This window comes from Pezoporus occidentalis, unplaced genomic scaffold (assembly GCF_034315485.1).
Source record: "Pezoporus occidentalis ecotype Australia unplaced genomic scaffold, CSIRO_AGI_Poc_V1 ctg28, whole genome shotgun sequence".
Classification (NCBI taxonomy): Eukaryota; Metazoa; Chordata; class Aves; order Psittaciformes; family Psittacidae; genus Pezoporus; species Pezoporus occidentalis.
Window position 1 is genome coordinate 3,168,408 of NW_026914718.1, and position 72,089 is coordinate 3,240,496.

Consider the following 72,089-nt stretch of genomic DNA (forward strand, 5'->3'; position numbering starts at 1 on the left):
GCTATCTATTTTTCACTGGGAAAATGAAAAAATAATGAAGTTATGGAGGGCTAGTCTCATTCCTTCTCCTTTTCTGTTATCTGTGTTCCCAGTGGTGGCAGCTGCAGGAAAGGAAGCCGCCTGAGGAGAGCACAGTGCTGTAGAGGGTTCACAAATGCTTTGGGAGGAAAAAGTGCAATTTCCTTCTTCTGTTACTAATTCTTACAAGATATTGACCTAGTCATGCAGGGTCCAACGGAGTGCAGTGCCATCCGAAAATGGAATTAGATCTGTGGGTTGGACCCTGGCATGAGCTTGAGTTCGTGGCTTCAAAGATCTCCCTATCTGTCACTATACTCCTTTGAACATCTGGGCCCAAACCACTCTGAGTAAGATTTGCAAAGGAGTTTTAGCACCTACGTACACTAATCCAATGAGAGGCACTTTCATGGGTTATGCTCTGTCCCTAGCAGTGTTCAGAGCCAGGTTGGACAGAGCCTTGGGTGGCATGGTTTAGTGTGAGGAGTCCCTGCCCATGGCAGGGGGGGTGGATCTAGATGATCTTAAGGTCCTTTCCAACCCTAACTATTCTATGATTCTGTGATTCTAGGAACTCACGGTGCCTGCAAAACAGAAATATGGTACTTCTGTGAAATAGCAGCAATGTGAGCTGACCAGTTAGCTCATGTTTTTTTCTCAAGCAATTACATGGACAAATGGAGAAAAAAATCCATTAATGAGACTCCAGTGATCCCTGTGTGCTTGTAGTCAGTCCGTATACATAGCCCTTACAGGTGCCACACTACAGCCTGCAGTGGGTGTGTGGCCTGCACATCATTAGTAGAGGCTCCATGAAAAAGCACTAATCCTGCTGTCAAGACCCCTGTGTGGGTTCACATTCTGATGTCAGATGAAGGGGAAGAACATGCTTGAAGCAAACAAACAAAAAAATACTGTTTTTCTCTAATACATAATAATGGTTATGAATTTCTAATCAGTGCATTTTCAGCAATACTTTTCTCATGGTGCTGACTCACTGCTGCTCTGAACTGAAATGCAGAAGTCAAGGACCAGTGCTTATTCTTGTCATTGCCTGTTATACTACAAGTGGCGTTAATGACTGGGAGAGCAGTGAAATAAACTGATTTCTGTTATGTTGTTTAAAAGCCAATCACAACAATGTCCATTCAACAGTGAAAATTTCAGCAACCACCGTATGCTGGCTTTGTACCTATTGCTATCATTGATAGTGCATCCTCCATTCTCTTAGTACTTTAAAAAAAAAGACCAGAAAAAATAAGCCTCTTTCAATTAAAGCCGCAATTTGTATCTTACTTGCTGTATGTCATCCAAAGAGCTGCTGTGTAGATTAAGAAGATCCTCAGGTAATCTCAAGCCTCACTGGTTTAAATTGCCTTAACTTATCCTAGGCTTTACCTTTTCCTACATTACTGTGAATGATGATGTATGTCAAGTTCATTCAGACTCGTAGTTTTTTTTGCCAGCCTCCTATAGATAAATTCAGCTGAGGTGTGAAGATGTCAAATGCAGCTAGAAGAGCGTGCTCTGCCTACGATGGTGTTGTTTTAAACTTCACCAAGTTATTTTACTGTTCAGAAAATTGCCTCTTGTTAAAATCTGAAACCAGAATGTCTTTGCTGAAATCATGTCAGTTTATCTTTGTAATGCCAAGTTCTAGAACACTAGAAATTCAGGGATCATCAAGAAAAGTCTGTAGTAGACCTAAATTTGCTGCCTCAAAAATGGTTAGAATTTACCACAATAAAAATGAGGTGGGGGGAATCTGTTACAGTAACAGATGCTACCCTTGCTCTTTATAAGGGTTATGAAACACTTGTGTATGTGAGCAGACTTTAAATCAACCTTCTAGTTGAGCATGTGTGTCATGCTCACAGGGTTGAGTACAGTTGTCCGTGTATTTGGTTGTAGGGTGATGTAGACAGACTTTAAGAAGAACTCAAAATCAACTTTATTCCTGCTGGTGAGGCCATGTGCATGAGTCCTGTGGTACCTCTAATGAGGGGGCATCCCATGCCTCTCTTTTTGATATGCAGGATTCTCCTGTTGACACACACTAGACTCGGTCACCAAAATCCTGTGTTAATCTTCAAGGTAACCAGCTACTGCTATGACTTCCTGTGAGTTGGACCCATTTACCTCTGTCACATACAGAATGGCATAGTTGAAGTGCCTCTGGCATGCAGATAGCACAGTTGGGTTTCTAAAGAGAAAGCCTGGACTGGTGGGTAAAAGGTTTGTTCTTTTCAGGGGGAGGAGAGATTAGGAGAAAAGGAACTTCTGTTGTTTTTTAACAAGCCCTACCTTGTCATTAGAGAGCCAGAGATAGAGTTCTTAGTCTGCAGCCTCTCTTTAAAGCAGCATGAGGACTCAAAGTTTTCACAGCCCCCTAAATCTGGTGAAGACTTTATAGGAGCAACTTTTCATGAGCAGCTGCTAGGGCAAGCACCTTGCACTCATATTTTGAGAGTACAGGCTTAAACAGCCTGGCTTTTCTATAGTTCCCTAAAGCAATATAAAGTAGGTATGGTGCTTGCTTTCTGTGCATGCTGATCCAGGATAAACACACATCCTGTTTCTTGTTGCTTATTCCTGAGGAACACCATCCACACTGCCTTCCGTTTTCAGGGAGTTTATTTGCCTTTCTTCCTGGATCCTATCTTCCTACAGATCTGTTCTCCTGAACCGCTGCCTCACAAGTCTGTGAAATACATCATTGTCTCATAAACTGGAAAAGCCTTTTTTCCACCAGAGAAGTAAATCAACAGGACCAGCTCAGATCCTACCATATTGTTTAACCAATGTAGGACTAGCAGGTATAATGAACAGAACACTTCCTGAAAATAATCCTTGAATACTCTTGCTGTTCATTCTCTCAAGTGGGCACAAGGCACTGAACACTCTGTTCTCTGTAAATGGATGTTTAGCTTCAAGCACTTGAACAGTCTCATGAGTTAAATGGCCCTACTCAGCCACTTAAAATTAGGCACTTGAATTTAAGGAAGTGCTTTGGGGTACATTGCTAGTACAGGGACAGGATTCTCAACCACTTGCAAACACAACAGGTCAAAACACTTTACATTTTCGTTATTTTGTTTTGGTTTGGACTGTTTGAGGGAATAAAAGTGCAGAAATTTCAAAGCTGAAATATTTTGATGGGAAAAAGCTTTGATAATACTTCATGGTAACTGTGCTTTGGTTGCTTCATGCTTTGCTCTTCTATACTGCTCAGATTATTTCTCCATCAGGAATTTTGATGGAGAGAAAAAGCAATGCATGACAAGAGATGGTTCTCATTAAGACACTTGACCTGTGGACCGTGACTGAGGTGAAATTTAGGTAAATAGTGCCTAATGTAAGCAGCTATAACAGCCTTTCCAAATGAAAATATTTAACCTTTAGAACATAGAGTCCTATGAGCTTTGTAAGGAAACAGGTTTTATTTTGTGCAGAGAAAGAGTGCTGATCGGCCATAGTTGCAAAATGCATATACAAGAGATGTACAGCATGAGACACAGCAATCTATTGATTTTTATCTTGGCCTCTGTACCACGTTAAATAACCTCATCTAAAAATATTCTGGGATTGTTGTAAGAGAAACTGTCAGGGCTGTCGTCAGTTTCAAAACGCTTAAGTCCGCCTCACTACCTGATCATCCAGTCCACACTGCCTCAATTTAGCTGAGTCTAGTTGGAGGCCTGTAACTAGTGGAGTGCCTCAAGGATCAGTACTGGGACCGGTATTATTTAATATATTCATCAATGATTTAGATGAGGGAATTGAGTGTACTATCAGCAAGTTTGCTGATGACACTAAGCTGGGAGGAGTGGCTGACACGCCAGAAGGCTGTGCTGCCATCCAGCGAGACCTGGACAGGCTGGAGAGTTGGGCAGGGAATAACTTGATGAAATATAACAAGGGAAAGTGTAGAGTCCTGCATCTGGGCAGGAACAACCCCAGGTTCCAGTATAGGTTGGGAAGCGACCTGTTAGAGAGCAGTGTAGGGGAGAGGGACCTGGGGGGTCCTAGTGGACGACAGGATGACCATGAGCCAACACTGTGCCCTTGTGGCCAAGAAGGCCAATGGCATCCTGGGGTGTATTAGAAGGGCGGTGGTTAGTAGGTCGAGAGAGGTCCTCCTTCCCCTCTACTCTGCCCTGGTGAGACCGCATCTGGAATATTGTGTCCAGTTCTGGGCCCCTCAGTTCAAGAAGGACAGGGAGCTGCTGGAGAGAGTCCAGCGCAGGGCAACCAAGATGATTAAGGGAGTGGAGCATCTCCCTTATTAGGAAAGACTGAGGGAGCTGGGTCTCTATAGTTTGGAGGAGACTGAGGGGTGACCTTATTAGTGTCTATAAATATATAAAGGGGGAGTGTCACGAGGATGGAGCCAGGCTCTACTCAGTGGCAAACAGTGATAGGACAAGGGGTAATGGGTGCAAACTGGAACACAAGAGGTTCCACTTAAACTTGAGAAGAAACTTCTTCTCAGTGAGGGTGACGGAACACTGGAACAGGCTGCCCAGGGAGGTTGTGGAGTCTCCTTCCCTGGAGACATTCAAAACCCGCCTGGACACATTCCTGTGTAACATTATCTAGGTGTTCCTGCTACGGCAGGGGGATTGGGCTAGATGATCTTTCGAGGTCCCTTCCAATCTCTAGCATACTGTGATACTGTGATACACTGACGTGTCACTTTATCTGGTTTGTAGGACAGGTTTGCTTGGGCAGGCATGAATAAACTGGGGCAGTCCCCTAAAATTCTTTATTTAACTGATTGTGACTAGTTGTGGCTGCAGCCACCCATCGTATAATAAAGGGTTTATGTTGCTGCTGCGGCTTGAATACATACTTGGAGAAGAAGAAAAAGTTTTTGCCTTCTCCGATGCTTCATAGGCCAGTGACCTTTATAAATGACAGGAAATCTCTGCTGAATGAAGGATGAGGGAAAAGAGGAAAACATTAAGATATTTTGTTCTACTTTTTTTGTGGCATGCTGAAAACAATCACAGTGCCTATTTGTCATGTTCCAGCTTTGTCTCCCTTCTGCAGTAGTGCCTGACAGGCTGAATGAAGAAAGTGTAAGTGAAGATGAATTGGTAAAGGTATCACTTCTGGTCTCTCTAATTCTGAAGCAGATGAAAAATACATATAATATCAGGATGTTAAAGTGAAGGAAACATGAAGATCAAGGGACTGCAGGGATGAAATAGAAATCCTTTGGGCAATTTAGGGAACAAATGAATAATCCAAATGTGTTTCTCATCATTTAAGATCTTCAGTTACTTTGTGCTATTTGTAGCATTAAAATAACAATCAGACTGTACGCTGGGAAGGAGTGAGCAAGGTGAACAAACACAGAAATAATAATTCTAAGAAGAGAGGAAAATATGAGGACAATTTCCCTGATACTGATTGTCATTTGCGCTGTAGAATTGTTTTCTGGGGGCGCCCATACTTCTGTTTTGGCTCATTTAAAACCAGACTGGGGAAAAACTCAGGAGCGGACCACATAGGAAAAACTTACCTCAGCAGGGAGGGATTGATGAGATGAATTACATCTCTTTTCCACACAGGAGTTGTATCACTGAAGGTCTAAAAATTGCCTGGTGGTGCTGGGAAGTGTGGCAAGGCCCATGGGATGCTGTCCTGGGTCAGTCCACATACTGCTGGGGGGGTGAACACCCAGCAAGCTGCCAATGCCCTGGGGAAGCACCTCGGGAGCCTTGCTTTTCAGCTACCCTCTTCCCATCACTAAAGCAAAAAGATGTCATGATGGTGCTTAGCAGGAATCAGGTCTGGCACTCATGTCCTAGCAATAGTCTCTCCTTCTAAGGGGGAAAAAAGATTTCCAGACCTCAGTCCTGTGCAAGGAAGCTGTTAGAGTTGTCACAATGTACAGTCACTGAGCTACTCAGCCTGCTTCCTTTGTGCAGTCCAGCAGCAAGAAAGATACTCATTACACAAAAGCTTGCACTTTCTTACTCTTTCCTTCTGTCTCTGTATATTCAAGCTGGAGACATATCATTCCATAAAGTATAATACAATCAAATTTAAACTCTCCAGGCAATATACTGTAGGCAGATCGTGAGCAAGCCAAGATAGGAAGTTCATAAAGATGCTTCATAGCCTAAAAGACCTTCTTTATGGAAAAGACTTTGATTATCTTCCCCTGGGTGCTGATGAAAATTTCACTAGTGGCTTCAGTGAACCTGAAGCCTTAACTTGAACCTTAGTTAATAAAGGAGATAAAGGGTATTAAAATTCTGATTTTATTCAAAGATTTTTACACTGGCTTTTTCCATTTGGTTCAGTGGAACTATTCTTGATGAACACACTTGCAAACTAGATCCGAACCTCTGTCAAAAGATTAATATCATACCTGAAAATAAATCTAGATTATTAGAGCTACTTGGAAATTTTCATTAATGATTCTTGCTGCAAACAGATCCTTTACAAGGAAAAAAAAAAAAAAGAATTAGAAAAAAAATGCTGATGTTGTTGTTATTTCTTTATTTTTATTTTCTGTGGTTTGTTTTTTTTTTTTTCCTAATGTTTATTGAAAATATTACGGACTTTTTACTGACTTGATTTTAGCAAACAAAAACATTGGATATCCACAGGGATATTTCCAATATAAGGTTTTGGAATAAAAAAAAAATGCAGATGCTTGTATTTTGTACACAAATCTGCCAAGAGATCCAGATGGATCTGTTTCAAATAGCTTCAAATGTGGATTACATCAGTAATTTAAAATGTGTCATGAAACCTCATTTTCTCTTTCATCCACCTTACCTCATTTCTGCCTTTTTTAGGAGCTGAATTTCTGCCACAGTCACTGTTAGTTTGAACTTGCTGCCTGTTCCATGAGGAGTAGTCACGGAGAGAATTTAGAAAGCAGAGGAATGACAATATCTCATTGAAATTACACTCCCACAAAATTGATGTGAGGCAGAGAGTGTGGGAGGCACAGAGAGGATTGTCTTTGGGATGCAGATTGATAGACACCACATGGCCTGATACTACGAGGCAATCTCTGTGACAGTCACTTCATATACACATACCTTAATGCATTCTCTGCAATGTTTTTTTCTGGCCCTGTAATGCTGGTGTATGATGGCACTCAATATATGTATGAAGCACATGCTTTATTGAAAGGAGATCGATTATCTTCTCATGGGTGCTGATTGAAGTTTTGGAAGTGGCTTCAATGAAGAATTAATAAGTCCTAGGTTAAAAAATCATACCAAAAAATCTAATTTTGGCTTTTCTAGTAGCTTTAGATATACTGGCTTTTCCTCAGTGAGTTCAAGGAAACATTCCTGATTAATGGCTCAAGCAAATTATCATGGGTGGTAAGTATAGTATGGAAGTCAGCACTCTTATAGCCACCCTAGTGGGAACACAATTTCATTAATGTACTAAAGTTACGCTTATTAGGCATATCACCTGTTACAAATGTAATAGAAAGTCCCTACTGCCCTCATCTGATATGATTGCAGGAACCCCAAGGCACTGGATGATAGACAGCAATGGAGCCTCATTTTTCACACCTCTCCTCCACAGACACCAACAGTTCATCCATCCCGAGATGACATCCTAGCCTGCGCAGGCATAAGGATGTTCCAGTGATTAGATCACTGCCAGCCCAGGATATATCAGACCCACCTTCAGCCTCATGCTCATGATCAGGACACTTTCTCTTGTTGTGTGCTATGCTGGGTTATTCCCAGTGTCTTCCTCTCCCCCTGCAGAATCGTGTGGGGTTCTGAACTTCCCTGTCTGTGGTCTCCTTCTCTTCCCCTTCTGCCCCATTTCCCTGCATGCTGTCATTCACCAGTAAAATTTCACCTGTTGCCTCTGCGTGGGTGACTCCTGCACGTTGCAGGAATCTGCTGCAGACGAGGCTGATGTCCAAGGCAAAATCTCAGCTTGCCTCTGTTCACTAACAATCTCAGTGATGCAAGGCCTTCGTCAGCACCACTGCTATCATAGTGCCCACTGTTCTGGCTGGTATCAGACATCACCTGCAGCGCAGATCGCTCCTTGGATTCTAACTTTTAGGGAACAACAATGTCTCTCAAATTCTCCTTGTTAAGATACTGCCTTTCCTACTCACGTGAGCAACTCAAATTTCTCATCCCAGCACCTTTTGTTTGAGGCTTCAAGTACTGCAGGTTACTTTTCTCTAGCTTTGACATATGCATATTGCCCTGAGGACATGCATGCGTAATGCAGCTGCAGACAGTATTTCTGTGCACTGGGACACTGTCTGTCTTCACTGCTGTGACAGACACTTGGGTCTCACTTCTCACTGTAAAAAGCATTCACTACATTTCCTCATTTGTGAAGAGTACTCAGGCTGGTTGCCATTGCTCTGTCTTTCAAACATCATTTCATCTTGAAATAAAGCTCCCAGTACTGGCTCAGTCAGAACCTCTGTCTGAGTAGCCATGGTTCAGACAGAGGATTTTCCACTTCCTGCAGTAAAGTAGTGCTTTGTTAAGACCCCAGAAGTGGGTCATTCTGATCTCTCCGTTGTCTCCTGTCTTCTCCTTTAACTCTAAGCCCTCTGGGAGCACAAAGCTTTGCTCTGGTGCTGTTCACTCTGTAGGACAAAAAGATCTTTGGCTGGGTACAGCCAAATACACTAGTATTACCAGTAATAATTATTCCATGGAAAAAATAGAAAACTTGCTGTGTCAGCACAGCAGTGTTCTTCCTGAACAGCCCTACTTAAAAGAGCGGCTGAGGATCACTGTCCAATAACTGTCTTCTTACCACAGGACAACAATTACATTTGGAAAGCAAAGAGAAAAGTGAAAAGCTACTTTTTCATTCATCTTGCATTCTCCCACACATAATAAGACAGGTGAAAAATGTTTTACTTGAAGGTAGATGTCACTTCTGAAAGCTTTTAGTCACTAATTACACAGTGGGTTTGTTTCTTAGCATACTTAACGTCAGTTCTTCAGCAAACTCTGGTTCTAAAAAACCCAGATGTTAGACTAATTTTTATGAGATTAAGTTGCCATTTCTGGTTTATGGTGGTTTTTTTGTAGCATTATAAATCTATACATGTTAAAAAACAATTGCCATTGTAAATGGTTTGTTTTAAGCAGTTTAAAATGTTTTACCACCTTCAAATTTGATACGTTAAATGATGCTTAAAGAAATAAATATCCACATCACATCAGGCTGGAAACTTCTTCATAAGAGAAAAAGTATCCAAAGGTTTTGGGCTTGCCTCACAATTGTGGTGCTGACACCTGGGCCATTGTACAAACTAGATTTTGTGGGGTTTGACATATCATGTATCCTAGGCTGTGTCTGCAGGAAATGGAGAGAGAGAAAGGCTCTGCCAGAACACAGTTGCATTTGAAGTGTAGTGGTTGTCCTTCTGCCCTCACTGAATCCAAGGCCTAAAGCTGTCATGAACTCTTGTGTGCCTCAGTTCTTGACTGTCTAATGGGGATAGTACCTCTTTTCATATCTACAGTAATAGGACTCATATTAAAGGTAGTCCCTAGATGCTACTGACGTACATACTGACAAAAATGAAGAATGCCCTGAAAGGAAATGATTTTGTGATCTTAAAATTCATGTTTAATTTGAAGTTGTCGCCTTGAGCTTTTTGGGTTTTTTGCGTTCATTCTCCTGTTACTTCTTGCAGAATTTCTTTGCCTGCAACTAAAATTGAGGGACATGTTGCATTCCCCTCTGGAAAACATGGGCTGTATGTCCTGTGTGGTGGAGCTGACTTCAACCCAGCTTCAGCGTTTGGTCTAGAGTCTTCTCAGTAACAAAAGTGAAAGACTAAGCCCTTTAGACAGAATCTGCCAAAGAGATACCACAGACTTCTGTGGAGATTGGAATTTCAAGGTGTTGGTTGTTGGGGTGGTTTTTCTTCCTTTGGAAATGCCAGAATGAATAAATGAATGCAAAAACTTTTTTTTCCTCAACCAGGAATGACTTTTCCTTGATGCAGGAAGTCCATGCTACTCTGAGGTGATTTCTTGTGTCTTCCTTTCCTCTTTGGAACAGGTCTGAATCGAACATCATACAGCTTTTGTAAAGCACTCCAAGGAAAAGATGCTAGGAATTATTACTAGGCTACAGGTGTAACTCTGTTCTGACTGCCCATTTTGTTCAGAGGAAGAACTTAGGATAATTGGGATGCTTGCGTTTACAGTGGAGAATTGCTTTAATTTCCTCACCTTGTGGTTACCCAGTTTTGATCATGGTGAAATAAACAGCAGAACGTTTGACTTCAGTGTGAGTAGGAAAGGAGACTGAAGTGGTGGGCAGAGTAAATCAGAAAAAGACTTCTTCCTGTTGGAGGTGAAATTTCATCATTGGATGCTATCTATCCCTTCCTAAAAGAAACCCTTCTCCAAGATAGGATTTTAGGCAAGGTAGGCCAATAATCTGATTAAAATTGATCAATTCTGCTGAAAATGAAACGGGAGGATCTCAAAATAGGTATGAATATTTGCTGGGGAAGGTAGTGAAACTGCACAAAAAATAGGTTTTATATATATATAATTCCTTTTGCATCTTCTTTTCTGCTGTAGAACAGCAAAACCCTTGTCTGCTATTTTGGGTGTAATTAAAATTCCTTACATCTCCCTGCAATGGAGAGCTGGAAATCTTTTTCCTGTCCTAGAAATGGACTTCTTAAACTTGCATTAGTGGATACCTTTGCATGACCTAAGAGCAATGCAGAAAGAAAAAATGACAAGTTTATTTTTTATATGAAGTGATGTTCCCTCTATTCATGGTCCACAAGCTGTCATTTCTCTGTTTTGCTCTAAAGGGTTCTGACTGCAGCCATACTTGAGGGCTACAACACTTAGTTTGCCATTCTTGTGTCAGTGCCCAATTTTAGTTTGGTGGTCAAGTGAAAATGCAGGATCAGGCTGTTCTGCTGTGCTACCTTTATCACTATAAACCTGTTCTCCAAAGGTACTTAACAATCTGAAATATTGATTTAAACTTTCTGATTAGCAGCTTGATATAAAACACAGAGGCTATAAATCTTGTGTAATATTTGAACAGAGATAGATACTGAAGCTTCCAGATAACAGTACGTGCCATTCTGTAGGAAATGCTGCTATAGTAGTGTAAGATTTACGTATTTGAGGATGTATTTCCAAAACATTTGTTTTAAATTTAAATATATTGTGGTTCATTTTACTCTATAGAATAAAATTAAGAGAGTTAATTTATTGGTCTGAGGTATTGAGTCAAAATTGGCTCTTTTCTTTCAGATGAGCAGTCCTCTGGGCCAATAGATGTCGTTTTGGTATAAGTGACTTCCATTAAAATGTTACAGTTTACCAATAGGTGTAAAGTGCGGAGGTGTCTACAATGCTTTCCTGAACACTTTGAGCATACAAAGTAACTGCAGTAGTTCAGATGCTGAGAGACAGCAACTATTGGTGAATTTTGGCTTCCTTTTAATGAGAGTCGGTGCAAGTTTTAGATGTCCTCTGTGCTTCCTACAAGTTCACTGACAGAAAAAATCAAACACAGAAGCAAACCAAAAAAACCCCAAAGTTCTAAGGCTGTTAATTTCCATTTGATGTTTACTAAGGCATATTCTACTGTTTGGGATTGTGTGCAGTCTAACAGCATACACTGCTTCAGCAGAATTACACTCACGTCATACCAGAGAAAGATCAGAATTTTGCCAAGAACCTGTCTGTATCAACCCACTTCTTAGGGCGCCTTTTACAGACTTTAACCCTTCTGGGTTAAGTTCAGTCCAGTATCTAAGGCACCACATCACAGAATTACTTGGGTAACTGCACAGAGCACTGTTTAAAAGGCTTCCACTTCTGCTTCAGCTTCTGGTGGCAGGTAATCCTATGGGTAAATTCCTTGTCTAAATTTATCTGTGTCCAGGTTGTTGACATTTGCTCTTTCACAAGCATTATAATTTAGCTTACATGGCTTTTTTCCCTTCCCTTCAGACAGAAGGGTCTCTCTCACTTTTCTTCTCTACCCTTTCAGAAAAGATAGCTGTGGAAAGATGGTTCCAAACCCCAGAATGAACTCTTTTTTTGTATGACTTATGGGGCAGTTAGACATACAAACTAACACAATTAGTAGGCCCTATGGGAGAGCAGGTTAGATATTCTTCTGCCTTGTGCATCATCCAAAATACCTCAACATCAAACCAAGAAAAAAAGCCCCTAAAGCCACATCATCAGTTTAATTGCAGTTTCTGAATTATGACTGGTGTTAGTGATGTGCAGATGGAGAGAGAGCACAGGTGGATTGGTTTTTGATGTTAGGTTGAGCATGATGTTTTGACAGCTGGGAAATCAAGTTATGACTTACAAACTGACTAAATGTGATGTGTAAGTCATGGGAAGGGAATAAAGGTAGGTGACTGAAATGTCATTTTCCTGAGTCATTTTTATGGCTGTGCCCACATTTACATGCAAAGTAAAGGTTCGGTCCAATGATTAACCCAGGAACAAGATGCTGCCAGTATATTAATTGACCTAATAAAATATTCTACCTTAGGCAGCCTTTGTCTACATCCATTACCTTACAGAGCAGCCAGTCAGTCAGAGTTGTTATAATTCACACACACAAAAACTGTGTTAAAATAATGGATGTGATGTGTCAGCCTGTATAATCTGCCGAAATGGAACCAAGAAATCCACTCCTGAGTCAATAATACTTGAAACGTGGAGGGGGGGGGGATATTTAATCACCCTGTTCTTAATTCATTTTGATTTACCTGCATCACAATAATGAATGTTGCACAGGTAAATGATACTTTCTGTATTGCTTCAGCATGATAATTAAAGCCCTGTAAGCTCCCTTTTCAGTAATTTTTTCTATTTGATAAGATCTTTTTTGTATTAGTTTAAATGTTATTCTCATAAATCTTACGACAGGCGTGTTTCTCAGGACAAGGCCCTAGAGAAATACCTGATATGGTCTGATGAGTTTTGGGGGTTGATGCAACCCTTTTAGGGTTAAGCAAAAAAATCAAAATAAGTCACATTAAGGGTAACTCTGAAACTCTTCATATGAAGTTCACTGATAGGTAAATAGTGGCATGCTTGCCAGTTTGAAGGATTCTGATTTATTGGACTGCTGATGTTCCTGAAAGGTAAACTCTTGCACTGGTATCTGCATAACAACACATCAAACCCCATCTTTTTACCTATTATTGCACATCAGAGAGGTCAAGTTTGTCTTGCAGAGGGGCAAATGTAACAATGGCTGCAATGTTTAAAGTGCAATAAGAAATCCCAAGGCAAACTAAGCAAACTGAATACGGAAAGCTCTAGAAGAATGCAACCTAGAGTAGCTAGAGTGCAAAGGTGAGATTTCCCACTTCAACATAGAAAATGGTAATACATTTTCCCCTAAATTTACATGGTTATCAAATTGCCATCCTACAACCAAGCCTAATAAACATAAGGCAGAGCTCTATTCCCTTCTAGTGTTTCATGGACATGAGAGTGCCCTGGGGAGAAAGCATGACACCTCACTAAAGTAAAAGTGAAATTACTGAAGTTTAACAGTGCAAATTAATCCTTAACAAACAGAGCTCAAAAGATTCTTGTTATTAGGCTTTTAGAGTCTGGTTATTATGCTTCCATTCAGGAAGAATAGTAAAAGAAACGGTTTTCTTCTTTGAAATTGCATGCAGGTTTTGGCTTTGTGATTTGGAGTTTCACAAATATCTTTGTTGAATGACCTGAACTGTCAAGAGGTCCTCATGGGAAAACCTGTCATCCCCAAACACATTGCTAAAATGCAATATCTGCGTTAGATTTGGTCCATAGAACCTCATAAAACAGTTTTAGACTAAAGGTACAATCTTTTTTAGACTCCTGACTCCAATGGTTACTCCAAATATTTCAGCCTAACCAGAAATGTTCAGCATGTCACTGTGCTGGGCTTTGAAAATATGAACATCTAGCCTATTCTTAATGGAGCAGAAGAACCCATGGCAGGGGGGTTGGAACTTGATGACCTTAAGGTACTTTCCAACCCTAACTATTCTATGATTCTATTCTACGAGTCTATGATTGTATTCTGTGTGCAGGCTGTATTGTTTCTCTATTCCACAATTAGACTTTTGAATCCTGTTCTGACTGGCAGTTAATGCCTATGAACTAAGGATTCGTCTATTCCTACTTATACTTGCTCCCTCATTTCATGACAAAAAGCTTAATGTTTTATTATGCTCTTTTCCTTCTCATCTTAGAAATATAATAATCTCCAGTCTCTTGCTTCCAAAATGGTTATATATTTCCTGACTTGTAGTCCACATTGCCAGAGACATTCATTAAATCTAGATGTTAAACATCAAGTGAGGCTGAACAGCTCTGAGAGCTGATAACTAAGTTGGAGCTCGATTCATATTTTATGTTGAAGCAAAATGTTTCTTGTAGAAATCTCCCAAATCTTCATCACTCTGCCTCTTCTGAGGCTTCTACAAGGTCATCCTGCTCAGAAAAGCTTCTGATATGCAAATATAGCTACCCGTATTTCAGCACAACAGTAACACAGATGCCAACTTATTAGTAGTTATGATCCGATTTTGTTCTTAAGCCAAGGAGAGGAAAAATGCTTTGGCTTAGATCTAGTCAGTGATGACAGTGCACAGTGCAACCTGTGGACAAATTGTGCTTGGTCAGAGGGTGAAAATGGGTTACATCTATATATCTCTTCTCATGTGAAGTTTTCATAGAGTGAGGTGGAAAAGATGGCTGCAGAAGATGAGCACCACAAATATGGGACTAAACTTCTCTCATGTTTGCACCAGTACCATGCAGATTTCTAATGCATTATTTGGGGCGGTGTAAGAATGGAGTCAGGTGCCCTGCAGTAGCATTCACAGGCAATAACTTAAAAGCTACATTCAAAGGCCTGCATAACATTCACGACAAATTCTTGTCTGACTTCCATTTACTGTTACCTCACTAAGTAACTGTACCCAGGGATCTGTCCTTCAGTCCAGAGAATGAATAGATCTGGAGGACAGATCCAGACACGCCCCATTCCTGGCAGTGTTCAAGGCTTGGAGCAATCTGGGCTAGTGGAAGTTTTAACCCGTTACCCCTTGTCCTATCACTGCAGTCCCTAATGAAGAGTTCCTCTCCAGCATCCTTGTAGGCCCCCTTCAGCTACTGGAAGGCTGCTCTGAGGTCTCTTCTCTCCCCCAGAAGGTGACTGGCATATTGGAAGTGGTCTGGGGAGAGGAGGTGTCAAAATGTCCCCTGAGTTACAACCTCAGCCATTCTCATTACAGTTATCACATAACCATAGCTCTGATTGATAGAATGATTGTAATTTTTTTTCTACTGCAACATATATAAATAGAAAATAATGAACAGTGCAGGCATTCAAGTTTTGGAAGAATAATCACTTACCATAAAGTTAGTATAATTTCCCAGAACTGCTAAAACTTGGTTGGCTATTAAATAATCTGACCTTCTGAATCTTGTGATTTCAAACTGGGCACCTTGATTAAATGAAATAATTTAAAACCCATTAATTGCTTTTTTTTATAATTTGAACAGTTTCTCAAAAGTTATTTCCAATGAGAAACAGTGTTTCCCAGGTGTTAAATAATAGCTTTTGGGGGTTGTAACAGTTTTTTCCTACAATAATCAAGAAACTAATACACCAGGCAATTGCATTTGAAATTTCTCTGTTTTCTTCCTTTGCAAGTATGTAAAATGGCACTTACCTTTTAATCCAAAAACTTAACACATACATACTCTAATTCCCTTTTGCATCTAATAGAAAATTTTGATCAATCTTTTTTTAATTAAAAAACATAGATTTTTTTTTGGCTGCATTTATATTTCCATGGCAAAAAAAAACCACAAAATCATCAAAACCTGCCCAACAATGTTTTTATACTTTTTTTTTTTTTCTCCTTTTATTTTTTGGGGGCTGAACTTATGCTTACAAACTACATAGATGAAAAAGTGATTCATGTTTGTATCATCTACCTAGCAAGATACATCCATTTTACCAGACATAAATCTATCTTGAATAAGTGATTAAACTACTGCTTCTTCTGTCTACTGACTCTGAGTTGTGAACATCAACAGGAAGAGATGTGAAGTACATCATGGATCAAGTATCACTGCACAGGGAGACTGCTGGGATGCAAGCAAGGAGGACTCTCTCCCACATCTGGTGCCCCCCACACAAACATGGGGACAAGAGAATGAGGCACTTAAAGGCTGAGAGCTGAGCTGAATTCACTGCTACTCTGATACACTGAGTCAGTCACTCCCACATTTAGAAGCCCTGAACACTCTGGAAATTTCATCATGAGAAAAGGCTGAGAAATGGGAGTAAAGGAAGAGCAACCAGCTTCCTGGCAGAGCATCCCATTCCCTGGGCCTGGGAGGAGATCCAGCCCTCTGAATTATGCTGACCTTATTTGGAGCACTTCCTATTATTTTCTTTAATATTAGAATTGCATCACCCCCAGAGGCCTCAGATGGTTCTCTGTATACGCACAAGTCTGCCCTAGATCTGTGTGACCATTCCTGTGTTTGGATTTAATGGAAGAGTTGCACTGTTTGTCTTTCTGGTGGAGCTTATTAAAGGATTTTTTTTCACTAGGTGTTTGATAGAATTATAGCACTTTGCCATTGCCGTGTTTCTGCCATCATATATCACACTGTATAGCTCCAAACTTCACAGAGAACAATAGACAGCTTTTATTTAGCCACCCCATAAGACAATTTTGCTTTCACAGGCAGCTGCAGCAATCTTAAATTCGCTGACACCAAATGATGGTTGTTTTTGTTCTCACCCTTTCCTTCCCTTACCAGTGCTCCTATCATTGTCCTTTCTTGTTTTCCCAACTGTCCCTTCCTCTTTCCACCTGTGGTGCTTGTCACACCTGCTGTGGGCCACTGTGACTCACTGTCATAACAGAAATTTGTCAAAGCAGATGAAATGAGCACCAGCAAAGCTAGGAGAGTGGAGGAGAGTGGAAATGGAAAGGGGGTCAATGACATCCCCTTTGGCAGTGATCAGCTGTTAATTTTCTCCATCTTTCAGTATAACACACCCCAGAAGACAGTCAGGAAATTCTGGCATCACTTTCAAGGATGGCAGGTTACTAGAGAACCCGTCTAGGTTACCGTGATCCTCTTCCATGCCAGTTTTCCTGGTGGCAAAATCAGTCCTGCCTTCTCTTGTCTTCAGCATTAATTCCCATGACATTACCTGGCACAATATACTACACCTTTCAATGCTGCCCGCTCAGTACAGTATCCTTATTGGTATTCCTTCACTACTCTACTCTTGCTGAACTAGGGACTGGTCTGCCTGTTTTCTGGCCACCCATCTTTTCCATCCTGTATGCAAAGTCTCTCATCAAGCATACCTAAATCTTAAAAAAAATTAAATTACAAGTGAGATTTTTCTTTTGCCAATTTCCCCCAGACTATCTTAGTCCTAGGCTCATAACAAGCAAATTTACTCTGCTATATATCACTGCTAGCTTAATTCAGAATGAGCTGTATATTTCAGTATTGGCAGCAGTGGCAAATTGGTTACAGTCTGCTGAAGTTTTCTGTTTCTCCCTGTATAACTTCTAGCTATCTTAGGAGCAAATCTTTGTTGGGAGAACAGATAGGACTTAGTATTTACATTCAACTTCAGTTTCTAGATTATTTTATATTAAATACCATTCTGAAGGCATTCTAAATTCTGATATACCTGAACTTCAGGAATCCAAGTGCAAACATAGATCTGAATATATATTATAAGTATGTCGTTAGAGTGAATTAATCTTGCTGATGCAAACGTCAGACTAAAATAAAGAAGAATAACCATCAAGGCATGCATATAGTCCTCTACTGGCAATGAGAAAAGAGGGATTGATAGCAGCAGATAATAGCATGAATTTCTACCAGAGACAGCAAAAGAGCATTACTGCTTGGTCAGAGCTTGCAGGACTGTGTTTCTAAAACTCTGTTAGGTTTAGTTCGTTGTTGTGGGCAGGGGTATTGTCCACAAGAGCAACAAGGATATGCACCCACAGTGGAGAACAGACCATTTTTCTTCAATACCTGATTGAGGCTGGGCTTTGGACTTTGGCGACAGTCCCAAAGGAGGAAACGCACCAGAGCAGTGCAACCCTGCCCTGCCAGCTGCCCTAAGCCAGCCCTTGTCTCTCAGTGGTGCCGCTTGGTTTCACCTGGGAATGAGGGCATTCCTGTTACTGCCTGCAATGGTTATCATCCTCTGAATGCTGGAAGTGCCCAGCAGTGAATTCAGGCCAGGAACTGACAGGCCCAAGCGCAGTAAACTGCACAGCAGTCTCTTTATCTTCTCCAAAATTATAGAAGCCTTAGCCATTCCTGCTGGGAAATGGATTTTTATTCCCAGGAGTCTGGAGGACAGTTGTATCTCTGCTTCAAATCCATTTCTATCTGGATAGCTAAGAATAGAGAGGAATTTGTCCCTAGATGTTTTGAACTTTAAAGCCATAAATGACCCTTCTGGAACACAAAGCAAGTAGAAACCATGCTCTGTTCTCCTTCATTTTCCTCCCACACTTCTGTTCCTCTCATCTCCATTTTCTCTTCAGTCTCATTTATTTTTTTCCATACTATTAAGCTGTAAGTAGTTGATAGAATGACAATGATATAAGGCTGCTTCTTGCTGTATGCTCCATCCTTTACATGGCTGGATGGATCTCTGTAATTGCAGCTAGTTTTAATCAGTTGCATTCAAATACACAGTTGTTTTCCTTATTTTCCCAGATATTTTGAGTTTTAAAAGTACCCACTACCTTTTTAAAACTAGGTCAAGCTTTGAAGGCACACAAGTCCATGTAACTTTTAATTTTTTATTTTAATCTTTTTTCCCTAGTCTGGCATTCTTTATGCATTTATCAGCATTCACTAAGGAAAAAAAAAGCAGGCAAAACCCAACCAAACATAAAAATCAAAGCAACCAACAAATGTCCTTATATGTCTTAGATTTTCCTCCAGGGAAAACTGTTGAGATTTTGCACTTGAAAAACAGTATCTTTCATTAACTTAAGTTGTTCTGAATTGTAAGAAATGTTCCAGCATTCAGTAAGGGTCTAATTTAATGCCCATTGAAAGCCAAAGAAATAATCTCATTTATTTCAGTAAGCATTGAAACAGACTGCTCTTGCAAATAGTGTGTATGCAAGTGGTAGCATTCCTCAAATCCCAAAATGGGTACCCATGGAAGTAGGGTGAGAATGAGTTCAGCTGCACAGAGGAAGCAGAAACAATTGGCTGCATTAGGCAGAAATGACTTGTGATTATTTATAAGAATAATTCAGGTAGTTCCAATACAGAGAAACAGCTCCAGTACAGAAGCCAGGCAGATGATGTATAGAAAGCTCAGCAAACACAATAGAAAAGGTGCTGTTTGAATTGATAATTGCTAATCTTTTATGGAAAAAAAATAATAGAATCATAGAATCAACCAGGTTGGAAAAGACCTTCAAGATCACCAAGTCCAACCATCCCCCAGTACTGCCAAGGCCACCACTAAACCATGTCACTAAGGGCCTCAGGTACATGGTTTGTGAACACTTCCAGGGACGGTGACTCCAGCACTGCCCTGGGCAGCCTGTTCCAATGCCTGAGCAGCCTTTGGGGAAGACATTGTTCCTAATATCCAATCTAGATAAATAATAAATAAATAAATCCTTGTTCTGTGATAGGTAAGTTAGGTTCTGTTGTGCTGTGGGCTTGCTACAGTTGGTCATTTGCTGGTCAGTCAGCTGTTGCGTGCTGTAGGTTGTGCAGAAGTGTGCCAGCTGAATATGCGAGGAAGACATTTGATCACAGTTTGAAGTTGTGACACTAAGTAGGGAAATAAGTCTAACCAAGGCAAAACCTTATGAGCAACCGACCAGTGACAAAAGAATAAGAGCTGGGGATTAGGAGGAATTTCTCCATTTTCTTTAAATGTGACAAATAAAAGGTTCTTGAAAGAGAAGCTGTGGTGACCAAAATAATGGAGTAGAGAGTAAAACTACTGTAGCTGGATACAGACATCCCAAAGGAGGTGTTCTCCTTCAGTTATCATGTGGTAGAAGCTACTTTTTTGTGAAGCATCATCTAGAGGAATTGATAGAAATGGTTTTAGGGCTAGACTTGGAGGCAAGGGTGAACTGTGTGATTTAAAGATAAAATACAGGAGGAGAGATGTGGCTTATGGGCAATTCAGGAAGTACAGGAATTTGCTGAACCAGAGAGCCCGAACTGTAGATCACTGATCTGTAAAAACATAAGCTTGCAGGGCAAGTTGTCTAATGGTGGAAAAACAGCATTCTGTTCTGGAGGAAGAACAGGCAGAAATGAAAGTGTAACAGCAAGGAGAGAAAGCAGAGTTAGTTCAGCAAAATGCAGGTTAAAACAAACCTGCTGCCAGAAGAGCTCCAGAGGAAAGGCATGACAGCATCTATGGGCCAGAAACTGAGAAGGAGCCAGAGGTGACATCTTGTGATTATCTTGCATCCTGGGATAACTAGGCAGTGCTTTGAATGACTTTTGGTACTTCCTCTACACCATATAACTTCAGTTTTGCCCCTCTGAGAAACCATAACTGGTCTGTATAAATAAGCTGACAAGGCAGTTGACTGTAACTGGTCATTGAGAGTCAGATGAAAAGGCTCAATGTACGTGCACATCCCTCTGCATCAGTTTCTACTGTCATGCACATGAGAGATTCTTTCATAGTGTGGTAGATGAACTTACCTTCCCATCCCAGCAGAGCTCTGGCAGCTCTCCTGCAGCAAGAATTCATCACTTAAATCTCAGTCTTTATAATTCTCTTCTTGCTACTGTGCTCTCGTAAATGAAACTGGGCTAGAAGTCCTGGTAGATAACAGAAAAGAAATGTGGTGTCAGCCTTCAAAAAGAGAAAGATCGTTGTAATTACTGTCAAGAAAGTCTAGCTGCAATCCCTTTTAAAATACTGGAATGAATAAGAGCTTCTAACCATTTGGAAGATAGCAGAGGCATTAGGAATAAGCACAGCTTTCGAAAAGAAACTCTTGCCATTACTTTTTGACAGAATTACCAGATTAGAAGACTATGACAGATGAAGTGCAGGACATTTTCCACATATAACAATTTTGTGGGAAATGTAACATTTACAATTAAATGTTAAAATGAACTTCACCACCATGGACTAAAAGATGAAACAAGAGATAAATGCCTCTAGTATGGGACTGGTGTTAGGGACCTGAGGCTTATTTATCACATTTGCTAAGGAGAGTTTCAGTGTTCAAGACTGGTTTTATGTTTGATAACACTCTACTCAGCTTGCGTGCGGGGCCTAAGGGTAGACTTATATTTAACCTGCCCAAAATGGATGTCTGAGATTGCACTGGGATTTAAACGCTGGTAAGAATGGGAGATGTTTGTCACCATTGCCTGCTTCCTTACATTTGTTCCTTCGAGACAGCTCATCATTCTCATTCAGGGAATCAAATCAATCAGACAGAGAGAATGTATAATATTCATTAAATATTGCATGCCTTTGTAATGCCCTTTACAGTTCAAAGAGCATGGAAATGTGTTTTTTCAGACATTTGGAAAGAGTAGTAGTACAGATGATTTTCCAAAAGAAATGGGAAAAGAAAGATGCTTGGAGATATGATGTTTAAAAAAATGAGAACGTTTCGAACAATGACAGTAATTCCTCTGGAGAGGAATGACAGCTATTGAGAAGTGTTGTACAGAGGGACTTGAGGGTTAAGAAACAGAAGAAATTAAATTAAGGAAGGGCAAAATTTGGGGCGAATAGCAGGAGTCTTCCCATTAGTGAGACTTAGAAGATAATGCAAAGGAATGGTCTAAACTCTCCCTTTTTTAAGGTAAAAGCAAATCAAAATGTTCATTAGAGAATATTAGCAGCTAGGAAGATTACGTTTCATGTCCCCAGTTTATGAGCTCTGATGCTCAAAAGGCTTATTTCAACAAATCTGAAGTCCGTAACAACCTTCCTTTTCTCTATGGCGTGATGGAATAAGTGTCTAGGAGCTTCTGTTGTTGTAACAGAGTTGAGGTCCTTGGAGAATAAAATGTAAACAGGTCTCTTTTACCTGTACAATTAATGATGTATAATTTGTGGTAGGGCAGCATCTTTCAGTTCTATTCCATATTGGAGCCCATTGAGCTAAGTGCTGCCAAGGGATGTGATAAAAGTTATTTATTTATCCCAGATCTAAATGTAATAGCTAATCCAATGAATAGATTTTACAGTGGTTGGGGATAGAAGGGTAGGTAACACCACCATGGTGACCAAGTAACCTGAGTTAACTTAGTTTTCAAGCTGGTGATTTTGTTTGTGCTTTGAGTTCTTGAAGAATCCTATGCTTGCTTCCCATGTTGAAATACCTTTAGATATGCACCTCTCAATGTAAATGGGTATTATAGCTAGCATGTCACTAAGAGCAAGTCGGGTATATCTCATGTAAGAAAACATACAAGAAACTGTATCTGTGAGTTGTATCAAAAAAATGAGTATCAATGCCCTGAGTGGTGGATACACAAATATGGGTTCCTTTAACCATTCTTCTGCCTTGGCTATCCAAATGCAGGGCAGCGTGTAAAGACTGTGACGGTGTTCCCCTCTGTACATAGAAACTCCTGATGAACCTGCATTTCTATGTTTGAGGGCAGGGTAGTGCTGCACAGTCCACATGTACAAGGCTGGGACTCTACGCCTAACCTTGGATTTAAATCTGTGACTTCTGAAAAAGGTTTTTCTCTTCTGTAATTCTGTAGCTCCTACAATCTTACAAGATCTTTTCAGTTTCAGAGAAGGAGGGGTGGGTGTTTTTTCACTGCTTTCCTACTTGTGCTCACACTCGTGGATGCTGGTGTCTGAGCTATAAGTGCTGTGGAGTTACTGTGAGTCCAGATTTCCAAAGACTTACTCTAAATTCACACTGCTGGTAATTCAGGTCAGTCCTGGTTCCATGCATGTACATGGATTTTTAATGATCCTAAAGGAATCAGATACCCCACTTTTTTCTTTTCTGTCACTGAACACTATGTTCTGCACCTTCTTCTAACATCAATGATAGTGTATTCATATGAAGTTCCTCCCTTTCCCAGGACTCATTAATAATGTAAGCTGCAACACAAGGGGCTGTCAGTGGTGGTTTTTAACCTTGCTCCGAGAAGAAAAATAAACCCTTCATTTCTAAATGCGAGAGGCACTGCATACTGAAAGATGTGATAATATAACATGAAGGTATTTCTTCAGGTTATTTTGCTTGACGCAGTCTGATACCATCTTGTAAGTGATATTCTCTCTGTTCATATTGTTCTCGGTACTCACTGGCAACAACAAAGAGCATTTTTCAAGCTTGACAGAAAGGGACAAAAGGTCAGTATTTCTCTGGCACTTTCCAGGACAACAGCATTTTATATTTCCTCCAGATGGACTGCCAGAAAGTGCCAGGCCTAGCCCAGTGCTCAACAAATGCTGTTTATGTCTCCTTCTTCTCAAAATCGTGCAAAGACAATTGCAGTTCCTTACTTTGGGTCAGTCTGTTGCATTGCTAAACTTCAGATAGAATCCTTATTTTCTTACTGTTATTGATACAGTGATTCATGGTCTGAAACAAACTGGCCACATATTGAAGCTTCAGGAACCTAGGCACAGCTAACTGTGAGTGGGAGCTGGAGAGATTAGCTGAATAGTTCATGGCTATTCAGATGAATATAAATGGAAGCAAAAAGCCCTAAGGATGTGTAGCTACACATACTTCAGTCTGGATATATTGTCTACTTTAAAGCATAGACAAAGCTTGGATCTTTAGCTGCAGGGTTTCAGTCTGTCTTATTGTCAAGCAATTCATACGGCCTACAGCCTTTTAACTGTATTGCTTTTAACATGAGTAACTGAAATATGGGAAAAACAAAGTTAATGGTGAGCCAGATAAAGATGTGGTTCTGTAAGGACCCACAAGAACAAAAGAATGATGCTCCTATTGACGTCAGGCGCAAATTTCCACTCCATACTGCATAATTAAAGGAAGGTAAATGCAGTGACTGCTGTAGGCAAGTGTGGCTTGTCAGGGAGCATCAAGAGCTGCCTGGTCTGCAAGGCACACAGGTGGCCTGGGGTCACAACAAGATGGGCAGCCACTGTGTCCTCCCTAGCAAGGAGTGCAGGCTCACAGGACTGAAGCAAGAAGAGCAGAGCATATCGGGTGATGATCAGCACGTGCAGACAGCGGATCAGTGATTGCCAGGCACGTCTGCAGTCATGAGGGAGGTCTGAGGTTGAGCCCAGTGAAGGCAATAAGGCAAGGCCAGGATTAGCAAGGTGTAAGGGCAGGCACAGCATATCTGCAATATAGCTTGAGCAAGGGACTGAGTTTAAATGAAGTTCCAAAACCACAACATGAGCAGATGCCACAGATGAGGGCTTCTCACAGCTCTTTTGCAGCTTGCTGGTCACAGCAGTCTGGTCTAAGGTCAAATAGCTGTGTCATTCCCAGGAGAGGAAGAGGTTGCAAAGGAGCATTACAGAGAAAGATGGTCACAGGCTGATAGGGGCACATAAGAGATGGATGATGTACTCAGGACCCTGCCATGTTGTTTATAATGTGTCCAATTTATTTTTAGAGGGTGATTTTTAGGCAGTCTGATTAATGAGGGGTAGAATATTAAAACTAATTTCTTGATTATGGGACATAAACTGGAAAATACTATATGAATCTGAATGTTGGCAGAGTCCCTTGACTTGTGTGTCTTCTGCATGTACACATGCAGACGTTTCACATCAAAATCTCTCTCCTGCCTTCTCCAGGACTCATTAATAATGTAAGCTGCAGCACAAGGGGCTGTCAGTGGTGGTTTTTAACCTTGCTCTGAGAAGGTTACTGCACTTCTTCCCCCACTTTTTTCTTTACACCATCTTTATCCATCATCATCCTCCAAGTTGCAAGCTCTTGTCAACCACCTTCTGAACTTGTCATTACCTTGCTGGGGACTGTTGGCCTGCTTTTCATTCTGATTCCCTCTCATGTCCCAAGGAAGAGGGCACCGCTTCTGTCAATGAAGTCCCAAGGAGGATTTAAGAGTATTTTAAGGTCAGAGAATTCAGCAAAAAGAGTGGTAATAAAGCATGGTGCTAAAAAGAAAAGTGCGCAGACTTGGTCACTTCCTGTAGTCCATGTCCTTCTCCTACTCCAAATATACAGAATGTTGCATTGGGGTTGTTTTTGGTTACTGCTTCACCTGGTCCTGTTAGGGTCTGCTTGGGATTCAGTGTCCTCTTGTCTGCAGTTTCCAGGATACCCTCCAGAAGCTTTGTGGTGGCAATCATCCAGGTCTCCGACACGGAGGGGGTTTGTAATGGTAGTTTGCGCACTTTGGTCAGCAGTTCTGCAATTTCACATCTGAGTCCCCTCAGAGCTCCCAGAGGAATGCTGTCCAGTCTGGGTGACTTATGAACACAGCTCCTCTGCTTGGTCTGATGCTTCTTGTATACTTACTTCAAATCCATCTACCTCATCTGACCTATTTGCTACATAGAATCTGTAGACATATTTATGTCATGATTTACACTGAAATCACAAAACCTTGAAGTTTTCTTCAGGCTCCACTGAAGAACCTCTCAGGGTCATCCTATGAAAAGATAGTGACATTTTAAATCTAAAAATACAAATAAGCCATAGCGTGGATAAACCTTTAACCTGATATCTTTGCAGGAATTTAGTGTGGGGTTTCCATGTTGGCTGGACTCTAGAGGGCTCTGAAACCTAAGGAAGGTCTGTACTACTATAATGCTGTTGATACCAGAAACTATCAGATAACTCCACTGACACAGATGAGATCAGAATCTGGCCCTAGGGTATAGTTCAAAATTATCTTGACTGGCAAAGACAGAAAGAGCTGGCATTAGTGAGATCCCCAGTTTTCGTTATCTAAAACGATGGCCTTAATGCTAGCAAGCTACTATGTCCATAAGGTTGTACATAATCTCAAAGGAAAGAGTTTCTTGTGAGAAAATGGCAGATATTATTACATGGTAACAAAACCAGATGCTCAGATCATCTAAATAAGTGTGACTGCTACAAAGACTACAGTAGAGATTTGTCAGAATTTGATATCTAGTACTCTACTGGTTATTTGGACTTTCTGAAATCATTAAACAAGTTTCCACAGAAGGTTTTCAGGAGAGGCAGTCTTACGTTCTGTTTCCTCTGAAATTCAACAAAACAGTCATTTCCACTGCTGTCAGACTCTCAAGTGCAAGTATTGAAACTTGGAAATGAGATTCAACACCCATTTTGAGGCAGACACCAGAATGTATACCTGTCTCTCTTGCATAATCCATTCACCCATCATGTAAAAATCTTGCATCAAAGGGTATGAAAGCTAAAGGAAGGAATAGGTCTGACATTTTGCAATGAATTATTTCACAAGCCTCTTATTGTTCAACCCCTTCAGTTATTGTTTTGCAATTAAAAAAAATCCAGTTTAATCTGCAATCCAGTTAGATCACACCCAGAGCTCCTCGGGGAATAGGTCTGAATTATTGCTTCATGGCAGCTTGCCTCAAAACTTGAAGCTACTACCATCATAAATAAAGACAAAATGTCAGTAGCTATTTGAAGTTCTACTGCTATGCCAGCTTTTAATGTCGTTTCAAACTCAGGAGCTTCAGGGCCACTATAGTCCTCCTCTGGGTGACAGGCACGAGTGGAAGGAAAAGGCTGACTACTGGCCCTTCTGCCAGGCTCGCAGTGACTCTACCACAGAACAGAATCATAGAATCCCAGACTGGTTTGGGTTGGAAGGGACCTTAAAGCTCATCCAGTTCCAACCCCCTGCCATGGGCAGGGACACCTTCCCCTAGAGCAGCTTGCTCCAAGCCCCATCCAACCTGGCCTTGAACACTGCCAGGGACGGGGCAGCCACAGCTTCTCTGGGCACCCTGTGCCAGTGCCTCAGCACCCTCACAGGGAAGGATTTCTTCCTAATGTCTAACCTAAATCTCCCCTGTTTAAATTTGAACCCATTTCACCTTGTCCTATCACTACAGCCCTTGATGAAGAGAAAACCACAAAGTGTATAGGGACTCCCTGCAAGAGCTTAGTCCTCAGATGTAACAGATACAAATCTATCATTGTCCACGGCATAGTAGAATTATGCAAAGGCCCCAGATATAAAATTATGTACAAAAAAAGTAGACTTGAGAGTCTCATTAAATATTCAGGATTGGGTTTATTTTATATAAATAAATTTTGCTTGTTCAACTCTGAAGCAAGAGAACTGGTATGTCTAAATTATGATAATCTGCAAAACATATATTCTGGAGGACATAAAAAAAGCCCTGAGAGTTTCCTTTTTCTATACAAAAAGTCCATGATTAAGGTTCCCTTGGTGCTCTTGGTACATCCAGCATCAAGGTTAATATCTTCTTCAATTTAAATCTTTAAAAGGCATTCATTGCCATTTTTCATAGGGAAAAGAGTCTTCAATTGCTAGAGCTGAAAGCCTGTCACTGTGATTTTTCCTAAAAATCATGGCTTTTCAGAGTTACTCTCCTGAAAGGAACAAACTTTTAAGGCATGTTATTTCATAAAAGTGACACAAAAGCATAGATGCTTTTGGAAACCTATTTTTAAGATCTGTAACTCAAAAAAAGTTCCTCTAATTTACCTACAATTTCGACAAAAGGAAGTTCTACCAAATGTAGAACTTACCTGGAACTTAATAACAAAGACCAAAGGCAGATGTATTTATGTTACTGCAAAAGATAGCATTAAACAACTAAAACTGTCACTGCAGAGAATAGGCTTTAAATACATTTTCCCCAAGTATTTAGGGACAGTTTAATTTTAAAAGATTGACTTTCTATTTGGGCTGTCAGTCAAATTTAACAGAGGCTGTTTACGGATCCCATTCAATTTTGAGACAACACAGGAGTGCCCTGGCTTGGGTTCCTGATGCTCTGTCAGTTAACGTGACCAGCAGGCTTAAAGACAGATTCAGGGATTGATAGTGTAGGAAACTTAGTTGCCTACAACAGAATCAGATTAGTTTCCAGATGTTGGAAATAAATATTCCAGAGGGATCAGCCTAATGGCTTCCAGTCTGCCAGTGTACCTCATGTGTAGCCCCAGCTGTTAAAACTACTTTATAATAAGATGCAACAGAAGGAGATGAAACTCTTCCTGAATGAGTATTTCTGCTCAGTTTGTATTCCTGTCATTTTAGTCATTTCACCAGACTGACAAAGTCCAGGCTGTAAACTGTAGAGGTTACATATAGCATATGAACACATTCACAACTTTAATGCTGTTGAAAAGTCTGAGTGCTGGTGGAGACATCTGACCCACATATCCATGTTACTCAGCATCCCTGTACCATAGAAGTTATCCATGCTTATTGCAGTCAAACATCTGCTGGAAAATCTCCTCCCTTTTTCCTGATGCATAGACTGTCAAGGATCTAACAACACTAAATTGGAATATATTTATGGCTTCTCATGACAGAGTGGGCTGCTGCATCTTGTTGAAATGCAAGGGTAATTTTTATTCTCCTCCATCAAAATCTAATGCTGCCATGGAGCAGAAGCCTTATCAAGACATTTACTGACATTCGTAGGGAACCTTCTTTAAAGGTTCTGAGGAATAGCTCAAACATGATTAGATCTAGTTTTCCTATAGCTTTACAAAACCACAACAGCCTCCCACTAGCTGTGCTTTAAAAAAATGAAACCAGGTTTCCTCTTTCCCTAAAGACATACAAACACAATATGTGATTTAAACTGAATTTGTGGAACCACTGATGTTTTATCTGATTTCTCCTCTTCTCGCACAGAGCTGGCAGGAGGGAGGCATGTGGAGTGTATCTACTTCATTTGCAGCAGTCTATTTTTGACTGAGAATGCATTATGGGATATTGTGGGCTGAACTGCAACCTGGCTTAATTTACTGGAGTGGCGAGGAAAATGAGATTGGGCAACATATTAAAAGGTAAAAATCTTGCAGGTCACTTGCTGAAACACTGTGAGGAGAAGTATAAAGCTTTGTTCTGTGATTATAATGAAAACAATGGGCTTTTTCCCTTGATCCTCTGCTTTACTTCATGGTACTTCACTGGTCATAGATTTCCATTAGGTTCTTACTGACTGCTACATACAAACTTGAGAGGAGAATCAACCTAACTGAGGTACCAAGCAGAAAACTATATGACCCTTAAAAAGCGGCCCTTTCTGTGTTAGATATTAGGGAAAAGAATTTGACGATTATTTGCTCCTGTACCCACAGGTGATCATTCCTTCCAGTTCTGCAGTGGTAAGTCTGGGGAGATTTGTATTAGAAATCTGGACGGAGGGAACAATATTTCAATAAATATTCATTTATTCACATTGAACCTAAATTGTGAACCAAGAGCATGCCCAACACTGTTCATATTCATTACCTGTGATTATTTGTGCATTAAACCTTTGCTGCATTGCAATATTCTTTAAAAGATAATTTTAAACTCCAATGTTGGTGAAAAATTGCTATTTTTTTATTTCATATTCAAAGTTCAAAAGAAGACTCCAGTAAGCTGGTAACATTTATATATGTGTTTCATTATAAACACCTGAGTAGTCCTATTGAAGTCATTGAGATTACTCATGTACTTCAAGTTAAGTGTTTCTAGGCCTGGAATCTTCTTTTGAAACTGCTTTAAAAAGCCTAGAAGGAGGGAAACAGACAAAGTTCTGCAAATGCATTATCTATTGTGAATTATTCATTCAAATACAGTTTTGTTAGGGACAAATGAACATAACTGAAACTCTGAGTGAGGGCTGATAATAACGAAAAGCCCAGCATTTCCAAAATGCAACTTACTTCTTTGTTACCTCTAGAAAAGGTAAATGATGGAGAGTTTGTTTGTGTTCATTCTTTCCCACAGAGGACTGATATAGGACATTCAGTTGCAAAGTAACATTATCTCATGCTGAAAAACAGATAAATTAGCAATTCCTGTATAATGACCTCTCCTAACTGCTGACTTCAGTGTGTGGCATCAGACAACTCACTTAAATCCTTAGGCTTTGGCATTCCTGACCATGAAGTAAAGCCTTCAGGACATTATGAAAATGAAATCTGAATATTCTTACTACACCTGTAGGTGGCTGGTGATGATTAACATAAAATAGCATCTGATTGGGCATGCTTCTTTGTAAGGATGCCCAAATTCTTCATCGTTAAGACAAGTTATAATGACTATCAATGTTAGAAATGTGTGTAGCAGTGCTGCTCAAGAATTTAATAAGATTAAGGTGTCTGTATGCAAGGTAACATGAATATCATAGAATCATAGAAACATAGAATGGCTTGGGTTGGAAGGGACCTTAAAGCTCATCCAGTTTCAATCCCCTGCCATGGGCAGGGACACCTTCCACTAGAGCAGGTTGCTCCAAGCCCCATCCAGCCTGGCCTTGAACACTGCCAGGGATGGGGCAGCCACAGCTTCTCTGGGCACCCTGTGCCAGGGCCTCAGCACCCTCACAGGGAAGAACTCCAGAATGTGCCTTCTCTGGAGCTGTTTGTTTCAGGAAGTGGCCAAACACAGTGAGATAGCACAGGCCCAAAGATACTAGTCTAAGTCCAGAAAACAGAGGTCAGAGAAAAAAATACTCATCCTCATTTTATTCATCTAGAAATTAATATTGTATGATTAACTCAAGCGTTAGCTCAAGCCTTCCAGGGCCTGTTCAGAAAACTTTCAACTCCAACTAAGAAGTGTTCTCTGTTTTGTTTAGGTTAAGACAAAGTTGGAATCATTTAAGTTTAGAGAGCATTCCCTGCAGCTCCCTCCTGAAATAAACTAGTTCCATCCGGGTGAAAGTGTTAGGGTGCCTCATGACCCAGGCAAGACCAGGGTCTGACAGACATATGCAAAGGACATAGTTACCTAAGCACATCTCTTTAAGGGAACACAATCAAAACAGGAGCCAGGCGATCAGGTCAGCTATGTTTGAAAGATGTATCCACACAGCTACTGAGAAAACCCATGCCATCCAGTGAATGTTCAACAGAGACACATCCAGCATGGTCAAATCTGCATGGAGCTAAATCTGAAAGGATGGGTGTAAGAGTTTAGGTTCAGATAGTATTGTTTTGCATCTGTGCAAAATATATTCACAATGCTGTTTGCTTTATTCCGGTGCACAATTTTGGGTTAGTGATGGTTCAACTGGCTCTGCATGGCTGTGTTCCCCACGTCCTGGTACAAAATCGGTATTTAGTGAAACCTAACATTGTAATCGGGTGATTGTGCCCTCCAATACATGAACAAAGCCTTTCTGATAACCTCAATAACTGTAGAAGATCTGATAGTTACTTTACATACGACTGTATGAGATGCAAAACAATCACTAAATAACATCTTTTTGACAGCAAACCTTCATAAAGTCAGGAGAAGAAAAACAATTACATTTCTAATACAGGTTAAGTGAAAGGCTGTAGAGATCTGAAAGAGAATGCAGAATTTCAGAGCAGTGCCATACTAAATAGCCTTTTACTGAGCAATCCAAAAATCACTTTGTCTCTCATGAGAAATAAAGTCCTAAAGCCAGAATGCACATGAAATGGAGTCTGAGAAAGAAAGAATACCCCTTCAAAAAGAGAAGCACCTTCATTCTAACCAGATGTTATTGTTATGATTTAATTTTATCTTCATCAGAACTTACTTAATCTCCGTGCACAGGAAAAGATGTCAAAAATATAACTTCATCTTGAACTGTTCCAGCTTCTTAATAACAAAAAACCCACAAAACTTATAATCTACAACAGCTGTCATTTTAAAAGTAATAGATGCCTTCATTCAGCACCTCCCTGCCATTATATTTTCCCCCAAATTAAACAGCTGTCCTTGTGGGAAAATAATTCACTATGTGCAAATTTCTGTTCTATAAAACTGCCCTGTTGCTGCATATATAACAAAGATAAATCATACACAAAGTATATGTTAACTCTCAATAAAAGAAGATATTTTCCCTATAATGGCTTTTGTTCACAAAATGAAAATATGGAGTAGTTTTTAGTTAGTTCAACACCAACACAAGAGAGAATCAAATATGTTCGAACCATGTTCTTGGCCAATTTTAATCAATGAAAGTCAGAAGAGTTGTACCAGTTTGTACCAGCTAAATCTGTACCCCATGACATTGCAGAAGTCAGCCTGGACTGACATTCCTCCTGAGTTCACAGTCTACATTATTTTTTTCTCTGTTTTTTCTGGCTCTTAAGTATCCCCTTTTTCTTTCATCCCACTATATTTGATGGTTCTTACAAGCTTCAGCAAAGGTGACTATCGTGGGCCACCAAAAGTTCTGAGATAGTGCACTTGTTTTTCATGGATTTTGATGTCTTGCTGCAAAGATATCATAGACATCTGAAGGTGTCTGTGCAAAAGTAGAGGGCTTTTTGGTGAAAAAGTTTCTCCTGTTACCTATGATCACAAGTAAAAGGTTCAGTATTTTTGTTATTGCTAGATTTTACATTATGCTTTATGTAGATAACTTTCAGAAATCTTTCCTTATTTCCTGTTTCAAACATTGATACCATTCCCCTCTATGGAAAGGCCTTCTAGTTCTCCACTAGAAGTACGGAAACAAAGGTTTGAGGTTAGCAGGTCAGAGGAAGGAGAATTGTCTAAGAGCTCTAAGCATGTGGAAGACAAAACCAAAATTTCTTTCTTGATTTTGATTAATTTAAGGAAGGCTGTTCTATAAAAGAGCACTTTAAACATTCCCGCTTGAGCTCTTCACTTACATCAAGGGGGCTTCAGCAGCCTTGGAAGTATTTCCTGCGAGTGCTCAGTGATAAGTGTCTTGCAAAGCATTCTTTAACACTTTTGGGTCAAGCAGACCTGCAGACCTGAAAAGCGCACTGTCTACTGATGAAATGCCATGGGTGATTCATCCAAACACAAAATACAAGTAGTATTGGGGTAGTTCTGGGGTTTATTGAAAGGAGGAATATGGGATCCAAAGCATCACACAAGAGAAAGCAGGTGGCAAATCAGAGATGATCAGAGAAAGGGGTGATTTTTTTTTCCTGTAAGAAAAGTGGGCAGTTACAATCAGAGGATGCTAAAGATTGCCAGAAAGTTTGAAGAGGTTAAGTGTCTTATTTCTTAAGGATGATCTTTAAAGACCAGGTGAAGTAGTATATAGTAAATCAACGAAAAAAAAAAAGAACTAATGGTGATAAGAGTATTTTGGTTAAATACTTAAAAATGACGAAACAGTGAAGTCTATGAAGACATCTCAGAAAGGGCTGGATAAACTTCAGATAACCTGTTTGTGATCTCCTTCATAACTTGATTTAGTACTTAGTGGGTAAGCCCTAAAACTTGGAATTGTTTTTCAAACATCTTGGCTGAAGTGAATGGTCAAAGCTGGGCGGAGCTCATCACAAATCCTCTAAGTTCAAGGTTTCTCCCGTATGGTTTTACTCTTCCATACGCAGAATTGCCCATACGATTTTATCAGATCCAGCTGAAAAAAGCCAGGACATTTTTCATAAGTTACCCCCAAAGTGTTCTTTTTCTTATTCTCCTGGCTTTTAAAATGTGATTACTTTTGAATCCCTTCATTTTATGTAGCCTCTGGAAGGTCCTGTCAGCTCTTGACTGATCACATCTACCCTTTTCGTTGCATCTATTCCCAAAATGTGAATTTTGTGTGATTTGATTTTGAAAGGTCTTAAGTTGCTTATTGCCCTTCACCCCCACATCTTCACCAAGACTTTGTGGGTATTATTTATCCCATATGCAGACTCTTCAGAACAAGTTGTTCATCCTCTCATGTTTCGTTCATAATATGCTAATCCCTGTGTGTCTCTAGTCTCATATGGGGTTTATTGCTTCCAGCTATAATACAAATAGAAATTAATTTTTATTGATGATGATGATATCTGCTGAGAATCACTGCATTCCCCATTATTTGGATAAATTGATATAAATCTTGAAGAGAGGAAGATTTATTCCTAAATGCAGCTATTGAACACATCATTGTGTGTTTTAAGCTCATATCTGTTCAGAAGGCTGTTTACAGGACATAGTTTGTTCATTTATGTTGACAAATATAATGTTGTGGTTTAATTATTTATGGATTTTTAATTATTGAAAGCATTACTTAGCAGTCTGCCAGGAAATGTATCATGCTATATATTCTGAGGGTAATAAAATCTTAATGATCACATGGCCAATGGCAGCAGTTCTCTGAAATTAAATCTTTGATGAGAAGTGTCAGAGCACGTTGCAAGTTTTGGGACAGGGAGGAAGGAGAAAGGGTAATAGGTAACCAGGTAACAAATGTTTTCAGCTATGTGAAAGGTTAATGAGCACATATCATTTGCATAATGTGACCCTTGGGCTTGTCTAAACCGCCCTTTATTTCTCCTTAAAAGTATCCTATTGATGTGAAACCTACTGTGACTCCATCAATACAAGTGCTAGTGGAAACACAGTGTTCAGAACCATTTTAACTCCACAATGACAGGGCTAAGACAAAGTCATAGTGAAAACGTTTGTAGGCAAAAGGCGTGCACCTCCACCAGTATTCTTGGGGCTGTTCCACAGAGGGAGTAATACCAGTCTAATGTAGGATGGATAAAATAGATGTAGAGGAGGCTTTAATGGGTTTTTTCCCTGATAGCCCCCTTTTTAATCCAAAGAAGAGGCTAAGGTTGGCTTCTTCTTTAAAAGAGAACAAGATTAGATCAACTGTCCCATTAGTCTCTCCACACTGTGGTAAGGAGTTAATTTGGTAAAACAAAATGTCTACAAGAAGATGTCAAAGAAAAATACCACACCTTTTTTCTTCTCAATTACCACTGTATAAAATATGATTATAAAGCGCATAAAATTCAATAGAACAAGCTGGCAGGCACATATACTACGGGAATGAAGTCTCTGCTTTTTTTTTGCTTTCATTTTCTTTTAATAGAAACATTTCTATTAAACTCATATTTCTACCAAACTATTAAAGTTTCTTGAAGACTCAACAGGCTGCATTGATCCAGAGCGTATCACTGTTGCATTAAGTTCTTGGTGATTAGAAGTGTCCAGAAGCCTATAGTAGGAGGTGGGCAGTACCCTGTTAATGCTTAACAGAGTCAAGCAGTGCTTTTTCTTTATCTGTGAGTTAAAAAACCTACTGGTAGTAGAATTTATTTAAAACATAGCAGTAGGCGTGATGCATGAATTCAAGTTATGTATCGTAGTTTTGTCAGGACTTTACTGATAGCAACAAGACCAAGTAAGGGGATGCTTCTAAACCACTGATTCTTGCCTGGCCAAAACTCTGAGAAATAAAGCTAAACCTTGTAATGCTCCATGGAATTGTTTTTCCCACTCACAGACATGGATGAGTTGACTTGCACAATATTTTGTTAAAAGAAGAAAAGTAGATCAAAGGCATGTAAATGGGATAATATATACTATCTTAAATTATAACTATTTCACAGCCCTTCCCTCTGGTAATGCCATTGCCTAGCCTACTGCATTCTTACTTTGTGACTGTCAAACCTTGTGGGCTGGCAGGACTCAGTGCAAGTTACCGCAGACCTTGTGCTCCAAACTGGTTTTGTTGCCCTGAACTCCTTCCAGCCAGCCCCCATTTCATCAGGTATTCTAGTTACGGTCCACAACACTGCAGCTAATACAGTTTTCTGGCATGCAGAAAGCATGTAAAAGCATCACTGCTTTTCAAGCAAACCCAGAGTCTTTTGTCCATCTTACTTTTTCCCTATTGCTCCACACACATACTTTGTTGCCTTAGTTTAAGCATTTAGACATCTGTATCATATTAGAAACACGAACTTTTCTCCACTGTATGGTATTAACAGAAATGCTTCTCAAACATAATAACAGACAGAAACTAGGCATGTTTTAAAGCTATCCATCTGCCCTTTGAATTTACACCTCCCTTCTCTCCCTCAGAAATCAGCAGCATGCACCTCCTTTGCCCTCTCACCCGCCAAATCCCCTGATGTCACTTTGTCTTCACTTCTAGCCCCAGCTGCCAGGGTAACAGGTAGCTGAAACTGCTGCCCTATGTGAGAAGCAGCTCTCAGCTGCACCAGCCCAAAGCAAGCCCTAGGAAGGTAGTCTGTAAATCACAGGTCCTCCCCTGCATTTCCCTTTCTTCTGAGATTTCACGCTAGAGTTAAAGGTCTATTTATAGTCTGGTCTAATTATAGCTCACAGAAGGTGTGGGCCTGCTCTGCTCCCTATTGCTTCTTTTTTCATGGCTCTAGCAATCCACTGCCAGTGCATAAATGGGGTCAGATAATTAATCTGACAGAGAAGGAGCCTGCCAAAAAATTAAACTCAGTTAATGACTGATCAATGGGCTTTTGAGTTCATCCTCCAACCACATGATCTCCAGATCTTACTCAAGGGAGGAGGCAGTTGTATATATCTATAAAAGAAAAGAGAAAAGAAAAGGATTGGGACTTCTGGCACGTTCACCTGCATGAATGGAGGTTAGATGCAGTGTGAAACAGCATCTCAGATACACTGCTTTGGAGAGTATTTTTTCCTAGACCACCAATGCTGACATATGGAGGAAAATCTTAAAGATTTCATCTTTTTTCCCTCCCTTGCAACATGCTGCCCCGAGAATTTCACTGCCATCACATCGTGTCCTGCTGTTGCTTCTCCTCATATAAGACAAAAAAAGAAGGGGCAAAGCCTCCTTCTTGTATGAGTACCCTTCTGACTATCATCACCCACACAGGTATTTGATTTCCTTTGGTCTTTCTGTAACAGGAGCTCATCAAACCATGACATTAATAAGAAGCTATGTTTAAAAATTTGGATGTTCATTGAATGTTTTTTCACCATTGCAGAAAGGTTCTGTAGATCCACTTACACTGGGCAAAAGGTGCTAAAATTGAATTGCTTATCTCAGAATAGGATTGTGGAGCTGGCAGGGATCTGGGTTCATTGCATCCAACATCTCAGTGCTGCAACCACTTATGTGGTTGTCCAGGACTGTATCCAGACAGCTTTGGAGTGTTACCAAGGATGGAGACTCTACAACATACTTGGGCAGCCTGTGCCAGTGCTCGGTCACCCTCACAGTAAAACAGTGTTTCCTGCTGTTCAAAAGGAACCTGCTGTATTTCAGTGTGTGCCCATTGCCTTTTGTCCTGCCACTAAAAAGAGCTTGGCTCCATCTTCTCAGCCTCACTTCAGGTATTTGTATACATTGCTAAGGTCCCTCCAGAGCCTCCTCCAGGCTGAACAGTCCCAGCTCTCTCAGTCATTCTTCATAGGAGAGATGCTCCAGCCCCTTAATGATCTTCATAAACCTTCACTGGACCCTCTCCAGTATGTCCATGTCCCTCTTTTACCAGACCCAGCACTCCAGATGTGGCCTCACCAGTGCTGGGTAGAGGGGAAGGAGCACCTCCCTTGACCTACTGGCAATACTTTGCCTAATGCAGCTCAGGATGGCATTCGCTTTCTTTGCTGCAAGGGCACATTGCTGGCTCACCTCATAGAATTCCTTCAAAATGAGCTGATACGAGTTGAAATACGCAAGTAGGACTAGAAACAGGGAGCAGCAGCAGGGCCAGTGGGCAACAAGGACATGAATTTATGTATTGCACCAGTGATTTTTTCCTAACTTTTGGTCATATTTATCTAAAGAGCAGAGAGTTGTTTCTGAAGCCGGGTTGTCTACCTCAACCTTCCTTGTGGTGTTTCAATATTCAGTCACGCAAATGAAAAACAGCAAACAATCAAATATTCCTAGAAATCCTTTTTCACCTGACCAACAGAATTTACCAATAGGAGTTCATTGCACCTTGTTGTTATTTTCTGATTAAAAAAAAAAAGAAGAAGAAAAAAGAATAATTAGGGAGCAAGAACACAGTTCTGCTTTAAAAGCCATCTCAGTTCATGACACATGCCATGTATTCCAGGTTAATGACTGGGAGAGCACATATCCAATGCTGCCCAGCTTCTTAAAGTTTAACACAGCAGCAACATGCTTTGTCAGCTGCAGTGAGAGTGTGAGTGCTTGCCTTGCAGCCCTTGGATAAACTGGAAGGTTGCAGGTCACATAAGAGGGAAGTTCAGAGAGCTGAAGGAATGACAGAGTTGGTTCTTTCTACAGTGAGCCTCCAAGGAGCTGCCTAAATAAGCTGGGTGAAGATTTATGTGTCTGACAGAAGACATTTATGAGATAAGTAAGGCAGGAAACAGCAAGGGATTGGGAATGGTTGATGGTAAAAGCTTTATTCAAGTTTCTGGGCCAGGAACTGGAGGACTGGAAGAGATGGAGGTTTTCCTTCCAGCTCCAGTGGAGAGTATTCCTAAAACTGGCAGAATCAAGGATACGAGTGCCAAAGAGCCTGATATAGAGATGATAGACTTCTGCCCTCTGATCTCCCTAGATACCAGGATATCCTGAACGGGAAGACAGTCTGACCAGTTTGCTGGCAGGCTACATCACAAACCCATCAAAGTACTTGATGGAAACTAACTGATGGAGAAAAGGTGAAACTGAGGCAGTTTTCCCCATTCTTACCTTTATGGATGAACACCATTATTACAGGGTGTAAGCAAACATGCATCCCATGAGCTACTGCTCAAGTCTGCCCATTTATGAATATTTCTTTTATTCACATTTTAAACTGTGCAATTCACTGTAGTCATGTGAGAAGTTCCAGGAGACATTCTAGGAAGAGCTGCTTTGGTACTGGCTGATCTCCTCTCACCTGCCCACCCTCAAACCCTGACACTGTGAGTGCCGAGCTGAGCATTTAACCAGACATACAAAAAGCACATTCACTGGTGTGGACGTACTTTGACCAAAAGAAGTTAATTACAATTCCTCCCCTCTTTTCTTTCTTCTAAGAAATAAAGGTGTATTTCAATTTTTTCTTTCATAGCTTTATTGCTCTTTGCAAGTTTTTCTTGTGTTTAACGTCTCATTTCTGTGGGTGGATGTGGCTTTCTGTGAAGTGAAAGGCACTGACAGCTACTGAAGGTCTTTAGACAGATTGAGTTTTCTGTGCTGGGTCCAACTATGCTTAAAATGTATTCACATAGTGAGATGGATTGTGCTGTGCTAGGAGATAGATCCACGCTTTTATCAGACGTATTTCCAGGTACCTTGCAGCATCTTCTTTTCTAGTAGTCCGGGAGGCTTGTTTGTAGAAGAATTTATAAAGGTCTCAATTATGTGTGACTGTTATAAACTTCAAGGAGGTAAAATGTGTGTTGGAAATCCAGGCATGCCCGCTGACGCAGCCCTTTCTTTAACTCTGTTCATGAATCAGCGTAGCATAAAACCTGCTCTGTGACAGAAGATTATCTTGTCTGGAACGTGGGGGGTATAAATTTGATATGCAGAAGGAGCTGTGCTGTCCCAGCTTTGTGCCTGTGAGGCACCACCATTTCTGAGCAGGCTATAAAGAAGGCAAAATGGGAGAAATTTATATATAAAGAACTTATTTTTGTCATTCTTAAAGCCCACTGTGGAGTCCAAATCCCATTTGTTGTAACTTCTCCTCTCGTTTTGATTGAGAGTTCTTTGGGCTTGTGTGGTCAAACTTAGCGGTAGCACAGCTCCACATACTCGCAGTTCTCTGGCAGTGTGTTAGGTTTCCCTGCACCTACTTGTGTTGTATTGCCTTGGGTAAGTTTGTATTGTCCCTCTTCTATAAATGCAAGAATGTAATCATAGCCAATAGAAATGAGGAGGTTTGAAAGGAGACCTAGACATCTTAAAGCTGCTAGTAAGACTACAAAAGATACAAGATTTCAACAGTTACTTCTTCAGTAACTTCTGTTAGTACAGGTCCCTTTTAGCAAAAATACACTTTTTACACATTTAGTAACAGCTCTTAAAAGCTAAGGTTAAAGATGGTACTGAACGAGTTAGCATTCAGGGACAAAACTTCTATCAGCCCTGTGCAAGCGCTCAACAAGAAGCAGACTATTGGCAGGGCTAGAAAACAATGGCATTAAAAACATTTGATTTGCACATCATTCGGTGTTTCAGCTGAATAAGTGCATCTGAGACTCCAAATGACATTCTACTGATCAAGCAGATTCTCCTTGTCCATACTGCACTGCCAAATTTTCCTAGCAATTAGGTTAAAATATCTCCCTTTGGATTATATTTCCAGATAAGCTACATCAGAGCAGCCAGGGAAAAAGAAAACGATGATCACCTAAACCCAAGGTGTTTGTTCTTCCTGAAAAACGTTAAGTGTGTTATCCTTTGCAATGTGCTACATGTCTTTAAAACTCTGGTACAGCACATAGGGTGGGTAAGGAGATTGCTCTATGAAGCTAAGGAAAAGGTAGTGCTTTAGTGCATTTCCCCTTGTTCTGTTTCATTCTGCATGTTTGCAGTGCATTAGCCACAAACACACGGCATGTTTAACGTGCAGTCCTTTGACAGTTCCTCTTAACTGATAGTCCCAGGTGAGGCAGGACAGAGCTAATTCTTAGGAAGGGAATGGGGGGAAATTGAAATGGACATCAGAAAGAAAAATAAACCAAAGCCACAGGAGCCACATTGGTCATGAATTTGCGTAGATATATCCAGACATGGATGGATACACACATACACTGTTACTAAATACACTCAGTGCCCTGCCTAGATTCTTTGTTGTTAATCTGAAGTCACCAAGTTTCCTCCCTCAAACAAAGCCAAAACTTTGTATTGAAGCTGCCTTCTTTCTGATTAGGGTGTTTTCTCTGCCCAGCTTCTTCCCCTTTCTGTCTGAGATGGTAGGACCCACTAGCAAAAAAATGCAAGAGAAAGCTTTGCACCTTTGTGCTGGGTTTGAGTCGGAAGCCGAGACCTGCAGTGCAAACCCACAGCCCTCTTCTCCCAGCGTAACTACTGACAAAAACCCTGTTGGGAGGACAAACAGGGTGACAGATGATGGGATTCCCGAGTTCAGGGTCAAGCCTAACAGCTGCCATCATTACCAGAATGAGGCACAAACAGCCACGTTCATCTGTGGTGTAAATCCATTGATGTCAGCAGGCGAAACTGGCTGGGAGAAATGTGGCTGCTCTGCTGTAGGTTTGTTTCTGAGGGAAGGGCGGGTAAGCAGTAGAAAAAAAGGGAAAGCATTTTAGTAAATATGCAAATTGCAATCTAATATGCAAAGTCTCTAGTTTGTTGCTCCAAACACTCCAATAAATAAAGCAAGCTCTCCATTTGGCAACGTAGTCGCACATAACACTGTGTACTTTCCACATAAAGCCTTCCAAGTCAACTGGCTAATTATTATTATTTCCTCTTTTGCGATTAGAAAAGCACCTTCCACGAAAACAAGAGCCTCATTTGTTGGGCACGAGATCTCTCTTTGAGGATTTATGTATTGGATTAATTAGCCGTCGGAGCAGGACTCACTCCCTCTCACAGCTTCCACTCTCCCATTAACAGTCTGTGGCTCGGTGCTAAATCTCAGAAGACGGTCCTGCTATTTACTGTTCTGTTTAGTGCAGGATTGCTAATTCTTATCTGCTTAAACACAACTGACAGAGTCAGGACAGCCAGCAAGCAATGGCAGTTTGTAATGACTAGTCGTAATGTCCCTGCTGATCCCAACACTTTTGTAAACTGATCATCTTGCTTTTTATTTCATTCCTAAGCATTTAAATGCTATAAAAGAACAATCAGCATGAGAGTTTGGGGAGAGTAAAATCTTTTTTATTTGTATTGCTAATTCTGTTAACTACAGTCTTAATTTGGAAATAATTTGCTCAAGGTCTCCTTTGTGCATTATTGTCCCTCCTTGTGTGCTTAATTCCTCAAAAATGATTCTGCATTACAGAGGGGCCATTTTAACCTTCTTTGGTGCTCACATTGGTCTTGCCCCCCTTTCCCATGCCAGCCAGACTGAGATATGTCAGTGGCTTGACTGAGCCACACTGCATTTTGTCTTTGAGGCATCTGTGTGAAGACAAGCCGGGACTCAGCTAAAATTGCTTTAACTGCAGCATAATCAGGCCAAAACTACTCAGAAGGCTTGGGGCACTGCTCATATAGCTGAGCAGGAGATGTCATGTCTTGCCTTAGTTTCTTAAGCATCATTGTCTGAACAGTGTCATACAGCTCGGTTGCCCCAAAGGCAGCCAGAGGAGCTGTGAGCAGTAGCTCAGCAAGGGCCGGTGCAGCAAGTTTTCCAGGCAGCCCCACAGGCAGCAAGCTTTCCTAGCCAGCAGAGACAGAGCATGTCTGCACAGCAGCATGCCCCAGCTCTGGGCCAGCTGGCTCTGGAGATACACTGATAGCACGTCAGGACACGTGCCTCAGGCAGAGCGATGCACTGGCAGGGCTGTGGGCTCCAGCACCAGAGATGGCTTGTGCCCAGCCTGCTCACAGGACTTGCAGAGAAGCCTCCTGCACCATTTTAAGTAATCCTATACTTAAAGCTTTAAAACTGCAGAACTTACAATCAGATGCTGAACCCAGGACCGTCATATTCTTTCTCTTCCCTCATTTTCCCATCCATCAGCAATGATAACATTCTCTTCTGCCAAAACTACAGAGGCAGAATTCAGAAGATACTATCCCTCCTCAAAAGCCAGCCATAATAATAAGAAACTTAGACAATCCCAGGTGCATTAAACTGAGTGTAAGGGAATTACCAGACAATTGCACTTCAGCTTCAGCCCCATCTAAGGAGAAAGTTTAACACAGATACAAGATAGGACTTAGATTTGATTTTGCTTATAGCAAGAAAACTAAGGTCCAAACCTGTTTCATTACAGTTAATTGCAGAAGTTGCCTTGACTTCAAATTGGATGTCAAATTGGATGCCTAATGAAAGACTTAATAATCTGCATTTTAAACATGGCACTGCGTACCCGTCCGGTGCAAAGGTGCAGAAATTCTAATCTCAGAAGATATATTTGCACTTGGCTTCACATCACCTTTAATTAAACTTCACCCAAGTGGGTTTTGTCTGTATTCTTTTTTCTTCAATTTAGAGACAAAAACAAAAGCCCTTTCAAAACTTTCAGATCTGACCTCTTTCTGAAGGCTGCTTACATTCTGCAAATTAGACTTCCATGGATTTTGATTACCTGTAGCACTGAACTCTCATGAATGCCTTCTAAGAAATAGGCAATTATTAGTCTTTAATTCAGAACTTTAATTTACTCCTGTTTTGAATAGTCTGTTGGCAAACAGTTAGAAACATACACAGTGTTGAAAGTATTCTTATACCCACTTTGACCAACAGCTGTGATTGTAGACCAGGTTTTAAGAATCTGCTGATCTCTATAACTATCAAAATACATTGGTCTTTCAAAATCCTGATTCCAGCAATAACTGCTGATCAGAGATGGAAGTTAAGGTACATAACACATACACATCTATGTAGGATCTGTGCATTTCTTAAAGTCTGGCTTATTTTTTCTCTTTGCCACTGGAAGAGGGGAGTAGAAGGACTCTTTCCAGATGCATTTTGAGGCTGAATTGATTGAGCACATAACAGACCTTGTTTAAAACCTTGTAATGCACCCAACTTTATCATAATATCAGGCCTTCTAGAGTCAGCCCAGTTCCTGCAGCCTTCCATTAGAAGCAGAAGAATTTTCCTGATTTTTCATTCAATATCCTACTTATTTGATCTACTATTTTCCTTCCTGTTTTCTCTTCTAAACACTAGCCCAGCCTTGTCATCACAACAGTAGGTAACTTTCAGCCACTCTGGCAGGTGAATAACTGAACTCCTTATGGAGTTTCTCTTCATTTGCTAGCAGGTTTGATTTTATTGCAATCCTTTTGAGTTCATCTGAAGATAAAAATCAAACATCATAAAAAATTTCAATCTGGATGAAACTGATTTTAGTTCAGTTCAGTTCTGGCACACCCAGGTTAGAGCGTTTTTCTGGAAGGTAGCTGGGAGCTGTTCAAGTTCATTAGTGACTGTGCTCCTTCGTAGGTAACTGTGAGAGCCTTGTGTTATGCTGATATTTTGACACAGAGAAAGCTGCAAGAAGATTTAAGGCTTAAGGTTTTCTTGCCCCTCCCTGAGAAATGGAGACACCATGAAAATTCATGGAGATCTAGTAGTAATATTTGACAATCAATCTGAAATACTGCGAGAGAGTCCAAAACCATCATTTTCTAAGTGAAGTTCTCAGGGCAACTTTCACACAGCACACTGTAAATCTTTGAAAGCCCAGTGTTATGTTTCAGCAGTGGGCTTAAATGTGTGCACCAGCAACAGTTTCCAAGGAACATGAAGACCCCACCATTAGCATGTACAGTTTAGGCCTTGGCTGGACAGACAGGCAGCTAAGAACTGGGTTTCCAACTGGGACATTTTGTGGCATTTGTCTCAAGGATGCTGATGGCCTCTTCAATTCTTAGGTGTATCGGGTAGCAGAGCTACTTTCCACACACCCAGGCTAACTAGAAGAGAGTATGCTAGGTGTAAATTGTAACCCTTTTCTACTCCCTTGTCATCCCCAGTCCAGTCACACACCCTGAAAGTCTTTATCGTGCCATGTACAACCCCTTTATGGGGCAAAACTACACATTGCAGCTCTCTATGTCATGCACGGAATTTCCCTCCCATGGCCTCTGTCCTCTGCTGAAGCAAATTTGACTCCAGGATATGCACATCTTTCCCTCAAGAAAATGTCTTTCCTACTGAAGTTTCATAGCAGGTTATTTCTTTGCACACTGTAATCCCTCTGCATTACTGAGAGCAAATCACTTCCTGACATGTCTGGTAACAGGTTGTTTCCTCGTTCATAATGCTTACCAACCATACTGAAATCTTGACACACTGTTTTCATGGCTTATAGGTACATTCCCAGCTAACTGAGAGGCTCTCTTACAGAGAGATTAACTTGCTTGTCTGGAATCAAAGTTAAAGTCATCAAGTGGTTGATTAACAGTTGTTAGAAACCAAGTAAATGGCTGTGGTGCTGTTATCTCTTGTCACAACCCACCAGTGATGATTTGATTCACAAAGCCCAGGCAGTTCAACTGGGAGTTTGCAATTTGCTACCACATCAGGTAGCACCAGAAAAAATAACCTTAAATTTATTTATTGGCATATATATGGTTAAAAAAAAATCACTCATAGTCTCTGAAGACAATGCCTATGCAGGGATGTCACAAAACAATCTTACTTTGGTTCTTGTACCATCACGGTATAGGCCACTCTTCAAATCCACAACGTCAAAGATATTTATCAAGGTGCATTCACTACAGTAACATCAATTCTCTCACAGTTATGTTGATAACTCATAATCACCACCAGTTTTTACTTTGCTAACTTATTTCTGTGGGACCCATACAATAAACTTACTGAGATGCAGCCTGCTCTTGCTGCACACATGTGGTAGACCTTGTCTTGGTGTATTCCTCTTTCACCACCTATTGGAAAAAACCAGAACTGGTTGATAAAGGCTGATAAACACTGTGGGATAACCTCTGCATGCAAGGAAGGACTCTAAATTGATGCAGCATGTGAAAAACCTGAAATGTGGACACAGCTGCGTGTGATAGAAAAGAGGAAGCTGGAAAGGGATATGAAGTAACCAGAGGAATAGATCAAAGAAATGGGATTGGGCAAACAGCTTAGCAAAAGCAATCAGAGTGAACCTAATGCCTGTTATGGCTTAGACTGTGCTTTCATGTTGAAAACCCTCTGTTTTTCAGGCTTTTCTGCCATAACAAAAATTACTTAGCATGCAGAAAAATGCTTCTGTGACAGGAAAGGCTGTTTGTGAGAAAAAATGCAGTCCTGACAAATCTCTGACTCCAAAATACTATAAAAACAGTGTCTCGTTTTGACTTCTTCCGAGCTGTCCATTGTACAAACTCAAGATGTATCATTATTAAATTCACACTTCCTGATTATCAGTTTGTGACCAGTCAAGATTTCAGGGGTTTGTTCATAGCTGAGGATATTTTTTTCAGAAAATATATAGTTGTTTTTTTGTAAAATCTTTTTTTTTTTTTGCATTCCTCCTCCAGCATCACCCAAGTTTATACAGCCAAGAAGCCGATAGAAACCATTAGAAGTCTCTGGAGCAGTTTTCTGGTGTCATCTGCTGTCAGTTCTCAGTACCAAGGTACCAAGAGAGACTGAGAAAGCTGTAGCTCCTGTCACTACCACTAGCACCAGCCACCAAGGTATGTGTGCCTGCCTTGTATTACAAACACACCTTATTCCCAAAGTTCCTCTGCCTCAGTCCCAATGTTCATGAGGGCTTTACTCACATTTGCATTTCTTTCAAGACTCCTAAACTGCATTTTAGAGCTGCTCCATCAAGCCTCTGTTCAGTTATTATATAGACATGATTAGTGAAGCATTTTAACCAACAGAAAGCTCAAACATTAATTTGTCTTCATAAGCTGCAATGGTCTGAGATGATTGAAATGAGAAGTCAAGTAGGTCTTGGGAGATGAAAGTATCAGTTATTGCAACTATCCATAACAAAGGATTTTAAATCTCAAGATACAGCTATGCAGGAAACATGAAAGCAACAAGGCAGTCAAAATTAAGTTTCTCTTTTTAATAGGAATGTATATTAATGTACATTTGTTCCCCAGTATTTACCCTGCTCTAATTGTTTCAGTGAGCTTAAAAGGCATATATTTCTAATTACATGGATATAACTGCTGTACACACTACAGGGATCCTTTGTTTAAAAGCAATTCTTGGCATGCTTTGAAGGCTGCTAAAGAAATATATTAGAAAGAACAAAGTCCCATGCTTCTGTTCACTTAAAGCAGCGAGTTACTTTTTATTTACAATATAGCTGACTTTTTTGGTCAGGTTTGACATTGATTTTAAACCTGAGATTTTCTCAAATATGTCAGGTGAAATTGTCCTGTCTTTAATTCAACTCTCTATTTATGTTAGCGTGTAAAATACATTCATAACTTGAAAATTATTTAATAATCATGAAAGAACTAAAGCAGCTGTACCGGTATCATAGAGCAGTCTAAAAAAAGCAGCTTTTAATAGCAGGCTCTTGGAGGACGTGTCATCCATGGTAGTTACATTAAATTCTATAGACAGGTGCATGCAAATAATCTAAATACTTATTCTCTGTTTAGAAAAAACATTTCCTCTTTCTGTGCAATGATTAGTGCCAGCCAGCCATATGTAGTTAACAGTAATAATGCAAATAGTTATTCTGCTTCAAATGAAAACAGACAGATGCAGTCATTGAAGAAATCACTGTGTTTAATGGCTTCACCCAAATATCCCTTGGTTTTCAAACAGTTTTGAGAACTGTCACAGTGCAAACTTCGTAGCAGCTATGATCTCCACAGAGCAAACAAGACATCCCCTGATTTAGTAAAAATTTCAGTGTCTGTGTTATTAATGTGAGAACGCTCATGAAACATAATCCCATCAGTACCTGCGCATTACTGAGACTACAGAGATAAAGTCAGTTTTATGATTTTGTAATATAAGTAGCAGCACTGAAGAATGAACCAGCCGATTATGCCCTGAAGCAACCAGTGTGACTTTGAATAGAAATAAGGCATCACAATGTTATTTTAATACAATATTTCACAGAGAGTGCGACGATTTGCTCATCTTCTGCATGTAGTCAGTTTTTCCTTTGTACAGTGCAGGATATTGTGTTTAAATAATTGTTGACATTTCATGCACGTGGTGTATATATTCTGGAATACCATAATGATCAAAGGAGTTGCCTGGGCCACTGGAGACATGTGTCATTGATATAAAGCCAGAAAAGAGAAAACACTAACAAACCAAACTCACAGAAAGTCTTCCATAGCTAATAACAACTGTCCTCCTGTCACCTCTAGACAAGATGAAGGTTAGAGCACAGGAAATTCCTGTCTACATTCTAGCTGCAAGACTCTTAGAAAGTGTATTCATTATACCCTGGTCCTTTTTGCCAACTTTGATTAGTGATCTCCAAGGATACAATGAAAGCTCTGCACATTTGCTGTCCCTAAGTTATGTTGTCATAAATAAGCTCACTCATAAATTTGCTGTTTTGATAAAATACCCATGTTAATTTGCAATAATAGTTTTCTACCTTTTATAGTAGAACACATTTGTAGACATTAGCTATTGCAGTGACAGCCTGAGCTTTTGAATTTAGGAAGAAATAAACTGGTAGACAGAGCTATGGAACTCAGTTCTTAGATGCCCTCTTACCTGAAAAATATTACTTCAGTCAAATGGATTTACACATTTTTAGGGACAGAAGGGAATTTAGGATCATCTAATCTGAAATCTTTTGTTTAAAAAAACCCAACTTTTACTATGTGCAACACATAAAAATGGGCTGAAAATGCTAGAAGTATTCACCATGCATCTAGCATTTTCTGTTCCTAATATCAAGTAACACAACGTCAGCTCTGTGACAGAGAAACATTCTCATTTTGCTGAAGGGAAATAGACACACGGGTAGGATTTATGCTGCCACCGAACCAGAATTAAGCAATAACTATTTACCATATCCGTTTCAATGCCCAGTCTACTAAATCTCATTGCCAGTCAAATGGATGGATAAGCATATGTACCAGCCATCAATTTGGAAGGTGATGGTATTAGTATCTGAGCATCTGACACAGCTTCTGTGCCATGTATTTCTTTAAATTCGAGTGCTGAGAAACAGCATGGACTTTTTAACTCATTTTTTCACTGCTGTTTCACTGTTTGTTTGACCCAAACGGAACCAAGTGTGTTATCATTAAGCAGAGTATAGTACCATTGCCTAACCTGGTCGTAGAGCTCCTCCAGCTCCCCAGTTCCCAGTGCATGGAAATTTTGTACCTCCATAAGGAAGAAGCCACCAGTTCCTATCAAGTGGATTAGAAAAACAGTTCACTTTAAAATGGTGGTATTATCCCTGCTTCTTAAAATAGAAAGCAACCCAGCAGCACCTTAGAGTAAGAAATGCACAATGCAATTGCCTAAATGGCAGCACCTTGGAAACCACAGTGGGTAGTCAGGGGAAGGAAAAGAGCAACTGTCTTCATGAGCATGCCCTTGCTACATCTCTTTCTTTCTGTTCAGAAAGACCAGATCCAAAACCAGGCAGAATAACTGGGATTCAGAGAAGGCTTTCATGACACTTTTACCTTGCTACTTAAACAGCTCTGAATTCACACGGGTATCACTACCCTTGGGCTGTGGCAGCCATAGGACTTCTGGAGAAGGTAGTAAAGACCAAAGATGCAGCGTGTATTTTTTACTTAAGCTTCTCAGGACTAAAGGGAAAAGCACATCTTCTGCAATGAATTTTCTTTACATTTTGGGTGGTTTTTTTTTAATTTGAGAGGCCAGAAGTTGGAATGATGAGGGATCTAGCTCCAAGGCTTAGCAGTGAGGCAGGAATAAAGACAGCAGTTTTGGTGGCACTTCTGGGCAATTCTGGTTCACTTAGCCAGATAATGTTTCCATGATTCTTTCCAACTACTTCCCTTCTTACACCATTGAGTTTTTCTAGTCTCTGATGTCTGCTTTTCCCTCAAAGTAAAGATTTAACAAGTACCTTCTGTATTGTCCCACAAGTAAGGGAGACAGGGCTACAGAACTAGCTTTGCTTTTTCCATCTGCTCCATCAAGGATTTCTCCTCAGTTTCTCATTTTAATTTTCCATGCCGTGAAGTTACCTACCATAAAAGAAATCAAAATCCTATTTTTGTAATAGCAGCACTGCAATGGAAAAGTTTTAAAGATTTTCAAACGATTTCAAACATTTTCAAACGATTTCACACACTTTCAGTCAAGAACATTGGTAGTCATCTGTGGGTGAGAATCAGTGTTGTATTATATTATTAATCAATGTGCCTAAATAACTGAGACCTTGGCTTCTAGGTAAAATGAGACTGCATGAGATGATTATTATGTGATTTGCTTGTATTACATTAAGGTAAATAGCAGTCCTTGCTAGGGATAGCAAAGGGGTTACAGGCTGAGTATGTCAAGACAAGCTGCTAAACAAGGCTAGTTAGGAAAGATACAATGTGCCAAAACGTGAGATTAGTATTAACAGAAGCAAGCTGGGGCTCGGTTTATGGACTCAACAGTTCCCAGTGGCTGCCAATGCCATTTTGGCATAAAACTGATCCTGCTGCTCTCCTTTAGCTTTCATATTTTCAGCTGCTGTTTAGCCTCTACAAAGGAAATTTCCCAAGGTGGTGTGTCTGTTTAAAAAGTCCTCATCCAGAGTATTTAAAGCTAAAACCTATTGTATCATTGAAATCAAGTCCATATACGTATATTAAATATACTGACATAACAAAAAATAACATGACTGTGTATTGAAAGATTAGTAAAAGGCAATGTATTCCTTTGAAAATGAAAAATATGGATTTTTATTGTCTTTACCTCAGAAAAAAAGCTGTTTCATATAAAAATTCATGCAACCAAGAGATGTTCAGACAATCACATTGCTTCAGTGGCTGAACATCCCTAAGTACATTATAATTTAGGTCTTAAGGTTTAATTAGCAGACTACAGTTTGGGCAAATGAACAGCATGGAGGTGCCAAAACATGAAATCCTATAAATAGGAACCCATAAATCTTCCTGCTGTGGTGCACATATGCAGCTGTACAGTATCTGATGGATTGAAAACGCTGCCTGAGAACAGCATTAAGATGCGCAGCAGCAGAGGAACTCTACTGAACAAATTTCATAGGGCAGCAGGAATTTATCATGTTTGTTCTGTCAATGTAAAGCACATCTCACTCGCTAAACCCCATAAAGGAGGGCAGGAAGCAAAGTGAGAAAGGCAAAGGAGAGGAAATGGAGAGATATCAAGCAGGGATATTTTAAAGAGATTTATACATAAGCTACTTTGGAACTACTTTGCTTCTTCAGAAAGAAAATGTAAAATAAAAGAACCATTAACTTGTATATTGTTTTTATTCTGCATTATGTTTTGTGACATAGTATTTTTCTGAGGTGTCCTGTCAAAACACCAATTCCCAATCCTTTTAAAAGGAGTACATACAGTATTTCCACTTGAAGGGAAGTAGCTCATAAACCCATATGGTGCGCTCCTACAGCAATCACTTTGACAGATCTTAGGACAGTAGCCAACACAAATGTTTTCTTTAGAAAATGATATAATAGGAGTCTCTCCAATCTTTTCTGTTCTCGTTTGGCCTTTGCCTGAATCATGCAGCCTAATAAACAGTCTTCCTTTCCCAACAGGGTAGGTTTCCTCTGTGTGACTAGCAAGTAAAATCTGAAAAATCATGAGGTTGGCTTTAAGATCATGATATAAACGCAAGCTCAGGGGAGTCCAAGAGAGAGATGGATAATAAGCATCTCTGGTCAGTTTCATTTACCCAAATGACAATATTGTTTGTATCATGAAGTCTGTCAGAGAGGTTTCATTACCAAGGGTGAGACTTGTTTTGGAGTTGCAAAGGTGAGAGAACCATTGGTATTGAACTCGGGAGGCTGAGGATATGTGCAGGAGATGCTGTGGAACAAATTACTTAAAGTTTATGAGTAGCAGACTGGGACTTGGTATCAAACTCTGTTATCACTAGAACATTATGAATTAGCTCTTTGGAGCACAAACGCTGTCCTAAGATATATTCAAATAACATCTATATAGACAGAGGTCCCAGATGGAGGTTGTCCATTGAAACAGCAGTGCTGTGAACCTTGTGAACCAGCATTAATCTGCCTGTTAGAGATGCAGAATTCACTGTACAGAGATTTGACAGATGGTGACTCTAGTTTCAATAAGACAGCAGAACCAGAGCTGATATCCCAATACAGAATTGTCTAGCTCAACATCAATGTAAGGCCTGTCAGACCAGTTCTTCACAACTGAGTTAATCATGTAAGCAGGGAAGGGCAGCCTTTGCAGAGGAACTATGGGAATGGTCTATCCCCCTCAGTGCAGAGAAACTTGGGTACCAAAGTCTGTATCGCCTGTGGAAACAGGGACAGCTGCTCCTATGCTGCTACAGAATTTCAAACCCTTTTGAGAGGTGCTAAGGACCAAACAATTTCCCTGCATGGTGCCATCATATACAGTGTGGACAAGTCAGTGTTAGCAGACCTTCATGCTCAGTTTTCCACTGTTATGAAAGCTGCTTCTGTGTAAAGCGGATGGTGCTTATCTGTGGCTGTGCAGTGGGGAGACTCCAGGGGCCCATCTCTTGTTCTTAATATTCTTGTGCATAAATAGATTGCCTAATTTTTATGTGTTTTTTTAATGTGCCTCTCCTGTTCTCCTAAATAAAGAGATAGTAGTGAGCCCATATTCTTTAGGACTTCTGTACCAGGGAAATGGGATCTCCAAATGTAACCAAGGAAAGTGTATTCAAAATTCAAGGAGCTGCAAGCAGGAACATCGTACCAGAGAGTGGTTCAAACCTTAATTTTATTGAGAGAAAGTCCTTTCACATAATCTCATTCAAGTCTTTGTGGCTGTTATTGGCATCTGACAGAAGATTCCTGAGCTAAATAAATGAGTTCTCAGAACAATTTTCAGAGAGATTAGGCAGTTCTCGGCCTTTTCCTTAAGAAAAGACTGCTTTTGGCTGATGTCTTAGAACCTATCTCACAGCAATCACACTAGAGGAAAGACAGTAAAGGATTATGTGAAGTAAAGCACATGCATTTGGCTGGGTTTAATAACAGATCAGGCTTTTCTGCTGTACACAAAATAAGAAGTAATGCAAGCGGGTGTTCTGCCCAAAGTGCAGAGCTGGAGCTGTTCCTTTCTTTGAATTTAGGGAGAGGAGTATTTCTTCTAAATCCTTAAACTAAGACAAGGAATGTGGGGGGTTCTTTTCTTCCTAAAGAGGCTGGTTTAGATGGAGGCTGTTCATACCTGCATAGGAAGAAAACACATATACTCACAAAATAGACCTGCCAACTTGTCTTTTGTTCAGACATCTTTTCAGCACAGGCTAACTGCAATGTAAGAATTATCTGGAAAATAGCCTCCACATGTGTGCATGAGTGAGAGAGAGATGGGTACATCAGAGCTAAGCCAGTACCTTACACTGTCAAAAAATGCAGATTGAGGGCAATGTGTTATTGTCCGATCACTCTGACCAGTGTTGTAATGATGTTTTATTCCACAGCTTCCCTGCCTTAGTCCACGTATTTCAGAGCAATATGAAATGTTTGATTTCTGTGGAATGACCCCTTCTGAACTTTTTTGTTTCATATTCCTAAACGTACCTGTCTTGTGACAATATGCAGAACAGACATACAGCCTTTTATTTTTCCATTTAAATTGAATATATTTCACTTAATAAAGTTATTTTCTGCTTTTTAAAGAAATAGGAAGGATTGCTAGTGTCCTGGGTTCAGCAGTAGCAGTCATTTTTCCCCTTCTTGGTAGCTGGTGCAGTGCAGTGTTTTTGACTTTCAGCTCGGGAACAGAGCTGATAACAAGCGATGTTTTGGTTTGGCCAAGGACTTTGTGAGCCTCATGCTCTGCCAGGGAGGAGGGGGAGCCAGGAGGAAGCAGAGACAGGACACCTGACCCAAGGTAGCCAAAGAGGTATTCCATACCACAGCACGTCATGCCCAGGATGCAACTGGGAGTTAGCCGGAGGGGCTGGGAGACTGCGGGGTTGGAGGAGGTATCGGTCAGAGCTTGGTCGGGCTGGAGGGGGGGTGAGTTATCGGTCGGCTGGTGGTGAGATGATGTATTCTCTTCCCTTGTTATTTCCTTTATCATTATTATCATTGGTGGTAGCAGTAGTGATTTGTGTTATACCTTAGTTACTAAACTGTTCTTATCTCAACCCGTGGGAGTTGCATCCTTTTCGATTCTCCTCTCCGTCCCTCCGAGAGCAGGGGGAGGGCAAGAAAAGGGGGGGAAGTGAGCGAACGAGTTACCTGACTGGGTTTAAACCACGACAGTTCTTTTTGGCGCCCAACGTGGGGCACGAAGGGTTGAGATAACGACAGATTTGACTGGATTAATAGTCACTCATCACAATGACGATTTATTGGCTCTCAGAGTTGTTTCGCTTGATCTCACAGCTTCAGAATGTTGTAACTTACGTAGAGCCGGTATTTGCTGTGATAGTGTTTATCAAGTGTGGGGCCTGGGCTAAGGTTCTTGTCTCACTGTGCTTTATGGCAATGGCGTGTAACACGGGTGGGCTCCAGCAGCAGGGCGGGACGGACGTGGCCGTGGACTTGTACGTGGCCGTCCGGCTGCTCTTCACCGTCCTGGCCCTCACCCTACTCTCCATCTTCGTGAGGCTGCGGGGAGCTGAGGGGGCGCGGCCCCAGGAGCCGGCGGCTGCTGAAGCGGCCCGGGAGAGCGGCCCCGGGGACCAAGCGGCAGCGGGAGCGGGGCTGGAGGCCGCGGGGGGACGGCTGCCGGTGGAGGAGGTCGGGGCGGTCGAGGAGCAGAAGGAGGCGGCTGCAGAGCAGCGGGAGAAGGCGGCGGAGGCGCCGAGCCGCGCGGCCGAGCCCAGCCCCGCGACGGCCGAGAGCGTTTCCCGGAAGCCGCCCGCCGAGCCCCAGGAGGACGCAGGAGACCACGCAGCATTTCCCAGCAAGGCAGAGGAGGAAGAGCTGGACTCAGGAAAAGAGAAGCTGGCGGTGGGAGAGCCGGCAAGCACAGCAGCTACACCAGCCCCAGTGACAAGTACAGCAGCATCAACTGAGAGTTCTGGAGGTTATGAATGGCCTTTGGGCATCCTTGGGACCTGCCTGCTGATTGTGATGGGGATCAGCATGTTGGCACACACACAGACTGTGTTCTACCCACAACCATTTTGTCTGATCTCCAAAGTTAAGCAGAGTCAGGTTTGGGTCTTGTCTGGGGTTAGACGACGATATGGGGGGACCAAGAGATTTTCCCCAAGGCTGGACAGTCATGAGTGGCAGGGTGTGTGGGACAGTATGGGCAACTATCTAGTCCACTGGGCCCCTCCAGTGCTTTGGAAGCGTCGGAGATGGAAGGCAGCTGTATGGAGTCCCCAGCAACAAGGTGCAGAAACTGCTGAAGGGGGCAGTGAATTATTTTAAGCCTGGTGGGCCCATGGCACTTCAGGCCATCAGAACAGAGATGCAACATGGAGATGGACTCATGATCGAGGGGTGGACTTAGCAATGGACACTATTGCCCAGGTTATTCACGAGTGTGAACACTGCACACAGTCTCTCCTGCTCTGGAAGACTGTTACAAGAGATGGAGCCTGACATCATGGACCAGATGGACTCAGCAGCTTTATAGGGACTGGTCCATGCACTAAGATAAGAGTGCACTGAGATAAGAGTGATGGTATATTGAAAATGTGGGATCTGAGCATGACGTGAATGGTATGGAATAAGGGGTGGATAATGTCCTGGGTTCAGCAGTAGCAGTCATTTTTCCCCTTCTTGGTAGCTGGTGCAGTGCAGTGTTTTTGACTTTCAGCTCGGGAACAGAGCTGATAACAAGCGATGTTTTGGTTTGGCCAAGGACTTTGTGAGCCTCATGCTCTGCCAGGGAGGAGGGGGAGCCAGGAGGAAGCAGAGACAGGACACCTGACCCAAGGTAGCCAAAGAGGTATTCCATACCACAGCACGTCATGCCCAGGATGTAACTGGGAGTTAGCCGGAAGGGCTGGGAGACTGCGGGGTTGGAGGAGGTATCGCTCATTGCTTGGTCGGGCGGGAGGGGGGGTGAGTTATCGGTCGGCTGGTGGTGAGATGATGTATTCTCTTCCCTTGTTATTTCCTTTATCATTATTATCATTGGTGGTAGCAGTAGTGATTTGTGTTATACCTTAGTTACTAAACTGTTCTTATCTCAACCCGTGGGAGTTGCATTCTTTTCGATTCTCCTCTCCGTCCCTCCGAGAGCAGGGGGAGGGCAAGAAAGGGGGGGAAGTGAGCGAACGAGTTACCTGACTGGGTTTAAACCACGACAGCTAGCTATTAACATAAGATATCTGCTAACTCTGCTGCTATATTCTTCCTAAAGGACATTCCTGAATGGAGAAAACAACAGCTATAGCTATAACAGAATAGCCCCTCCATCAGGTGTCAGCCACGCAAGCTTGTAGCTGTAGAGTTCATTTTTCATTTCTTCACTGAAGGTGGAGTTTGGGCTCCAGTTTCTTCACTGTTAACTCATCAACCTCAGAGGTGCTCAGAAACTGGTACCAGAGTAGTGCACCCAAAGCAGAAAGCAGTGCCAGGTTGGAACAGTTTGTGCCAATGTTTTCAGCTGGGTGCTCTTTTCTGTTTTCTCTGAAGGGTCTCTTCTCCTCTTCCCTCTTCCTACTCTCAGTTTCCTTTGTGCCTGAACACAAATGGAAAGAGCAAAGCAAAATCAAAGACAATGTGCAAGTGCATGGCCTGTCTTTGTGCTGTAACCCGCTGTCTGACTGGTGGCGATGCTCTATGGCTGGAACAGTTTGAAGAGAAGTAGTTTAGCATCCTTGCTGTAATTAGTACCGTATCAAAAAGGAGATGTGGAATGAGGAAAAACGTGTCAGGGAACTATTTGCTTGTTCTCTGAAGGCCAGCCAGTTGTTTTCCTAGCATGCAGGAATGCAGAATCCCCAGTTAACATACTCTGTAACACTAATGACTAATTGCGTATTATGTGGATGCAGTTCTTCTGTGTTAATTCCAGACAATGTTCTGTGTCATCGTAAATATTGTTAGGCACATAGTCTTCACCATCCTGCCAGTTTTGTTTTCATTGTATTTAGGGAAGGATGTTTGCTGGACAGAGAAGCAGCAGCACATTAGTTCTCCTCCTGAATCCTGCATTCTCATTCCCTTCCGGTGAACCTCACATCAAAGTCATTTGTACTTGTGATAGCATGGGGCTATCTGCTGAATTGTCAGCTTATATGACAAAATGTACAACTGGAGGATAAATCCTGTAGCAGTCATCTAGTCAAAGGTCAGGACTGAACTCTCAAAACCTGAAGGAAGAAGCAAAAAAGGTTAGGTTGATAAACCCATAAGGCATGTACAGAGCTAAAGTCACTATATGATTCAAACAGTTCATTAAGCGACACAGCATAGATACTAACGGGCTGAGCAAACTCAAGGAGGAAATTGGTGGCTTATTTCACAGCTTTATCAAAAGCTGTTGCCTAGCTCTCCCCAGTAAGACTTGTAACTAATCCTTGCTAGTTTAAATAATCCTGGCTAGTCTAAATAAAGGAAAGTTTACCAAAATGAGATGACATAACACAAAGTCCAAAAGAAACTCTTAGGGATAAAACCCCCAAACAAACCCACGGCCTACTGCTCAGCATCAGTCTCAGGCTGTGGCTCCTGTGACATTTCTCTTTGGCAGCTGTTATATGGCTTCAGTAATTTCTGTCCCATGATTCTGCAGGACTGTGTGAGAAGCAATAGCAGCAAAATGCTCTGGCTGTAAAGAAAAAGAGGAGGCTTCTTTTTGTAGATGGTTTGTCATCATGTTTCCTAGTGCTGCCCAGCAAACAGTGCAACCAGCACAACAACAGGCATGGCACAGGAGCAGGTAATCCACTCCTGGCAGAAAAAAGTACCCAATCCAGCAGTGTTTTCCTGGCAAATGTCCATGAAAACACATCATCAGGACATGCTCACTGAGGTGGCAGAGATCCAGCCCAGCAGAGAAGCGAGTGAGCTTGCCAGGCTGGCTGACTGCATCCGTTTGCTGTGCAGACAGATAACTGTCAGAGCAAAGACAGGAGAGGTGCTGGGATCTGGCAGGTGGGACCTGGGAATGAAGGACAGGGCAGGGAAGGCAAGAAGCTGTGGTGGTGGATCCAAGGAAAGGGGAGCAGGACTATGCTATTCAAAAGGGGTAAACTGTAAGATGAGGTCAGCTCTCTAGTGTGACTGTACCCTAAGGGGATGGCATAGGGTTATGTTTCCCCCATTTCCCATGATGAAGCTGTCATAAGAAGGTCTGAATGTTCCAGAGATGCATTTCACCCTCTGCAGGTGGGTGTTGCAGTACTTGGAGACCCAGGCTTCACACTGAGGCAGCAGTACAATGATGTGGGTTGAGTAAAAGCTGTGATTTGCAGGGTTACTTCTAACCCAGTGATCCAGCGGTCCCTCCAGCAGTTGTTTGGCTCCAAAATGCCTTGTACTGACCCCCTGGTATATTTAAACTGATTAACTTTTTGGTTTACTGTAGGGGTTTTGTTTTGTTGTAGGATTTTTGTTCACAAGCTGTCTCATAATCATTAGTCGTACTTCGCTGAAAAACAAATAAATGCAACGTGCTTTAGGGGAATAAGGTAGTTTTAGCAGAATTGTTGAGCAAATCTGGAAATTCCAACTACTCAGCTTCTGCCTAGGAATCCACAGCCATAAACTTGTCCAAATCCATGCACTTTCAGCAAGCTTCAAGACTTCTTTAAATATGTGTATGTATATAAATGACATTAGTGAACCAGGTGCCCATTTATTTTGGGCTGGAAGAGGCTTATCTCCTCACAAAAGATGTTCAACACTGTGCCAGTCTTTCTAGGACTTGTACACAGAGAACCATCTCACTGATGTTTTCAGGCAGCGTGACAAAACATGAAGTTAACCACTTGCATGAGTCCCTGCAGGCCCAACTGTTATGTCAGGATCCCGTATCTCTATCAGCAGCAGACACTAAAATTAGAAGCTCCACTGTGTAAGGTTGAAGTTGATTTCCAGATAGTAAAACATTGGCGCCAGCTTAAAGCTGCTTCCCGTAAAGTTTCTCTACTGTGATGCTTCATTCTTAAAGGATGAAATAGGGTATGAGTAAAAAGGTTCCTAGCTTTACATACTGCATTTGTCAGATTCATTTTCTGAATACTTTTAATACAGGGTTTCTTCTTGGGACTCTTTTTCCAAGCTTTCTTACACATAACTGCATCTATGTACACTCACAGGAATGCAGCTTCAAGTTTGGAAATTGCTATGAGGTAGATCCCACAAAAAGATGCAGAGAGCAGCTTTCTGGGCCTCATAAAACATGTCTGGCTCCAAATGTAACACAAAACATTACATATATACAGTTCTTTTTATTTGGACCTATTTTTTCCCTATAATTCATTTTAAAAGCTTACTACACTGACAGTCTTTATTTATTCTTTAGAACTGCACAGGAACTATTCATCCCATGTGCTCTCTGATATTTCTGAGAGTTCATCTCCTGTATACAGTTTTAATGTTTCAGACTTGCTACCCAGGGCTTATGAAGCCTTGAAAAAGTAGATATATCTCATTCACCTCTACTAAATAGGAGGCGACTGAGCAGAAAGCAACAGAGCCTTTCTCTGGGTATCTGATGGACACAGGTATATATGTAGTCATTTATGTATACCTTTAGGGAAGCTATCACTAGATTATCTTACCTTCCTGCATGGATCGAGCTTTGCAGGTGGACTTCAGATCCCTTAATGAATGTGACAAAATAACAATGTCTGCACTGCTTCAAGGGAGATTTACATTAGACATCAGAAAGGAAGTTTCTAATGAATTATATCCTGTGAAGATTTTTGGGAGTCACTGCTTCTGGAGGTCTTCAGGAACAGCCTAGAGGGACGTGCCAGGAATGACACAGACACAGCACAGGGCAGCTGCGCTCTCCAGGGTTTGATTCTGTGTCTGCATACCGTGGGTGACGCAGGGACTGCCTTCCCCTCTCTGCTTGTCCTCAGCGGGAGAGGCGATGGCAAGGGGAGGTGGGAGGTGCAGTCCCATGCTGGAGCCTCCATAGTACTCGACAAGGAGCATGTGGAAAACTGCCATGGTAATTTGCACAGCTTATGTCCATCTTTTTCCATAGTGTTTGTCTTTTAAGGGGGGATTTCTTTTCTGATCTGATCACCAGCTGTCAGATACATTTCCTAAAAATAATGCATTTGGCCTTGTAGACTGACATTGCAGTCTCCAAGCACGGAGGCATTGCTGGTCTTTGAGGGCTTGAGAAAAAGCCCACTGAGGAAAAAAGAAAAGGCTACAATCTTGGTACTGATGAAACAATCAACTCGCATCAAAATAAGGGTATTATAAGAGTACCCACAACCTCACAGAACCAGAAACCATGCCAGATGAGATAGATGTGCTGGAGGATAAGAGACAAAGCTTTGTTCAACAAGTTGCAATAGGATTTTTGATCAGGATGAAAATGCAGGCACTTCCCTGCAGTAATTTGGGTTATTTATTTCCTGAAAAAAATTAGATAATAACATCCAAAAGAGACCTTCATTTAACTCTGCAGGCAAAAAGAGGGGAATGGGACAATAAGATGAACAGCTCTTAAAATGCCACTTTTGTTAATAAAACACCTTTAGAAGCTACTCTGCCAGACTGACTAATGGTGATTAAAAAGGGATCTGAGACACTACTATCTAGCCTTGCAATTTGGAGGCACAATGTATTACTGCAACTACAACAAAGAGATAATGACTCTGAAAGTCATGGAGTTGGATGTCAGTAAATTACTCAAAATCGTTTACTATCAAAGCTTGACAGAGTAGAGGAAAATGTAAAGAATAATGCCAGAAATCAGATAAATAATCAGTTAATAGAGCTGTATGGCATGGCTGTTTCCTGCCACCTTCATTCAAGATCCTAGTTAAAGGAAGTAAAACGGCAACTTCTGTCTCACTGTATCTTAGCAAATCCTCATGAAGCCATGTCTTAATGCATTTGCTTTACTGCAGTCAGGCTGAAACATATGTGAGTACTGTGAAGCTACACACTTCTGGTGAGAAATCTAACTGAAAGTTTCTCCATCACTCTGATACTATAGTACATTACACTGCTAGTAGTTAAGATCCAGTGAGATAACTCCAGAAGTAGTCAGCTGTTCAATATAGCTGGAAGTACTAAAACATGGCCTCTTACAAAAAAACACTGTCCTCAATCCAGACTGCATTGCCCTATTATTTCATTTCTCTTTGCAAATTCAAATGATCACTAAAATAAGTATTATCCCAGAAAAGGAAGTAAAGACTAAGACAGTCTCAGCATCCAAACTGCTGAGGTCACCCTTGCCATTTTAACATGGTGTTTTCTTTTCTGTCTATGTTTATGAAAGTGTTCCATAAGGAATGTTGACACATCTCATGGCTCTGAAATGCTCTCTCTTTGTTCCACTTCTCTGCTATAGCTGATAATTTTACTAGAAATAGTACAAGACAATGAATATTTAATTAAATAAATGCTAGTGCAAGCTTAGAAATATTGTTATGTGTCACTAGATATAGAAAAATGTTTATTAATGTCTCTTTTCAAAGCTGCATTTGTGCAGCTTGAGAATTTTAGGTTTTATTGCTTTTAAATGAAAAAGGAACAACAGCAATTCTACATCAGGCTAAGAAATTATGTGGAGCAAATTGAGACATATTTTGTGTGCCTGTCTGGGTAGCAGCAGAAGCTGATTCAGGTCCAGGCTGCATTTTTCTTTTCTTTACAATGGATACAGCCTTAATCCCTTTGATTTTGCCTTTGATTTCAATACTAGCAGATACCACGCACTGCTTAGAATATATACCCCAGCTGATACACTACAGATTGGCATGTAAATACCAAGTAAGGGAATAAATGTTAGCAAAGTGCACTGAGGTCCTGACATACACCAGAAAGATGATCTAGAAAGTTGCTATTAAGCCAGTTAAGGTTAAGGTGATGCGAAGAGGTTTCGCACAGTCTCCATCCTTGGAGGTTTTAAAGACTCAACTGGAAAGAGCCCTGGGAAGCCCAGTCTGATCTCAGAGCTCTCCCTGCTTTAGGCAGGAGGAAGGTGATTCAAACCTGGACTATCCAGTGCTCTATGATTCTGTGCTGTAACATAGAAGTTACAGCAAAGGGGCAGGTTAGAGAAGGAGAAGGTGGGGGGAGGCTGACGGGTTGAAAGGATGGACCAGGGCTGCTATGTCCTACTCATCGTGGTCACAATGGTTACAGCACCTGCTGCCACCTTCTGCCACTGGTTAAAGCTGAACTGCAATAAACTGGGTACTGCACTGCTTTCCCAGAATAACATACACTTAGTGTATATGGTCCACAGCCTCCTACCAGCCAGCAGTATTCCAGAAAAAACATTTTGGGATCAGGAGAGCTGTGCTGATTTCAATTAGCTGATGTTCTGCGAAGGGACTAGTGAAGTAAGGGATAGCAGAGCAAATTCAGTAATGAAAAGAGTAAATTAAAATCACTGGGGCAAGTAAAGCAGATCCAAGATGTGTCAAAGAGAGGAAACCAAAGCAAAAGGAACATGGAAATCTGTGCTTCAATTAATAATAGGCTTTTAAAGGGACAGAGGATCTGTAATGTTTCTGGAATGCAAAGGAGATCCAAGACTGACAAAGCAAAGGAGTGTCTGAACTCAGGAAGAGGAAGAGCCACTGAGTACATCTCAGGCAGCAACCTCAGGGAAGACAGGCAAGCAAAGGGCCAAGTCAGAGCAGATAAGCAGGTAACAGTTGCCAACACCTGCCTCTATTCACAGCCTAACAGCAATGATGTGTCCTGCTAAGTGTCCAGAAACCTTCAGATACCGAGAACTTGTAGTTGTCCATGATTATAGCTCACTGCTTGCTATATTAAGTGCTGAGAAGACATAAACTAGAAGTGAAGGGACTCCTCCTTCAACACACATTTTCAAGAGACATTAAAAATTATGAAGGAGGTTATGTACATGTTTCCAGCCTGTGTCGTACAAATTCTCTGTCTCAAGAAAAGTTATTCATGTACCCTTGAAACTCTGCAAGGCTTAGTGTTTTCTCAGCAGCCTGTTTAGCAGCCTGGAAAGCTTTGGAACTGATAATTAAAGCATTTCAAGGTTGACTACCACTTGACCTCACTGATTTCTGTGAATTCCTCACCAGAGAAAGTGTTGCTCGGAGTCTGTAAGGGCAGCAGAATCCAAACTCAGCACAAAGAGCTAATGTCTAGTTGTTTTATAATCCAACACCAGAGGGGTAAAGCTGACAGTGACAGAAATGCCTGAAGATTATAGTCCCACTCAAAGCTTTCAAAACACATGCTGAAAATTAAGCGTGAGTGGGTTCTTTGATGCAAGCAGAACTGTCCATCTGTTTGAACATAAAGCCATACACATCATAGGAACTGGATCAGGTCAATGTGATTTCCCGCTCTTCTGTAGAGACCATGGATATAACTGAATGTTTAAATTCTTCTCTGTCAGGAGGATGATTAAAGAGATGGTATAGCAAATCAAGTTCAAATATATCAGGGTTGTGGAGTAATCTCAGTGTTATTTTTAAAGTATTCTGAGAGATACTTCATAAGAAAGCATTTTCTTTGTGATCACTGGGATGCACAGCTGTTAGTGACCTGACTATTTTATAGAGCAAAAGAACCAAGCTGTTATCTTCAAGATGCTCACAAGCCGAGATATCTGCCTGAGCAGCTTACGCTGAAATGTGTCAAAAATAAAACTAAACATCTTGAAACATCCAAAAGAAATAGCAAGATAAGTAATTTCACTCAGTTGGGACCTACATAGGTAGAAATACTCTGTAGTATTAAAGCATACCAAGAAATGTTTTATTGGTCCATTAATGCACATAATGGGAGCATTGCAAAGCACAGAGATGATACAGAGGTGAATGAATTTCAGTGATGGGTGAAATGGTCCCTCTATATGTAATCTCTGCAGTCTTCTGGGATATTTCTCTGTGAAAGCAGGAGATAAATATCATTAACTTTTGTTGCCTTTGCTTTTGGGAGGATGCAGTGATGTCAACTTCTCTGAGGCATGTGCAGTCATCTTCACACATGTCCTCATGCATTTCCAATATGTAGGGTAAGAGTTGCTACAAAAATTCTGTAATGGCATAAAACCAAACACTGATGTGCTAAACCACAAGCATTTAAATTTGAGAATGGAAAGATGTGGTAAAGTTACCTTTGTGATTCTGCTTATGATTTAAGAAATTTTCAGTAAGTATTATTGAAATACACATGTAAAGCTGTTTGAAAGCAGCTGGTCACAAGTATACCTTGTTTATCTCCCAATCCCAGATGTTTAGAAAGTCTATGGATTGATCTAAGGGTCTGCAGGCACTAAGCAAAGCAGACATATTATTGGTAGTCTTAATTCATTATGCTAGGGTCAGTGCCTTCACTAGAAACCCTTAGAAATCAAAAAAGGTGGAAAACACAATGTAACATAACATAACACAGTGAGATTTCACAGAATGCGTTCTTCATTAATCACCCCAAACACATTAGCATGAATGATTAGCCAATATTCAGAGTCTTGCTGGCTTGTTTCTATTAGAAAGAGAACCTCATGATGTAGTCAATTATTGCTTGCATGCAGTTTAAATGGAAGCTGTAATTTTCAGAGGCCTGGTGACCAGGAACTTCTGACAGCAAACTAAACACAAAGGTACCCTGTGACAGCAATGTGGAATATTGCAGGGGAAACTTTATCACTCAGTAAATGAACTGGGCAGATCCATACAGCTGTGACAGCAAATTAAGATGTCATTGGGGTCCCACATAAACTGGGGAGAAAGAGAGGATGTTGGTTTCTTGAGAGCAACTTTCCTTACACATCAATCTATTTATTTTATGATCAATTGTCTGTGGAGACTAAGAGAAAGCTTAGCTTTATCCTTGACAGGTAGAAGCAGATTGTTCAGAAAATAGTCATCTTCATAAGGAAGACATGCAGAAGTGTAATAGCCCATCCCATCCAGAACACAGTTAAATTTAGAAACTTTCCAATTTAGAAACAGCCGAAGCTGCTGCTGCCACTGATGTCAGACATCACTTGATTTCACTCAAGAGGAAAGAGAGACAAAGAGAAAGTGAAGGCTGCAAAACATAACCTGTAGTCAGGTAGTTCAAAGACAGTTATTTCTTGCTGGAAAGGCAAATGATAATTTCATTTTACATCCAAGCCACAGTAAGCTTTGTAGTGAGATAAACCGGAGCTCGATTACTTGCTGCACACCATAATTTGGTTTGGACTTTTAGAAGGAAAATGTCCTCTTTTGCTATTTTGTTAGTGTCTTGCAGTTTTGCCCTAACTGCCGATGCCAGGGCTGCACAGACTTGTTTGCTAACTCATTATTGCCTTGGTATTTTTCAGATAAATACATTATACACAGGCTTGGGTGATGTAGAAATACAAACCATGCAAAACCACCCTGCTAAGCTTTAACTCAAAGTAAACGCTCTGAATGAAGACAAACTTGGAGACAAGTCAGCGTAAAAGACATGGCATAGGAAAGCATGCTGAGAAACGTAAGAAATTTGGGTATAAACACAGTGTTTTTATATCTGGCTTCTCAAAAAGATCAAATGTTTTCTGAGATTTGTGCAAAACAACCAAAACATGAAACAAGTGACATTTTATGTAATGCCACGTTGGTGTTAGTTTTATTACAAGGAGGCTGGAGCTCTTTGGAACAGATTTCCTTCATGAACTTCAGATAATGTTTTGACTGCTGTATGAGAACAGCGAACGCATTGTGTTTCCTGAAGAACAGTGGGGTTTAGGTTTCTGAAGGTTTTTGTGGTTCCCTTGCACTGCACAGTACAAAGAAGATAGATCTAAAAATTCGCCACCTCGTTTTTATTCTCGTTGTGTCACAGCACTGCTGCACTTCAGTTTGAGGGACTTTGAAATCTTTAAAGCCATGGGAGTTGAAGCCTGCCACATATAAAAGGCATGAGCTTTCCTCCACCTCAGAGCTGGCAACTGCCAGGAAAAGGCTAATAGCTTTTTGCAAGCAAACGAAAACCTCAGATCTTTTCTCATGTAAGAAACTAGCACTGAAACTAGGCATAAGCATAGGATTGTTGGGTAGGTTTTTCTTTCATTTTCCCTGGGTTTTGTGAAAGAAAAGCACACAGCTTGCTGGGATCTGACTTTCCACTGGTTGCTTATCTTGCTGAGAAAGAGGATCTTTCCCCGTCTCCGCTGCCTGTCTGTCTGTTGCAACCATGACTGTCTCAACAGCAGAGCCAGCAGGAGGGAATGTGTGTTTGTGATTCAGCCCCTGCAAATCACAGTGCAGCTAAAACTGCCAATTTGTGTGATTCTGCAGGAAAATGCACTGAGTGACGAGGTGGACACAGGCTCTGCGGGCAGACCCTCACTGTGAGGGGTTCTTTGCAGCAGGAGGAAGGCACTTCTTAAACCACACCAAGCATTGGCTCAGTGAATGCAAGTGAGGAGTCTGTAGCTGTACTCTTATTTTAGTTTAAATAAACCAGCATAATTTTTCTATGGAAATTCAGATCTAAGTCCATTAAAATCTAATAATAGGAATGCTGGAACTGGTTTCTTTTTGCATTTGCTGGTACAAAGCAGGAAAAACAGGACAGAAGAGTGCAGCTTATCTCACTCATGACATTCATCTGCTTTCTTCTCCCTTGGGTGCTTTCATAGTCAAGTCATGTAAGGAAATTTTTACTGCTCTTACATTATGCTATGTCCATTTTTGTTCTTCAGCAGACTGTTTTAACAGTAGAAGTCTGCAGAGCTTTGTCTGTGATCCTCAGGCCCAAGACTTCAGGCAGTCTCATCCAGTCTCACTTATGGCTCAGCCCCCCACAGCTCCTGGGGAAGAAAGCTTCCATTTAGTTTGCCAGCATGACAATGAACTGTCATGGTTTAAGCCCAGCTGCTAGCTCAGAACCACGCAGCTGCTTGCTACTTTACAATCTACTTCTTCACCAAGCTGTTCTTTTAGTCCTTCTTCCTCCCTTTCTCAAAAACATCTTCTGCTGTATCGCCCCACACAATAATGTCATCAATGTATTGCAGGTGCTCTTTAGCTTGTCCCTGTTCCAGTGCAGTCTGGATCAGTCCATGGCAGATGGTAGGGCTGTGTTTCCACCCCTGGGGCAGTCGGTTCCAAGTGAACTGGATGCCCCTCCAAGTAAAAGCAAACTGTGGCCCGCACTCTGTTGCCAAAGGGATTGAGAAGAATGCATTGGCAATATCAATCGTGGCATACCACTTGGCGGCCTTTGACTCCAGTTCGTACTGAAGTTCTAGCATGTCCGGTACGGCAGCACTCAATGGTGGTGTGACTTCATTCAGGCCACCATAGTCTACTGTTAGTCTCCACTCTCCATTAGACTTTCACACTGGCCATATGGGGCTATTAAAGGGCGAGCGGGTAAGAGAATATATCTAGCTATATGAACTGGAAATTGAAAGAGAAAGACTCTCGTAGCTTTCATTCTATAGTTACAATAATAGTGATGGCACATTGCTGTGACTGCACATCTCTGTATTTTAATATATCAAGGCTTTTCTCCAGTGTGTGTTATAAAACCACCAAAGATTTTACAGGAAGAGTTGTCTGCTGCTGATTCCTAACTGCTGAGGGTAAACACTTCTCTTTGGGAAAGAGCTTCAAACCAGAACCTGTTCATTTCCTCCAGGCTTCTCACTACACCTAAGAGCCATTCACAGTCTAGGAATGTGCTTTTTTTAGAAACTAAATTTAACACCATCTTTGGGCTACATACCTGAAGACTTTTCCTCTCCTACTGAAAAGCACCTGTGCTTCCCTTCCTTAACTTAACCTGCTCTTTCCAGCTGAGACTGCTCTTCATGTTTAGCCATTCAGCAGCTGGAGAGGATTGTCGTAAGGACAGAAAGTTTTTCTGGTTTATTTTTGTTTCATTTTGGTTCTGTTGGACTTGTGAGCTGTCTATGGGTAAAACCAGTGCTTTCTGTAACCTGTCAGGAGTCAATAACTGGCCATCTTCACTGCTTGTATTATTATTAGAAGACAAAAGTGTTTTTTATATAACTGGTGTTTAAGAAATGGCAGTAATTTACATCTTTCTAGATGAATGTGTATTTCTTTCTGAAATTCAAAATGCATTTCTAGGAAACCAAGTTAACGTCTCAGGTTTTGCAGGTTGGCCATTGTGTGAGAGCCTCAATGTCTATAAGGGGTATGCATATTATATTTATGCGTGCAAAATGATATCTGATCTGACTGTGAACAACTTGCAGAAGGTTGCAGGTTTTCAGTTGTGTAAACGCTCCTTTGTGTTATAACTGTGTACTTTTCCCTGATTATTTAAATCCTTGCCCATGGAAACCAGTAATAACACTGCAGTAGACTATGTAAAATGCTAAAATAACAAGAAGGGCTGAGCCAATCTAGTCTGGGAAGGGGAGATATTCTGAGCAGTGCTGATCACTTCCATTTTCCCTTTTTTCTGATAACTTTTTATGCATTTACTGAAAGCCGCAGAGGAATTGCTGCAGACATCAGCTGTGCAAGCACCACTTACAGAAAGCCACGCACGATTCCTCAGTTATTTTTTTCCACAACAAACCTACAATAGGACCCATGCTGTGCCCTTGCTCCTCACAGTAAACAAGCGCGTTGCCTTTCAGTCTACAGATAAGCCGAGGGATGGCTCACATCCCCCAACACATCGAATCCATTAATTCTTTTAATCATTTTTTTTTACTCTTGTCTAAGTTGCTTTTGCTTTCTTACCCACCTTGCAGTGTTCTGTCCTTACCTGGCTTCAGAGGCTCACTTACATCGGTGGTCACCAGTCCTCACCTCTCCCACTTCAGCAACAAGTTTTGTGCTTTTGCTACCCAGAGTTTTTATTCCTTTGCTGCTCTTACAAGTTGACTTCTTATTTAGGCTTGCAGTGCAGGAGCATCTCTTCCATTGCTTCAGTTGTTTCCTTTCCTTTGTCAGCTTTTACTGCTACTCTCTTTCTTCTTTCCTCACTAGACTTCTTTTTTTTTCTCTTTCTTTCTTCTTTTACTACCTGTTCTGGATCCTTATCCATGTCCTCTGGCATCTTGCCCATCTTTGCACTGAAGCTCTGTTTACTGCAGCTTTGATTTGGTTAAATTCCACATCTCCTGTCTGCCTACTTTGTCTTGTCTTCCCTCTTCATCTGCCTTTTACTGAACCTTCATCTCTGAGTTTCTTTTAGCCATGTTTTCTGCCTTTGGTGCATCAAATCAACACTTTGAATTAATAGAAGTTGTGCATGTAGGCTGCTGTAGTTAATATTTCCTTTGAAGCAATGCTAATCAGGTAAGACCACGTAGAGCAGAAGTGTATCACAGTCCTTGGTTTCAAGTCGTTTTTCAAACTGGGAAGCGCAAATAAAACATGAGAAAAGGCTGTGAAAGGAACTGTGGAGCAGAGCCAGACTCCACTGTAGTAAACAACACTGCTACACCAACAGGGGCCAATGGCAGTGGTTTAAAACAGCATCTTCCTTGCCCTACAAGCCAGAAAAAAAAAGAAGACAGCATGTACTTGGTTTTGGAAATTTCCTAAGAATAATGGAATGAATAATAAATTGAAGAACTACAAGTCACAGCTGGCTCTCTCAAAGCTAAACTGCAATCAACCAAGGGCTTTGCAGACCTAGGACATTTTGCATGCTAGTGATGTCGGAGGCAGAGGGAGTGAAGGAAGAAAACAAAAGAATCATCTTGAGGGGAAACAGAAGAGGAGACTCCTTGAAACATGGAGCTTCCCTGAGCAGCAGATGTAGGTTTATCCAAGATGCTGAACTGCCTGCTGTTTGTCTTCCCTCCTCTGCTCAAGGAACCTGCACTTTGTGCTTATTTTCGGTAAATAAACAAGATTACAGCAAATGATATCCCTGACTTCTATAATGTCTTTTCATCTTAACAGGAACAACCTTGCCAGGCCATATTGGCTAACTGCTTCAGCAAAGGGGATAATAGTATGAATTTGTAGTGCAAATTTAAAGGAAGTGACAAAGTCGATTTGAAAGATAGCGTACAGTAGATGACACCTGTAAATCAGTGCTCTGCGTTCACATGGCTGTAAAAACTAACCTGCCTCTAGTTAGGTATTTAATAGTTCTCAGCAATGTAGTAGTTATTTAAAAAACAAAATATTATCTGGAGCCCTTCTTGAGGTCTGGCTTCCTAGCCTAAAGAAATTGTAAATAGGGAGAAAAATTACAGTCATGTATAATAAAAAGGGCAATTTTTAGACTAGCTCAAGGTAAAAATTATTCATGGGGCTTTGAACAGACACGGTTTAAAGGTGCCTAAAAATACTGTCACATTTGTCTCGTATCCTTCACATCTTTAATAAATGAGTACATCATCACAAAGAATTTTAGGAGGAAAATAGTTAAATGGAAACTCACTGGTATCGCAGCAAGTTGTATTGCATTTTGTCAAGCAAAATCATGATTGTGAACTTGCAAGCAGAAAATCACTTGAGTTTCTCCTTAAGCAGTAAGCATGGTAGTGTCTGATTGACAGTGACCAATCTGACTTTAGAAGGCGCTAATGTCCTCTCCTGTTGACATCGGTTAGGTAATGAGTGTTTCCTCTTCTGTCACAATGAGTACTGGCTGAAAATTGGAATATTTGTTTAGAAGTTCAGGCATTTTGAGCAGAAAAAGGCATTTCATTGCACTGTTGCATTTCTCTTGCAAAATGCTGTATTTTTGAGAAGGTATTTCGAACAATCAGATATCTAGGAATGAATGGTTCAACTCATCCAAAATGGCATTTTCCTAACACACAGTTTCATTACAAAATGATGCATTCTCATACAATGATAATGATCTCCAAGCAGCTCTGTTTTCCTGTTAAAAAATAAAAACGTTGCGGCACTATGAATCTCAAGTCAAATCTATAACCAACCCATTTAGTTGTCGACACTCCCATAGAGACCTCTCCCTTCCACTTGATTTCAGTCTGGTCCCTGCGAATTGTCAATAATTGCCGACTATGTCAAGTAATTATTTACCCATTGCCATTAGGAATAAATGGTGGTCCCTGTGATTGCTTTACACAAATGCGTTGTCCAGCTCCATTTCCCCTGTCCTGAGCTGTGAATGTAGCTAGGCAAACCCGCTACCTTTGTGATTTATTTGAGGGGAAGCGTGAAGCTGTGAAGGGAAATATTCCCTGTGAAGGCAACAGGACTTTTCAGATCACTAGCGTTAAATGGCAGATTTGTCTGAATGAGGATGAAAAAAGAGTAAACAAATGTTTTAGGACTTCAGATTTTTGTTATTACTGCTTAGAATAAAATAGCAAGGTAAGTAGATAATCTTTTCCCCTGCTGACTATTGTTTGTTAGGTTTAATTTTTTTCCAAATACAATAAAGTTATATATAACCTTACACCTCCTTTCATTTTAAGCAGGGAAATAATTCCTTTTCTTTAAAGTCCCAGATCTTCTGTGCAATACTGTGCTAGATGTTACTGCTGGAAGCAATTAGCAGCAACTGAAGAAGTCACTTCATGCTGACAAGAGATGAATGAGTTGCCATCAACACATCTCATTAAAAATCTAATCTGAAAAGCCACAGTTGAAACCATTATGCAGTACTTCATCAGCCACCTTTTGTTGTTATTTTGCTGTTACCTTTTATTGACCTTGACTGGATGTAGAGGTGGGCCCCTGGAAACCTCATGTAGTTCAACAAGGCCAAGTGCAAGATCCTGCACATAGATCAGGGCAATCCCAAGCAAAACTACAGGCTGGGTTGAAGGTGGACTGAGAATAGTCCTTAGGAGAAGGACTTGGGGGTGGTTGATTGCCCTGAGAAGCTGTGGCTGCCCCATCCCTGGCAGGTTGGATGGGGCTTGGAGCAACCTGGTCTAGTGGAAGGTGTCCCTCCCCGCGGCAGGGGTTGGAACTGGATGAGCTTTGAGGTCCCTTACAACTCAAACCATTCTATGATTCTACCCTATGCTCTGGTAAAGAAACCTCTGGTGACCTGACCTCAGAGTACTAAGAATCCTAAAAACCCTTGAAGTTTGTTCTGTCTTTAGGAGGATATGTTAAAATCTTTTTGTTTCCTTGTGCTGCTGTTCTGTGGCGTGTGTGTTGAGCATCTGAGCTTTCTGCCTATGGCCTGTAAAGGTCAGTGGCTTTTTAGGATCTCAGCTGGAAGACAGAAGGTAAAGCAGGACTGCAGATTTTGTCATTGCTGTGCTGGTTACAGTTTCTAATACCTGGACTAATAAAAGCCATTTTGTAACAAGTAATACCCACAAATTGCTGATAAACAGTATTTCCCAATACTTAAACAAAACCAGATGTCTCATGTCCCCAGCATGACATGGAAGGATCAATTATCTTCAGATATTGGGGATTTTG